Here is a 72,089-nt window from a genome sequence, read left to right on the forward strand (position 1 = left end):
CTCTCTCTCTCTCTCTCTCACACACACACACACAGAGAGAGAGAGAGAGAGAGAGAGAGAGAGAGAGAGGCATGAAACAAAGCACACATAGCAACCTGTTCAATTGGCTACAATGCTTCTAGTTTCGGCTTTTCTGCACCCATGGACACTGGCAACCTTGCCTTACCACCAGCTCTTTAAAATTAATGAAATTGTCTCTGAAAAATCAGACAATAATAATGCTGGTACTGTTGGTATTTATTAAGCGCTTTTCAAAAGTGCTCAGATTACTTTGCATACTTTGTTTCAGTAATCTTTACAACAATCCCGTCTAGTGGGTCATTATTCCCATATCCATTTTAATTGCTTGCTTGCTTGCTTGCTTGCTTGCTTGATTACTACAACCTATCTATAGTGACATAGTCATGTAGTGGTACTCCCAGGTCTGCTCTACTTCTCTATCCCATCTTGTCAATTCCACCAATTTTAAACCAAAGGAACGGATGTCATCCACTTTGTCCAACAAATAACATTGACTAAACCCTGGTTTTGGACCTAGTCAGTCAAAGGGATGTTAGCTTCATGTTGGCATGTTTTCACATTTACTAGTGCTGCTGCTGCCGTCTGGGGCCTCTTCTGCTGCTGCTCTTTGATATTTGTGCAGTTCAGCTGTTGCAGTCAGAATGGGAGAAGGAAAAGTATGTGAGAACCATGTTTTAGGGGAAGGGAGCAAAGGGACAAGGGGGCTGGAGGTTATGGAGTGACGATACCAGCCAAAGGGCAGCTGTAAACCTAGCAGGTCACCCTTCTGCGTAGAAAGGTAATTGTAACAGGAAAGCAGATGGTGCAGCCAAGCACATGCTGTGTGCTCCACAAAGTATTCAAGGTAAGGAAGGATGAGGGTCCCCAAACACACACACCCTGATTCATTATCTTACAGAAAAGAATCATTAATAAAAGGAACAATGACAAAAACAAAAGCAGACGATTTAGGAGGAGGAAGTGAAATCTGTTGGCTCCCTTCATTTTTCCTACAGCAGAATATTTCTGTGTTTTCTTTCCAGCTTTGGCTAACAAGCATTTTGAGGCAATGCAAAGAAAGTGGTGCCTTGAAGCTAGGGTTATCTGCTCATGCATGGATCACCAGCTGGATGCGAAGCCCACCCATCACCCTTTTGAACACTGCTCAAATCCTGCTGATTTGAGGCTATTCAGGAAGGGGAGCAGAAGACTGGATTCAATCTCCCTCACCCCCCCCCCTTCTCCACTGAACAACTGTTCAGCATGGTTTCATTGGGGGTTAAAGGTCTACCAGCACAGCAATACATCTAGGGTGGGTTCTTGGGGCTGAGTCCAGCGCTCCACAGTCCAGGACCCCCCAAAGTGACTACTCAGGGAGGTGCAGATGATGGAGACAGTGGGAAACAGGTGTTTTAAAAACACTTTATAGTCAAGGGGCAGCTGGTTGGGCATGTACATGATGACAGGTGTTCATCATATAGATAGATAGATAGATAGATGATAGATAGATAGATAGATAGATAGTCCACAACTTATTCCCAAATAAATACTCTTAGCACAAGGACAGCAGATGCCAACTCAGTTTTATTTGTGTAATTATCATCATCATCAGTTTCTTATAATTATATTATACTTATTTAAACCCCACCTTTCTCCTGACAGGGACTCAAGGTGTCTTACAGATAAGTACACACACACACACAAACACACTTGCATTGCAGGGGCAGGGGCGTAGCCTGGGGGGTGCAGGGGGGCCGGCTGCACCGGGCGCAACATCTGGGGGTTAGGGTTAGGGGGCGCAAATCCACGGGTTAGGGGGCGCAAATTACTTGCCTTGCCCCGGGTGCTGACAACCCACGCTACGCCACTGTGCAGGGGTTGGACTTCATTTACCCTCATGGTCCCTTCCAGCTCTACAATTCTATGATTCTATGTTTTCCATGCAATGGCCAGAAGGAAGGAAATGATAACTGAAATACCTCCCATGGTCATCTAAATGGGGGGTCTGTGTGACGATTTTAACCAGGGTCTAGAATTGCTTAGCTGCAGTCCTTGCCACTCCCCATATGTTTTGTTGAATTACAGTCAAAGGCTGCGTACGCATTACCATTTGCTCTGGCTCCAGTGCACTCCCATTGCTGGTGTTTGAAGCTGAGTACAGATGATTTTAGCCACAATCTATACTTATCCTGCAACGTCTCAAGAAATACTGGTTTTTGATGCATTTTTCCTCAATCCATCTGATTTGAAAACATAAACCGCGGTTAAGCTGAGGTGTATACAGTTGAGGCAGCCATTACACATGTTCAGATTCCAGTGTATGTGCAGATTACAGCTTTACTTAAATCTGGGAAACAGCGAAACAAATCTGGCAGTGCACATTGTTAAATAAAAACAATTGATTAAAATACAACTTAAAAACAGGATTAAAATACAACTTAAAATGCAGCCTCATTTCAGTGGAAGCCCAGATCAAAAACTGTTTGGGGGGAGAAAACATCAAATCTTCACCAAGGCCAACTTGCTCCTACGTGGTCCAGAAAAAAGCCAGGGAAGTCCCCAAATAGGGGTTCCATCACAGAAGGAAAAGGAAAGAGGGGGAAGCGATCAGGCTGATTCCAAGCCAAAGGCCAGGTGGAACAACTCTGTCTTACAGGCCCTGCAGAAAGAAATCAGATCCTGCAGGGCCCTGGTCTCTTGAGACAGAACGTTCCACCAGGCTGGAGTCTTGTGGCAGGCTGAAGGCTAACTAAAGCTCATTACTGGAATTCACTACTGGAATATTGTAGAAAACTGCCACCCTCCTAGCACTGGCAACTGATCCCTGCACAGCCTGTAATATTTAGAAACACCTACAGAGGAGAGCCCAACCTTCAAGTTGAGAGTCTCCACGCCCACTCAGCTGTCTGCCAGAAGGGCAGAGGAGGACATGGAAACTGCAGAACCCCTTCCAGGCAGTGCTTCTAAATGGGCAAATGGGTCTCAGTCACCACAGAAAGGTTCCAGCCCTCACTTGTTGGAGCATGGGGTGTTCTCTTACTTTTTGTTTCCATTTTCAAATTTTATTTGGTTTAGAGATCTTAGACAAAAACTGACAGCTCACTCACAGGACTTCAGTGAAATACATTTTTTTAAAATGGTTTTTTTGCTGGGTGTCAATGAAAAGCTCCCCACAATCCAAGTTTGCCATTCTGTAGAGAAGTCCCACAGGCTGCCCTAAATTCTGAATAGTGGCTCAGCTTGTGGTCTGTGCTTGAGAAGCACATTGCATAGTTTGAAGTCAGGTAAGAGGCATATTTAGACATTTCAGCAAGTGTCTTGGAGTCAATTGAATGTGCACCAAATTTCAGATTTCCATCTGTTGGGGGAAGTGCCGTAACCATTTTGATGGCCCTGTCAGTGTGTGAGTCATTCAGAAATGCTAGAGCATCACCATATATATGACAGTCACATTTTACCCCTCCCAAAGGGCAAAAACATGGAGGCACATGACCTTTGTGGGCCCCCCACAAATAATGGGAACATGTTTTTACAAAAGAATATGTTTTTCGGTAGGCCTCTGCACTGAATGTAGTCTGCTGAGCTTCTTTGTAATTTGATCCTGCAAATAAAAAATGTGGGAAAGGGGGGATGTTGTTTGCTATCTCCTTGACCTGTTTCCTGCAGTGTCGATCTGATGAGAAAAAGGCAGCATCTTGCAGACAAAGAGAAAGGTGGTTTGGGATAATATAAGAGATAGATTAACCCTATGTGCTTATCACGTTAAGTGTCAATAACAAAATGTGACTGGGCCCCTGCATTGTTTCCTTGGAAATTTCTACTCTCCCACCTGTCATACCTCAAGATAACTATCCATCATGGAGTCAAAGTGGCAAGCAACTGTGTGGTCCTTTGATAAGGAACAGTGACACAATTTGTCTCTTTCTCCTCCCACAGATTTCAAGTAATGGGCTAACAGCAGGTTAAGACAGCACCAGAGTAGATTTGAAAGACTGTTCAGGCAACAAAGCAAAGCACAGCTGCAGAAACAGCCTGTAAAAACCCATTGGTTGAGACGAGCATTGGAAGTAGCATGTAAAATTAAAATTAAATCAATCATAAAAGCACTCTTCATAAAAGGAAATTATTTTCCTATATTGGAAGCCTCCTTTAACAGAGCTCTGGTAGGAGCCAAGCCACAGCCCTAGCATTTCTTTATTGCGCAGCCCCAGAGAAGAATCATTTCCAAAGGGATGAAATGAATTAGAGTTTGGAAGCGATCCTAAAAAGCATTTTCTTTAAAAACCCTGGTGTCCTTCCTACAGAGCTAGAAAGGACACTTTTCTCTAAGTGACAAGGTTAACTAAGGCTGCAGCCCTGTACACATATACTAGGCTGGGGGCATCAGTCCTATTGAAGTTAAAGAAATTTACTTTGCAGTAAACTGACATAGGATCATGCTGCAATGGTCCACACTGGAAGCTGATTGGCATAATCTGTGATTGAAAATTATATGAGGGGGGACAGTCAGCACCACATTGCACTACTTATTGCTGATATCCCTGCATGCCCTGATTTGTTTTTGTTCTTTTTCTACTCAGAGGCATGCATCATATTAAATGGGGTAGAAGTCTCATGCTGTTTATCTCCCTGGCCACAAACCTGTTCTTATTCCATACTTGTTGAAACCATTAAAAACACTGAATGGGTGGCATTCAGTGCTTCCATTTCACCTTGCGCAGACTGGAACCTGGTTAATTGTGTTAATTTCTCTGAACAATGCTAAACCTGGCCACTCCACAAACTTCAAATGTAGCATCTCTGCAATTTCATCACAAGGTTTGCCACTGCTTTTATGAAGCAAGGTAGGTATTTTAAGTTCATCAGCGTGGGTAAAGCAGCACAAATGCAATTTGTAGAACTGACATTCCTTAATGGGACAGGGGGACTAGTAATAGGCCAAACTCCCCCCCCCCCCAATGATCAATTCAGAATTGGCTCAGTGAAAGCAATGTGTTTCCAATATACATTTTTTTAAAAACTACAGTGTTTTTTGTTTGCTCGTTTGTTTGTTGAATCCAATGCACACTTGAGCTGGGCTCCTGACATGGCCCTCCTGCCACCTAGAGCAGTGGGTAAATAATGGTGTTGGTGTGCGCGCGCACACAGAAAGAGAAGAGTCACTACCACACTACTGTTAAGAATAAGCCCCCACTCAAAACAGAAGTGAATTTCAAGACTTCCCCTCTCTTGAAAATAAAAAAGTGAAATGGCCTCATTTCAGGCACCTGAATTTTACCAACCCCTACTATTTAAGTTTGGCTAGATATTATTTTGTCTAAGCAACAAAGCCTTGCTCAGCATCCATGGTAGAGAAATGACATCATCACCATGGAACTGTTCAAACGAAAATGTGCAGCCTTGCCTGTGATGGACCTAAACCAAAAGCTTGTACTCAACAACTTCTGGACACTGTTCTGTTAAAACCTGTTTTAGAGACAGACAGAGAGAGAAGCCTAATCAGTCGCTTGAAATGGTGATTAACTTTGGAAGATAATGAATGGCAGTAATGCTTCCCCTTCCCCTTTTTAGGCCATTAATGTTGGGTTCTGAATTTCAAGTCAAGAAAGACAGCCATTGTTCTCTTTTGTTAGGGAGAGACTCAGACCCTCCGAGTGTCCCTATTTTCCAAGGATAGCCCTGGATTTACAGAAACTGTCCCAGTTTCTGATTTGATCTCAGAACATCTCTCTTTTCCTCAGGACACCCCTATTTTCATTGGAGAAATTTTGGAAGGTACGCTACAACTGTGGGCACCCATTTCTGCTAGGTCTTCAGTTCTGAGATCAGCTTGATCCTAAGAAGCAACAAGTGGAAAGCACTGTGTATACGTTTTGACCAGGCAAAGGCATGGTGCAATGGATAGAATGTTGGACTAACAGACATTCAGGTTAAAATCTTCATTTACGATGCAATTCTAACCCCATTTATCTGGTAGTAAGCCTCATGTGTCATTTTCGAATCATGAAATGTATATGCATCTTTCTTTCTTTCTTTCTTTCTTTCTTTCTTTCTTTCTTTCTTTCCTTCTGCACTTGGGTACCTTAAAGAGAGTGCAAAAAAATGCAAAGCAAGAATTGACCCTGAGTTCTCTACAAACATCTTGTTCATTCCAGCTTTCTCCCTTGGTTTAACCTGCAGATGAACTGGCTTGTGAAGGATCTGCTGGGGAGGTGAGAGTTGGGTTTTGATGGCCTTCTCTTCTCCTCGAGTCTAATGATTCCCTACTGCAATGCCTAAGCATCCTACACATCCTATTTCCTGCAGGGCTAACTTTCTCCTGTTGCTCTCAGAATAAAAATAGCCTACTTCTTAACTGCTTTTGCTACAAGCCCATGCAGTTCCTTAGGGGAAAGTGATTCTATTAAGTATGGAATGATCCCTGCTAAGAAATGAGAGCTTGATTGGTGCCGTGTCATAGGAAACAAAAGACAAATATGATCAGATTGTCAAAGAAATGTCACTGACTCACATAAGTAGTTGTGACACCTGTGTGACAAATTACAAAGACAATGTATCATAAGCATTGTGCAGCTTAACATGCACCTAGGACCATTTCTCCACATTCTGGCAATCTGAACACTAATCATTTCTCCCTAGGGACTGAGTTCTACCATCACTCCAAATTTCTGAGCAAATTCTAACAGCCACACTTCTATATTTAAGCAAATGCCCCTGTCCTGTCCTTCGTCATTGTATTGCTGGTTTTCTGCAGAGTAGAGAAAGTAATGGATCTGAAAGATCACCCACATACCATCTTTTAAAAAAGAGGTTGATAAATATACTGTAAGATTTTGGTATGCATGAAGAAATGAGCGCTAATACATTTAAACTTTTTTGAATAAAGGTTCCCCGGATCTCAAAGCCACATTTCTAAGCAGAAGTTCCTTCTGCTCTTTCTAGAACTTTCCCTGCAGACTGTCTGATAAAAGCTCATTTTGATGGTTCGAATAATAATACCTACCAAGGTACTGTGTTAAGCAGAAATATGTGTTAAGCAGAAATATGAAAAAGAATGTATATATATATATATATGCTTTCGTAGATTTTCACGGGTACAGGAATGCAGGTTTTGGTGTCCTCGGGTGTCTTCCCGTGTAAAAGTTGGGGTGTCTAGGCGACGTTTCGACGAGGTCTCACTCGTCATCTTCAGGCTGGTGCTTTCGGCTTCTTGTTACTGGAACAGAGCAGGATCTCAGTGTTTGAGTTCCTATAAATACTGTTGAGGAGGTGTGGTGTATAGCCTCCAATGTTCTGGGCAGAGAGGAGGTTCCCAGGCTAGTGTGCCTTTTCTTCTTTTGTTCCTTAATTACTTGAGGGATATCTTGAGTGATTTCTTGAGTGATTTCCTGAATCCCACTTAGGTGGGTCATTAGGTGTGGATTAGTTGCTAAAGCCTTCGTGTCTTGAACTCTTGAACTTTGTGAAGAGTTTTTCTGAGAAGATGGCTGTACTGCACTTGGTTGTGCTCTGGCTTGGCTTCGTGTATAGGGGCGAGCTGTGGTTTTGTGGCCTGTGCCAGCCAGATCTGTGTAGGGATTGCAGGGGGGTGCAGCATCCGGAGGTGCCACCCTGGTTTGGCTACTGGATGGTGTCTGTAATTTATCTGTGGAGAGGGTCTGGGTTTGGGTCTGGTGTGGTTGATTGGTGATGGCGTTCTGTGTGCCTCTGGATCTGGTGTCAGATTTTGTGGGGAGGGCTAATTTCCAGATGTCTGGCAAGCGGGATGTGTCGTCACGCTTGTTCATGTTGTGAGGGTGTTTCTCTATCTCGATGGCTTCCATGATTATTCTCTTGTGGTGATGTTCCATGTTAAAGAGCAATTTGGAATCTGCAAAATTAATTTCGTGTCCTGTTTCTTTCATGTGTTGGAAAAGAGAGGAAGTTTTTTCTTCTTTTTTGACGGCATTCTTGTGTTCTGCGATCCGTGCATTTATTCGTCTGTTTGTTTGTCCGATGTACGTGGCTGGGCAGACTTTGCAGGGTATTTCATAGACCCCTTGGTTTTCCAACTGAATTTTATCTTTGGGGTTTCTGAGGATATTGGCTATTTTTTGGTTGGTGCAAAAGGCTGTTTTGATATTGTGTTTATGGAGGATTTTGCTAATTTTATCTGTAGTGCCCTTGTAAGACCACTTGACATCTGTAAGACCACTTGACAACTGAGTTACAGAATCTCTCAAATGTGTTAATTGCCAATGGATACCAGCAAAACAGGGTTACGAAGCTAATCCAAAAAGAAACACCCCCCAAAAACCAAGACACAGAAGAAAACAATGGCATAGCCCTCCTTCCTTATATCAAGGGCACTACAGATAAAATTAGCAAAATCCTCCATAAACACAATATCAAAACAGCCTTTTGCACCAACCAAAAAATAGCCAATATCCTCAGAAACCCCAAAGATAAAATTCAGTTGGAAAACCAAGGGGTCTATGAAATACCCTGCAAAGTCTGCCCAGCCACGTACATCGGACAAACAAACAGACGAATAAATGCACGGATCGCAGAACACAAGAATGCCGTCAAAAAAGAAGAAAAAACTTCCTCTCTTTTCCAACACATGAAAGAAACAGGACACGAAATTAATTTTGCAGATTCCAAATTGCTCTTTAACATGGAACATCACCACAAGAGAATAATCATGGAAGCCATCGAGATAGAGAAACACCCTCACAACATGAACAAGCGTGACGACACATCCCGCTTGCCAGACATCTGGAAATTAGCCCTCCCCACAAAATCTGACACCAGATCCAGAGGCACACAGAACGCCATCACCAATCAACCACACCAGACCCAAACCCAGACCCTCTCCACAGATAAATTACAGACACCATCCAGTAGCCAAACCAGGGTGGCACCTCCGGATGCTGCACCCCCCTGCAATCCCTACACAGATCTGGCTGGCACAGGCCACAAAACCACAGCTCGCCCCTATACACGAAGCCAAGCCAGAGCACAACCAAGTGCAGTACAGCCATCTTCTCAGAAAAACTCTTCACAAAGTTCAAGAGTTCAAGACACGAAGGCTTTAGCAACTAATCCACACCTAATGACCCACCTAAGTGGGATTCAGGAAATCACTCAAGAAATCACTCAAGATATCCCTCAAGTAATTAAGGAACAAAAGAAGAAAAGGCACACTAGCCTGGGAACCTCCTCTCTGCCCAGAACATTGGAGGCTATACACCACACCTCCTCAACAGTATTTATAGGAACTCAAACACTGAGATCCTGCTCTGTTCCAGTAACAAGAAGCCGAAAGCACCAGCCTGAAGATGACGAGTGAGACCTCGTCGAAACGTCGCCTAGACACCCCAACTTTTACACGGGAAGACACCCGAGGACACCAAAACCTGCATATATATATATATATATATATATATATATATTGATTGTAAACACTGGAAAATCCTGGTTTCAGAGTGTTGGTCTAGGACCTGAGAGACCAGGATTCAAATCCACACTCATGGTCATGAAGCTCACTGGGTGACTTTGGGCCTGTCACTGTCCCTCAGTCTAACCTACCTCACAGGGTTGTTGTGAGGATAAAATGAGAACCAGATGTGACACCTTGAGCTCTATGAAGAAAAACTGGAATAAATGTAATGATAATAATCCACTTAGTGATTTTATTGCAATCGAGCAGCATATTAAGTTGGGAAATAAAAATATAATAGGCAGCTAGATAACATTTTTTATCCCTCTCTCATCATGCTAGAACTCTGATGAATGTTGGAAGATTCAGCACAGGCGAAAAGAAAGTAGTTCTTCACGCAGTACCTGATTCAGCTGTGGAATGTGTTCCCATAAGATGCAATGATGACCACGAACATGGATGGCTTTAAAAAAAAAGGATTATACAAATTCATGGAGGAGAAGGCAATCAATGGCTACTAGTGACAGTGACTATGTTCTACTCTAATGTCTGAAGCAGTAAGACTCTGAAAGCCAGTTGTGGGAAGCTGCAGGAACATGGAGTGCTGTTGCACTCAGGCCTTGCATATAGGGTTTCCATGATCATCTGGTTAGGGTGGTCATCTTTGGTTGGGCAAAATCAATTGCCTTTTAAATAACTAGTTGCTGCTCCCCATGGGGTGCTTTAATTACTGGTTTTCTCTGTTGTTTTGCATCTCAATTTCTCTCTTAGCAAATTAAAGGTAAAGGGACCCCTGACCATTAGGTCCCATCGTGACCGACTCTGGGGTTTTGGCACTCATCTCGCTTTATTGGCCAAGAGAGCCGGCGTACAGCTTCTGGGTCTTGTGGCCAGCATGACTAAGCTGCTTACGGCGAACCAGAGCAGCACACGGAAACGCCGTTTACCTTCCCGCCGGAGCGGTACCTATGTATCTACTGGCACTTTGATGTGCTTTCGAACTGCTAGGTTGGCAGGAGCAGGGACCAAGCAACAGGAGCTCATCCCGTCGCGGGGATTCGATCCACCGACCTTCTGATCGGCAAGTCCTAGGCTCTGTGGTTTAACCCACAGCACCACCCGTATCCCCTTAGCAAATTACTACTTTACAATAAAAATGAGATGAAATCGGTCTCTTCCACAGGAACCAGGAACTGACTATAACACAGAATGAAGACGTGTAAAACCACTGCTGTGGTGAATATGAAGCACTAGCGAATAAAAGCGGGGAAGGGGAAACGACTAATGAACAAGGTTGGGGATTTATCATTTTGTGAATGGAATTTGCTTTCAAGTAAACATTACAGAAGGACCTTCACCATGAGGCCAGGCATGATGGATAATATACTTCAGTGTGGAACTACTTTATTAATTCTGCTTCCAACTAATTGAAGAAGAGCAATGCTTCACTGTAATGAAGCTGCAATTGCTTCCTATTGTAGAAGCAATTCAGGAATGTGGAACATTCACAGATATGTTCAGTGTTTGCAAATAAGCTTGAATTAAGCTTTTCTTATTGCAAGCCATAACTATAGCTTTTCAACCCAATACTATGTGTGTTTACTCAGAAGAAAATTCCACTGTGTTAATGGACCTTGCTCCGAATTAAATATGCTTAGGATCACAGTCTTTGTACTACTGCTATCTCTCTCTCTTTTTAGGGTGCCTTAGCACAGTTCTGGTATAAGATGTCTCTCCCCCCCCACACACACACAACATTTCCTGGACAAATAAAGAGGTTTCTAAAAGCAATAAAGAGTTTTTCAAAAGTGTGATTACTAGTAAACCAGTGCACAGTTAATAAAGCTTGTATTACAGAAGTAAAAGCTGTAAGAAGCCAGCCTTTCTTTCTGTCTCTTTTTCTCTTTAAACTTTATTTATAGCCTTGCAAAATACTTGCATTCATATAACCTGCTTTGCAGACTTGCCAGAAGATTAATGATATCACAGTGTTCTTGAGAACAGAAATGTGTCTACCACGGTGTTGAATAATCTCTCCTTTCACACATTAAAAGTGAGATGAAGCCCACTTTAGAAAGCAAGGACAATGTGTCACACAGAATTGGCTTATAGACATACCACAGTAGCTGTCCTGAATCACAAATTGCTTTTTTGCTTGAGGTATTCTGGAATAAAATAAAATAAATAAAAACGTAAACCTTAGGCAATACAGTTCCCGGTTCTCTGGACTGTAAGTAATTTGGAATAGTGACTTTAAAGGGGTCTAGATATTGTTTGTTGTTATTTAAATCAGTAAGTGTGCATCCTAATAAAGAAGTGCAAACACTTCAGTTATACGTCTCCACAGAATTCATAAGCTGCAATTCACCTTATTTACCAGGGACAAGGCCTGCTTTCTAGCACTGTTCCTAGAAAATTACAGTTCAGACTTTGGTCACTATTCTGCCTTTCAGAGTAATTTTGGGGATGGCTTCACAAACTAGTTGCTGATGTTTTGTTCTTTGGGTTTCAGCTCCCACCCTCTTTTCTGGGCTCTCTGGAAGTGGAAATTGGGTTCTTGATTCAGAGACACAAATGCCAGAACACTGCTTCCCTCTTCACACATACATAGCCTGACACCCACAACTACAGAGTAAATGCTTGGCTGGTAGAGAAGACTCTTCCTCCATGTATAATAATTTGTAAGACAGGAGTTGAGCTGTGACCTTTGATGTGAGAGTAGGCAAGGCTGGTGTCAGCTGTAGGCAACATCAGGCATCTGCCAAGGCCCATATCTTATCAGAGGACCCACTACTAACCCCTGCCCCTCCTCCTTGCTGACACCCATTCCCCCTAAGCATGCAAGTACTTACAAGAGAGATTAGTTAGACCAGCATCTTCCACCTGCCTTGTGGTCTGAGTAGTTATCCAGATTGGTCAAGTGAATAAAGCAACAGTAGCTGAGCCCATTCAAGAATGCCACCACCACCATCAATGCATGTTGCCTAAGAGTCCCCAAACACCTAGACCCAGCACTCAGGATAGACAATACTAAGCTGGATAGAGCAATGGTCTGACTTGGTGTAAGGCAGTTCCATATGCTTCTGTGTCCCTCTAAAGCTGCTCTGAGCAGTCTCTGGACCACAGTCTAGCCAAATCCCACCTTTGGTGTGTGAGATCTGGGTGACCTTCCTGCCCACTTACAAGAATCATCAATTCCTGACCATCAGCCTGTTCCTTCGTAATATTGAAGTCTAGAGTATGTCACACCTTCTGTGTCAGCCTCTTTGGCTCGATCTACAAACAAAATAATAAGGGGCAAGTTGTGACTGCCCACCAACTCCCATCAGAACGCAGCCTACCAATCATGTACAGTGACTTGCCAAGGACTTAATAAATTTCCCATTTTGTTGCCTGCCTGGGACTGCAAAATACAGGGTGAATGTCAAGGACTTGGCAGGCTGCCATACATCGCTGGTGAGCTGCATTTGGCTTGGTGGCTTACAAATTGTGTAGGCTTGCAGTTAGACTTTGTCTGGGCACACAATTCTATCACCAGCTGAGGATTTGGATTCAAACCCAAATCTTTCCCATAAATAAGTAGGATGTTTTTTGATGGATGCTAACATTTGTTTAAACTTTCAAATTTGCATCTTTGGCAGAATAACTATCTGGCCTTTTCCAGGCCTGAAATAGATCTGAAACAAACGTATCTTGGGTTTTTGCCTGAGGACTTCGTGCTGTGATTGACTGCCAGAACCACAGTAGGATGGCGGAGAAGCTGGGAGATCCCAGCATCATCTAGAACAGAAACAGTCCCTTTGACAATTAAATTGTTTGGATTACACAATCTTACAGTTTTGCGCTGTGGCTGCTGAAGTTCACGCATTGGACTGGGCCACCCATTTGTAGCCTTCATGGCTGCCAGTAAAAACTTGGGAAGTTTGGCGCTTCAGAGTTCAAAACAAGGCATGAAACTATACGTACATTAATTCTTTACAATCTCGCGTTTCAACCCAATTTCATATTTTAGATATTAGCCATGTATGTTACAGGAACCTGAACTAACAGATTCCTAACAGTGACACTATCGACAGTATGCACAGTATTCTGAATGCTGTTCATGGCTACTTAATTTTAAAAGTCAGAGGAGCTAAGAGGCTTCTAGTCCAAAGACTAACATCAGACCCTAAGCTTGTGATGCATTTACAATTAAGTAATGATGTTCCATTAGTTATTTTGCTGTTACACATTTTACCACAGAATTGTTCTCTAAGCTGCCTCCTCATATGTGCCCTTGTGATAAATTTTATCAGTGCTCAGCTGGACAGTTTTATACTCTGCAGCTGCACAGTGGCTTTTTATCTAGGTTGGCACCCCCCAAAAAACCAGCATATCCCTGACTTAATTTATATTGTGGCATTTCTGTCAGTAGATGTAAAGTCAGCAGTTTGTGTTCCCTGAGGAAGTTTACAAGGAAGCAGGAGCTAAGCCACAGAATAAAAAGAAAGAAAAGAAGATGGGATAAAAGTAATACAAATTGTAATTAAGAAGTATTTAGCAGCTATCTACTGCTAAACAACAAATAACATGGAGTGTTTGTTTCGTTGCCAGTCTGTTTTTCAAACTCTCCATATTACACATTCATTTAATGGCATTTTGTGGCAATGCTATTCATGCACTCGGAAGAGCGCCTGGACCATTGTTTACATATTATTTCCCTCTGTTTTAAAGAAAAACAAATCGAGGTTAAGACTTGATACGAAAAGGGCTGCTGACACAAACAGATAACAGAAGTGCCATTCCATCTACTGAAATTTAAATCAGCTTTGCGTCTGGCTGTTTTTGATTGTACACTCCATTGTCTTGGCTTTTGCTAACTTATTGCAATTTTGTAAATTTAATGTACATTCTTGATAAAAATGTATTTTTTTAATGCCATTACTGTGTTTATAGTGCAGTCCCTTCTACATCAGTTGAAGCACCCTGGAAGTCTGACAGGATGTGTATAAAATAAAGACTTGGTGTGCACTGCCTTCTCGCACCCTCATAATACCTGTTCCACTATTACATTTCCAAGAGAAATAGATGAGTTAGGTATCCATTGTTATCACCTCCCTAAATTATATAGAAGACCAGTTAATCTGAGACAATGGGCTGTACCTTTAAATACCCTCAAAGAAGGGGCCTTAGGTCAATAGCAGAGCACATGTTTTAGAAGGTCTCGGCTTCAAATCATAGCATTGCCTTTAAATACTTGGTTCAGCAGACCAATGGTCTGGCTCAGTTATAAGCAAGTTTTGTAAGCATGAATTACAGCTAACATGCTAAACTATTGTGAGAACTTATACATCATGAGCCCTATTCAGCTGCTCTCCACATATGTATGGAGAAGACCACACTGTGGATCTGGCCTTGACATCCTGCATTGGTGTCTCCTTAGTAAAGGTCAATGTATGAGTAGCTGCTCACATATAATCTTCCATACATATGTGGAGAGCATTGGTGTCTCCTTAGTAAAGGTCAATGTATGAGTAGCTGCTCACATATAATCTTCCATACATATGTGGAGAGCATTGGTGTCTCCTTAGTAAAGGTCAATGTATGAGTAGCTGCTCACATATAATCTTCCATATCCTCAGAACCCCTTTCTATAGACTTTGCCTATGTAGGTGTTCACAAGCCATGGCTCCATTGCTCCATTCTCCACATGTAGATTCTGTGCATGGGAAACAACTAACCAGAGCTATCGTCTCATAACACATTACATGACTGCCTTTCAACTGGAAGTAAAGTGGGAAAGGCAGTTCTGCCACAAGTCGGCTGGCACACAAGATTAATGTGTGAGTGTATTTGCTCCTGTTTACTGATGCATGAATTTGTTGGTTTACATTTCTCTCTCTTTTTTCCAGTCATAAATTCAGTTCTCTACATTTCCATAGCAGTTTGTGATTTGTTTATTTTTAAAAGTCTTTCACAGAATTCACCAGCATTTTAGAGTGAATTTTTCCTAGTATACACGTATTTGTGTGCAATTCTAGCTAATGCACACATTTTTGCAAAGCTATTTTCCCCAATGTATTTTTCTATGATATTCCTACTAAAATGTCATTTTTTATGCACACTTTATGCACAATTTTTATGTGTTACTGGGCTGAAGAAGTGTGAATTTCAGACAATGGTTCATGTATTTCCTTGGAAAATACAAAGAAGGTATGTTCTCCTTTAAATGAGAAATGAATCAAATTTATCCCCTATTCCCAGAGTTTCACTAAGCTAAGAAGGCTGATGATACAAAGATTCCTCACTTTATAAACAGTGCTAGCACTTGTTCCTTAGTTAATAATTTTTTGTGCATTTTCATGTCTGCAACTCAAGTTTACCCCTCAGACTATAATAGTGCCGAAGAAGCATACTTAAATACATATGATATTGGTACCAAAATGTATATTTAACTTGGTAAATATGTCTTTAAAATGCCTCACTATTTAGCCAATCCTAAATATGTATTTACACAAGTCTACTTTCTCTGTTTACCCAAGTGATTGGAACAGTCTCTCGGGCAAATAACACTGAGTTTATAACCTTCCATGAAAGTTTATTTTTATTTGCTCTTGGGGGGGGGGGGACTTTAGCTTTATGGGATTTTTTTTTGGGGGGGGGGAGTAGAATCTTCTACTACTTACAAAGTTACTACTGGGTGCTCTAACCCTGAAAGCAAATGCTTTATGTTCTTAATTACCTGCAGGCTTTTTAATTACCATACTTACTGTGCCAGTTCATCAGGATAACAAAAAATGGCCCAAATTCAACTTATATGTGCAATCTTTCACATTACCTTGGGCAGTGGTGGACTTTGGCATCTCAAATTTCAGTGGTACCCTGTGTTACGCCAAAATCTGCCCCCTGCCCCCCACCTCTCGCCTTCCATTGGTAGCACCCACTGCAGTGTCTCAGAAGTTCTGTGCCTGGTGCAAGATCATTTGCAAACTAAGTCCCACCTGTAAGCAATCTGGTTTTTGCACAAAGCAAAATTGGAAATAGTATTTCTAATAATGACTGGAAATAATGATATTCCAATTCCCGAAATTTGAAAAAAGAAGATTTCCCCCCATAAGCTGTGCCCACCATGGGAATGGCCTGGGCTGTTGTGTGAATGTTGCAGCACACTTGCTTGCTTTGAGTGTAACTTCCAGAGGTGTTCAAGGATTGTTATAACTCAGGAAGTGTGGCCATGATGTCAGCAAAAACCCACATTAACATCTGTACATTCACACATCCCTGGAACATGCCTTAATAACCGTCTCTCTTCTTATACGGTAAACTTCTTATAAAGGTTGTCCTGTTTGCAGGGTTGAGTATTATGAAAACACATCCATTGAAGTATTCAACAACCTACAGGATCAAGCTGTATGCTTAGGAAAGGTTACAGCCATCCCTTAGGTCCTGGCAAGTCCTTATCAACCAGCACATGAGCCAGGATACTAGAGTTTAAGTCATAATCTCATTCTAGCCATGAGGAAGTTATGACAGAAGAAATAAACCTCATGTATGAGAAACAAGTCAGGAACCTATCTGAGGTTTGCTTCATTTCTTATCAGCTTCATCCACCTTCAACCCTTTCAAAATGTACTAGGAAAAATACAAATACTAAATAAGATATAATTGCTGTAAGTCTTGCTAAGAACTTCATTGTTCTTAGCACCGTTCTTAGCTTTGTGCAGCACTGAATTAATCAGCAGAAATAATGGCTTGTATAGGCAGGGTTAAGCTTTTGCTATGAAAAGAATAGACCAGAATAACAAATGAACCCAAGACCTGGAACAAACAATCCTTACTTTTCACTTCCATCTCTCTTATGGTTATGTGCTACAGTCACAGATACCATTCCAAAATCGTTTGGTGTTCACGCCTAGATACTTCTGTTCAGGATACATATGAGGTTTTTATGTTCAGGGCTGATCAAGTAGGCTGTTACCAATTGGAGTTCATGCCATGGAAAACTGGTCACTCTTTAAGATGCCTGTCTTTAAAATGATAACTTCTGGACAATTCTGTGCATATTTAGCTAAATAAAATCAAAAGCGGCTATGAAAACAAACAGGATCCATGTCTTATAATTTCTACTCAAATATAAGATGCACCTGATGACATATCTACCTATGGTACAGAGATATTCTCATCAAATAACATGATATGCACTGCGGTGTAAAGAACTCGAGGAACAAGACCAGTGTCCGAATCTGCACCCTCAAGCAGAATAACTAGATAAAACACTGATGACATGAAATTTATAGACTGCCACACACCTGAATCATTTTCCACCTTCTTTCAATATAGATGAAATATTAAGTGAAAACTGGATTATCAAAAGGTATAGCTTTGACATTTTTTACCTGGAATATATATATTCACTCAATGGAAATCATTTGTTTGCATGTTTTTAACAGACATATACAGAGAAGGCTTCAAACCCTTTTTGCCAAGATTAGGACCCAGATAGGTAGTGGTTAAGAGTGGTAGACTCATAATTTGGTGAACTGGGTTCGATTCCCCGCTCCTCCACATGCAGCTGCTGGGTGACCTTGGGTCACACTTCTCTGAAGTCTCAGCCTCACTCACCTCACAGAGTGTTTGTTGTGGGGGAGGAAGGGAAAGGAGAATGTTAGCCGCTTTGAGACTCCTTCGGGTAGTGATAAAGCGGGATATCAAATCCAAACTCTTCTGACCTTTGCTTTCCCATGCCTTGCTTTTTAGGCACAAGCGATGCTTGAATTTGTGTGTCTCTGTGAACAAGTGAGCAATAGCCATCTTTGCTCTTTCTGTTTGCAATCTGGAAATGACCCATTTTGTTTTTGGATTACCACTGACAGAAAGTGAAATAATACTGTACTCTATGACAGTTCTCAGCTGTTGTTAATATAAAATTTGTTGATTATTTAAACTTGTTCTGTAGGTTGACTATGATCCACACGTTTTATTCTCTTTATAATTTGTATGGAAGATGTTTTCTACACAGAGCTATCACTGTGACCTACGGCTTAAAAACTTACGTGAAAATGCTAGATGGATAATAATTCTATTTTGTATTTGATTTCATTGAAAAATAGATGATCAGATTGAGCTCAGTTGGCATGGAGCATTTTCAAATTAATGCATTAAGTTGTTCTAAAAATCCATGGGAAATGATGTTGTAAAATGTGGCAATAATTTGATGGAAATTGTCACTAGCTAATCTGTAAATATGTGAACATGGGTTCCTTCTTGCCTTCTCATTTAAGAAGGACTAAACCAGGGCAGTACCAGTGGTAAAAAGCAAAGCAAAACAAACATAGAACATCTCCTTCTTGACCAACATTGCATCTGCAAAGTGTGACCAAATCTTCCAGATGGTGAATTGTTTAGTCACCCTTGGCAGTCTTCACCCAGAAACTGAGTCATGTTTAGTCCGCTGTGATGAATGTGCAGCCTACTTTGCAGATACTCTTATATTATCCAACTTGGGAGTTACTGGAAAGAAGTTAGTTTGAAGCTTTAAAATATCTTTTCAACCTGTCTTTCCCACTGATGCAGAGATGTGAACAGCTTGTTAAGATTTGGTTTCACAGAGCTCTATGGGTCTCGATCTTGGGTGAGTGAATATAGGACTGCAGCCTAATTTCTTGTGAGGCTTTCTCTTAAATCCCAGATCTGCTGACAAAAGCTGCAAAAATTTCAATGGTTTGCTACCAAAAGGCTCGGTGGCTGTTAAATAGTTCTTTCCCAATTTTGCAACTGAAGATTAATGTTTTTCAGCATTCTCAGGCATGTTTAAAATCGTTATAAATCTGGGCAACATACTAAGCAAACTTTGACAGAAAATTGGATAGAAATAATAGCAGATATGGTCAAAAGGTCAAGTGACAATAAAAATCAAATGCAACAGTTTGAAATTTTAAAATGTTCCTTTCTGTCAAAGCTTTATATCATTTTTTAAGCAAAACATGTGTACAAAATATGGAAGCAGAAGTGTCTGTTTCCCATGTGATGTTGCAAAACTGAGAGCTGGACTCTTTCAGATGGATTTCTGTGACAAAACCGATACACTGCAAAAACGGAAACATTTGCTCTGTACGAAAATACTGGTTCACATGTGATAGCAATGTGTTAGTTACCTGTGTACTGTGCTTTGGGGGCAGGGAATTAAAGAGATGATACTCAGACCTTGACAAAAGTATCATAGGTTTTAGCACACCATGGGCAGCAAACCCTAGTTGAGCCCGCACTCCAGAGCTTTTTATCAGCCCAAACTCACCAAAACTCAGTCCTGGCACCTCTCAGGTGGGTGCCAATGCCATTATAAGAGAACAAGGGAGGCATTCATGGTGAGTTCCAGCATCTCCTTTTTATACACACACACACACACACACATATATAGCACTACCATACTCCATACCACTGCCATCACAAAAAAACTGCCTGTATAACATACCTTTTTTAAAAAAATGCATTAGCTAAGAAGTTAATATGGTGGCTTTCTTTGAAAGAAAACCTCAAGTGATTTTCAGCAGTGTAGTTCACAGGAGTTCCTGTCACTGATATGATCACACTATGCACATGTGAATGAACCAAACACAACAAGAAGTAGTCTTTCAGGTTTAGGGAGCCTTAGGTACTTAGGGCTTTAAATGCCTCAAATTGGTCCCAGAAATAAACTGGCAACCAATGCAGCTGTTCTAATACAGCCTTCCCTCTTTCCTGTGATGTGTTGGCTGTTGTTGTTTTTGTTTTTCACAATGCTCAAATTGGGATGGCGATGACTACATTGCACATGACCAGAATAAAGTATTTGCCACTGCAGACATACATTCAGTAGGCTGTAGAAGGCAAAAGCATTACATTATATTTAAGAGTGATTAAATTTGTATCTTTAGGACTATATGTTAGCCAGATGTCCCTTCAGTTCTACCTGAATCCAAGTTCATAATCATCATCTTTTAGGACAGGATATGGCAAGACTGGCAGACAACCTGGAATCAATTTTGCTTATCTTTTTAAAGTTGTTGAGAAGATTCAGAAGGCCCTAAACTATAAAGAATATCTTGGAACTAAGAACAAAGACTCATCAAGAAGAAAGGCTTTTTTGCTTCAGAATCTGATCTCCGGATCCCGGTGTGTTCCGTAGAGAAAGCGATCTTATTGAAAGCACTTCTTGTTTATTAACACAACCAGATACCAGTGAGTTTGTTAATTAGCACAGTAATTTTCCAGAAAGAAAGAAAAAATGGCTGCTTTATTAACTTAATAAACAGCCCAGAAGGGGCTCTCCAACCAACCACACATTTTCTGTGCATTTATTTAATACACCATATAAATACCAACTAAATACTTTATCAGGAAGCACCCATGCAGCACATCCTTGGAAATGTCATTTTTAAAGCTATGAGCTAGTGCAAAGTACTGTCAGGCTCCAGGTTTGTATGTACCCACACTTTTCAACTCTGTTCTTCTATACTTGGTGAAGTTAAGGAGAAGCAAGCTTTTAGAAGTGTATTTGCAGCCATGTTTTTATCCTTGTATTTCATGTGACCAGGAAGCAAGCCACATCAAGCTCATTGGCACTTGCTTCCAACTGTGTTTGGAACTGGGTGGTTCATCTAGAAAAAACTGGTTCTTTGGCTTCAAACATTTGCTTACCTATGAGCACAAAAGCAGATTAAGGGACAACTAGTCTAAATTGTGCGGTTTTAAATTTCTGTCCAGTCAATACCCACAGGTGTTTCAAGTGCGGGGTGGTGGGGAAACCCCACACATTTTTATTACAGAGTGACTAGGAAGACTAGGAAGTTTGTACACATACAAACTCATAGAGTCTTTGTTGAAGTAATACTTCTTAATATTTCCACAGTCATCAGATTGGTTGTGTGCTTCAGAAAACAGGTTCAAAGAAATAGCATTCCAGTCCAAAATGCAGGTGTGAGTTACCTGCTGTCACACTGGTTTAACATCACTACAGTGACAAAATGGCACATTTTACAATGTTGCTGGAACAGTGTTTCTTATTCATTCCTCATGCTAAGCACATGTATGTCGGTTCTGCCAGCTTGAGAGCCAGTTCTAGAGCCTACCATGGAGGAGATCTTATATTACTCCACATCAGAGGTTTTGCTGCAAAATGGGTCATTTGCATGCAGCAACACAGCAGGCAAATCAGGCTCCCCACCCCCACACCACCACAAACATTTCTTTTTGGATATTTGTAGAGTACTGTGGTGACAACCACCCAATCCACATGAATAGCTACTGTACATATATAGCTCACTCTTCTATGAGAGCAACTGTGCAGAGGGATTGAAAGTGGCCTTCACATAAGCTCTATTCAGGCATTCTGTGCTCAGTGCAGGAGGGCACTGAAGCAGGAAGAAGGGTTATGCCAAGTAGGCCTTCTCCCTGCCTACAGCACAATTTTACCTGCGTACAACACAGTTTCAGACTGCATGGTAGCCTGGATCATAGCTGTCAACCTTCCCTTTTTTTGCAGGAAATTCCCTTATTCCAGCGCTGTTTCCCACTGCTTCCTGCTGCTATCCTGGATTGTTAGATATCCCATAGACTGTCCCCGGGACAGGTGAGGCTGCTGATCCCTTATTTTTGAGGCTGCTGATCCATTATTTTCAAATCTGAAAGTTGACAGCTAGGGCCTGGATATTCAAAGCCTCCTTCTCCTCAGATGTTTGGACACCAGGAGGAGAGGCTATTCAGTACGACCTCACTTCCCACTCACATATTCTCCTCAAAAAATGAATAGAATGTCTGAAGATCCCATTAACCCATTTTCAGTAGAAGCGTTGCCTTGATTTAAATGGTTGTACACTGGAACAATTGAGTCATAGATCAAAGCTGCTTGTCTCTCTGTGTGTATGGCCTCCTTTGGCTTCCAGCTTTATAATTTGTTCTTGGTTTCTTGCTTTAATTTACTCTAGGGGGGAGAGAGAGAAAGAAAGCCTGAGATCAATATCTGCAGAAGCTTTTGAGTATCTCAACAGATATCAATGGACAGCCAAACTATCCTGGAGGATCATGGCATATTGCTAAGTGTCTGCATATACATATTGAATTAAGATGTTGTTAGGGGGAGGATAACTATTCAGTCATTGTTGGATCATGTTTTCCCCATGACCTTTTAATTTAAGAAAGTTTTTAGATTTCATAATTCTATTGTGGTCATCCTACTCTATGAATGCTAGTCTCTTAAGACCATAAATTTGTCTTCATCTAATAAACATTGATCTCCTTCTCACAAACACATACTTTCCCCCAACAACTAATTTAACCATTGCTATTATGGCTCAACAATTCCCATTGGCCAGTAACACTAATATTTTTGATGCTGCTATTAATGTGGGTGAGTATTATAAGAATAATGTATGCTCTTGCTTCTTGCCGAATCAGTAAGAAGTAGATGTTTCCGTTGCATTTATTGGCAGAAGTAGGTGGAATTAAGCCTTTAACTATCAAATAAAGCAAATGGAATTGCACACTGAATACTGCAGCCTAGTGTCATTGTGGGGCTCTCTAAAGCATCAGTTCAATTTTAAATAATATTTTTTCTTCCAATTAACTTTGATGAAAATGAATTTTAAAAAACTAATGATGCATGAAATCCTTCTAGCTTTGCTTTAGTTTCCACTTGTCTTTTCCAATCAAGTCTTTGACTACTCAAAAGCAAGTTGACTAGATCCTCCCACCCACAACCTTCCAGTTAGACGTGGCCCCATTGTCCCTTTCCTTTCCTCAAACATACATGGTGGGGAGGCAGTGGCAGCAAAAGTCTCACGCCTTACCACCCTCCCACCATTAGGAGTCCTTACCCTCCAGCATTGCTGACCTGAAGAAAATCATCCTCCCCTGCAGCTGCTATTTGCCCTGTTATGGAGTATGCATGTGTACAACTAGCCTGGGCACAGCACAAATTTCCCAGAATAACAGCTTGGGCTGTGTGGCCAGTCTTCATCAGAAAAAATGGCATGGGAGAGGGGTTAATACCCCAACTATAGTGGGATCCCAAGGCAGATCACCTCCACACCATTGCTGCTATATGACAACATATAGATCAGATCACAGTTATTTGATCATCTCATCTAGCTATATAAACAAAATATTGCAGCAGCAACATCAACAATAAAAGAGCTCAATAAATGCCTTCTATTGAATTCTTATAGATGACCCTATAAAGAGCAAGATTCTGACATATTTCTCTAGCACCACATAGCCTCATTGGTTTCAGTGAAGCAGTTTGGTCTGTCTGCACAAATGTATTCAAGTCATCCTAATGAGCATCTGTTTTAGGAGTGTTTCTAATGTTTGCAAGTGCAAAAGTAAGGAATAGACAATGTGAATTAAAGTAAGGTCTGCTATTGACTTCTGTAATTTGATTCTGGTGTGCAGTGGTGGGACAGCGTATGTGGCGAATATTGACTTTCTTTAAAGGTTGCTCATTTTATTGTGCAAGGCTGGGAGAAGAAGGAAAATCCGGAGAGGAGATACAGGAGCTGCTTTCCTTTGACATCTGGCAGAAATGTTGGCAAGCCATGAAAGATTCTAGTGAGAGCATGAAACGAAGGATGTTATAAATACAATTATTATAGAAAGTGATATTTAATAGGAAAATGAAAGGTCTCTGAGTATGAAATGATACACACTGCCTTATGTGCATGGAGAAAACAGGGCTCCATTATTCTAATCTTGGGTACCCAGTGATGATAACAACATTTGCAATCCCAAGGTAGGATGGTAGATACCCATTATCAGAGGCAGAGTTGGTGATTATAGATTGGCTGCATTTTCTGTATGATGATCATGGGAGGCTTCCAATATTGGCTCAAACTGTGGTGAAGTTTGTTTCTGTAAACATTTTAAAAGCTGGTTGAGCACTGGACAGTTCAATGAACCATAAGTTGTGTTCCTGGTGGAAACCTCCAACTATTTCACCATGTGTCAAATACCCTAATCAACCTTAGCATTTATAGCATGGGTGGAAGGATCTATGGCTCTCCAAGAGAGTAATTTGCTGCCATGCTATGTTGATCATTCCATCAGAAGAAGCATTTCAGCTTGCCAGATGGAAGGATGCTCCCTCTCCTCCCCGCATGTGTTGCTCTGGGATTTTTCCGAGGGGCCCAGGAGCCAATTTCAGGAGTGCAAGAGGGAGAAGGGGAGGAAAGCCGCATTGTATGAACTGAAGTCCTTGTACTGGCTTCTACTGATGGGACTCATTAGTTGTATCCCACCCCAGATGTTGTTAGACTTCAACTTCTATCAAGCCCATCTCACTTGATCAATAGTTAGGGATTATGGGAGTTGTAGTCCACCAATATTTGGTGCACACCGGTTTCTCACACACACCCTCTCTATATACTTTCTCTCTCTCTCTCTCTCTCTCTGTGTGTGTGTGTGTGTGTGTTCAAAGCATCAAAACACACAACCATCTGCTTTCAGTAATTTGAATTACCAAGCCTTTTACCTCAATGCTTTAAGCATAAGATATCTATGACCAGCTGCAATTTCTAGCAAATCATTACTTAATAGGGATGTCTTCTTCACAACTGTCTATCTGTAGTGCTGTAGGAATCTAAAGGATTAATGTAGGTGATGCTTGGAAATTGAAATGTGCTTATTAACACTGTCGTACAAAGACACAAAGTGTTGCTAGAATGAAATAACAGTGTATATTGGTAGTTTATGACTATACATTCTACTGCTGTCAAATTACCCAGTACAAATTTGTCAGGTAAAGTGGGCATCCCGCTAAGGGAAATCTGTGCTTTTATGACTTATGCTGATTGCTTTTGTTACAGTTCTAAGGCACGCTCTAAAACTCTTTGAAGACGAAAGGATAACTTGTTGGTTTTACTATTTAATATTAGATATTAGCCCCCCCCCCCCCTCGGCACAACATGCCCCAGTGACACTACTGCAATAGTGGAGAAGAGGCAATAGTTCAATATCTCTAGTATTTAAATTTTTCAGTGTCAACTTTTCAAATCAAAGTCAATTTTGTAATCTAATCACATTCCATATACTATCCAGGAAACAAAAGTCCCTGTGCAGGAACCATGTATTTACAAGGGCTGCAGAGAATGGAAAATGGCAGCTATGGGGATGTGTATAAATCTGTGTTTCGTGGGCATATACATTCTCCTGGAAGGATATCTGATTTCACAACAGCCACCTCCACTGCCTCAGAAGGAAGGGACTACTGGAAATACTAATTCAGTTGGGAATGCACTTGTGATTTGGTAGAAGAAAGGATGGTGAAATCTTCCTTGCACACTAGTGCACATACACTGAAACAGCCTGAGTGGTCCAGGGTGAAAATGATTGGACTTGATACTCAGAAAGCTATGCTTTGGCCATAGGATTGGAAAAAATGTTTTGTTATTTCTGTCTATAAAGTAAGGTGGATTACTCTGAGGGTGAACATAATAATAGGCTGTAAACACTTTTAAAAAACCATTTCTTGGCTAGTATGAGGCTTGAATATTAACTAAGGTTTGCATTCTCTTCTCAGCTACAAAGTGCACTGGGCAACTGGTCAAATGGAAAGAAGTATTTCTCGTCTAGTCTACCTCGCAGGGTTGGTGTGAAACCATAAAACTGCTCTGAGCTCCTTCACAATCTGGATGGGGGATAAAGTCTATTCAGTTTCCATTTGAAGACAAGCCTTCTTAAGTTACACTTTCTGAAATAACACATGAACTGAAACACAGCCTTCCTTCAAATGCATATACTATGGTAAGGTGTGTTTTTAAAAGTGCATGATATTAGGAGAAATTGTTCTGCAAAAATGTGCATATTTGACAAAATTGCATACAAAATGTATATATTAGGAGAGATTAATTTCCATGATGACTCTAAAAAAAATAAAAATTTGCAAGCTGATGTGAAAATGTGGATAACTGCACAAAACTAGGAAAATGAGAAACAGAAAGAAGTTTTATAATATATATATATATATATATATATATATATATATGCAGGTTTTGGTGTCCTCGGGTGTCTTCCCGTGTAAAAGTTGGGGTGTCTAGGCGACGTTTCGACGAGGTCTCACTCGTCATCTTCAGGCTGGTGCTTTCGGCTTCTTGTTACTGGAACAGAGCAGGATCTCAGTGTTTGAGTTCCTATAAATACTGTTGAGGAGGTGTGGTGTATAGCCTCCAATGTTCTGGGCAGAGAGGAGGTTCCCAGGCTAGTGTGCCTTTTCTTCTTTTGTTCCTTAATTACTTGAGGGATATCTTGAGTGATTTCTTGAGTGATTTCCTGAATCCCACTTAGGTGGGTCATTAGGTGTGGATTAGTTGCTAAAGCCTTCGTGTCTTGAACTCTTGAACTTTGTGAAGAGTTTTTCTGAGAAGATGGCTGTACTGCACTTGGTTGTGCTCTGGCTTGGCTTCGTGTATAGGGGCGAGCTGTGGTTTTGTGGCCTGTGCCAGAACTCTTCACAAAGTTCAAGAGTTCAAGACACGAAGGCTTTAGCAACTAATCCACACCTAATGACCCACCTAAGTGGGATTCAGGAAATCACTCAAGAAATCACTCAAGATATCCCTCAAGTAATTAAGGAACAAAAGAAGAAAAGGCACACTAGCCTGGGAACCTCCTCTCTGCCCAGAACATTGGAGGCTATACACCACACCTCCTCAACAGTATTTATAGGAACTCAAACACTGAGATCCTGCTCTGTTCCAGTAACAAGAAGCCGAAAGCACCAGCCTGAAGATGACGAGTGAGACCTCGTCGAAACGTCGCCTAGACACCCCAACTTTTACACGGGAAGACACCCGAGGACACCAAAACCTGCATTCCTGTACCCGTGAAAATCTACGAAAGCAAATATATATATATATATATATATAATATCCCCAGGAGTTCAGTATACTGCAGCTGATGCAACAGCTTGGCAACCTAAACTCTAGAAACTTTTGACAGTGTTGCATTGGTTATCACTCAGTCAGAGCACACCACAAAGGAAGCTTGAAAGAACAATAAAAAGAACAATTTGTAAGTGTTGTTTTGAAACATGTAAATAGTGCTGTCAGTTGGTGGTATTTTTTTGCCTCCATTTTGTACATTTACATTTTCTGACTGCAGTTAAAGAACATTTCACTGCATGGTACTATCAATCATACTTAACCCAGAAATGTGCTGTACATTAGTAATGCTTAATTGGCATATTTAAAGTAAATAGCTACTTCACTTTTGCTGTAAATTCCCTGGAAATAATTCTATGATACCCTTGGAATGGTTTGTTCTGAAAATAACTAGAAGGGATATGAAATATGAATTCTGATAAGAAACTATTGGAAATGAAATACTCAACTTGGCAGGTTACCTGTATTGCAATGCCCCTTTCATTGGATTACCATCAAAATGCATTTCTAGTTTCAGACTGGCACCTTCAGTGAAAAGTGGCATATTCGAGGGAAAATAGCACCTTAGTTCTGAACAAATTGATTTAGAAGCCAAAAGTGATCCGTATGGCTATAAACTTCAATCTATGAGGCCATTTTTGTTTGCTTGCTTTCCCCTAGCCAGTTTTGAACGTGTTCGCAACAGACTCATGAATTCATTACAAAGTATGAGCACAAATCATTCACAAAGAGCCTCAGCAGCCCAGCATAAAGGCTGTTCAAAGAGTGAGGAGTTCTCTCACCAGGCTAGATGGCGATAGCTGGCTCCCTCTTCTCTCCTCCAGAGGAGATAGACCAACAGCAGCAAATGTGAATTGCTGGTAGGTCCTCTTCCCCGGCCACCTGGAAGTTTCAACTGCTTCTGCAGCTCTTGTTGCATTATCCCGAAGAGAACGTCACCTTTAACAGAAATGAACAGTTTGCCCAGCCCTGGCCTCAACTGGCCATGGACCAATTCTCAACTAAATTGTATTTCTTCTCCCTATCCCACCTTTCCAATCCATGCTTGTTTGCCCTGAGTTTCCTCAGTGAGTTGTAATAATAAATAGTTCAAGTTTTGAAAGAAGACCCGTGTATGCTGCTGTAATCACAGATCCAATCACTGCACCCATGGATTGAAACGGCACAGTTTTCACACAGTAACATGTTGAACCATGTCGCTGGCTCAAACCTTAGGTGTGATATCTGAATGGGAATGGCTGGGAAGGCCTCACACAGAAATTCCTGAGGGAAATATAAGGTCTGAGCCAATCAGCAGCAGCTCTGTATTTGGCCTACCCTCCCTCCCAGGAATACTCATAACCACCTCCCCCACGCTGTGTTGACTGATTGTCTAGCCCTGCCAGTTATCGACTCAGTGGATCTCATTGGCTTTGACTCTCCTTACTGGCTTACTCACTATGTATGTAAGGGGTTAATTAATCAGGATAAAATGATACTGAGATTTGGAGTTGACTTGTATCTGATTTTTTAAAAAAAATGCTTCCCTTCCACCACGTGAATTCACTTTGCTCTAGCAACCGGATTGCACAATCCTGCAAATATATACTGAGTTTTGAAAAATATAACCATTGAAGGGTCAGAGAAATGGGATGGGATATGGTCCTAAATAGGAATTCACAGAGGAACAGCCGTATACTGAGCCACTAGTCAATCTAGCTCAGTATTGTCTACATACTGGCAAGTAGTGGCTCTCCAGAGTTTCAGAAAGGGATCTCTCCCACCCCTAATCTGGAGATGTCAGGGTTTGAGCCTGGGAATATGAATTTATTTACATTCAAAACATGAGATTTCTATTCAGTAGGGAAATATCTATTCCGAGATTCTGAACATAGCTTGACTTCCTGGTATTTTCTCTATTAAATGCGTTCCCTACTTTGGCACTGCACTGCCATACAAATGGTACAATGTTGACTGGCACTTCCAGTACTGTGTAGTGTTTCATTTCAAGTTGCCAGCTGGCTACCAGTAGCCAAATGTTTGTACGGAAAGAGAAAGAGAGAGAAATGGCCATATCCCTTGGCACAAATAACAACAACAACAACCATTGTATCCTTCTCCCAGAACAGGCTGGTAGTTCTTGAGCCAGACCCTCTGTTCTATCTTTGCAACTCTGAGGCATTCTGTGATTCCCCATTCTACTTCTGGGAACTATGCAGCAGATTGTTTGGGCTAGAGAAAGATGGAGACATGAAGCCCCATCTGGTAAGAGTGCTTCACTTCTCTCTTTGCTCTATATTGGCTCTTTGGTTTTCCCCACAACTCATGCAAGTTTTGAAGGAGCTGATCCGGGCATGGGATAGTGTAAGCTTTGCAGTCTCTGTTGCTTTTTTGCAAAGCATTCAGCAACATTTAGAACAGCACTGTTCCAGAAATGGCTCCCACTGGAAGAGACTATGAATACTGGGGTGGCCACCGTAGGGAGAAGAGGACGGTGGTCTGCATTTTTAATAGTTGTGTCAAAGAGGGGGTGTGACAAAAGGATGTAGCATTATTCAAATAAAATGGCAAATTAAAAATAAATCATTGCTCTTAAAACATAGTGACTCCTTGAGGGCTGTGTTGGGGAGTAGGACACCCACCTGCCCACCCACCCCCAGCAAAGCTTCTATATTAAGCAGTATTAAAGTAGAAGTAATGTAAATGCAACTAGACTACTTGGCTATGGTTTTGCAAAGTGATTTTGCAAACCTTCCAAGGAACTGCTGAAGATGTCTACAGTTTCTTGCCTTCCACTGTACGGCAGCTGTTTGATGGGAACCTTACATGGACAAAGTGATCAGTTTTCCTGACTTTGACTTGACAAAGGTCATTCACGAAACTCAGTTCATTTTGTTTAGTCAATCTCATTGATGATTTCTATGGAAGACTGGCTGAAAATGGGAGAGGTACAGCATGGGATGGTCTCAGAATACTAATATATCCTCCATTTCCATTCTGAGATATTTTTCTAATGACATGTGAAAAATGAGGAGCTCTTCATTACCTCGATCAATTTCACAACACACGTGGATGATTCCTTATCAAAACACAGGATGAAGAGTGGGAATAATAGATCTGGAGACAAGGTGTAGGGCTCCCCCCTTTTTTGTCATGTCTTTTGATTTACCACTAGAATGTCCTGGGTTCTTACTAATGCAAACTGAATTGCCTCCATACTGCACTACATACAATATATCTAAGGGCTGTTCACAATAAGAATGAACAATAGAATGTAATGCCAATTCTAGACCTTGGCTTAATGACCGTAAGACCGTTCTGGCGATGACTGACAATTTGAAATTAAAATTCAACAAGAAATTCCATATGCTTAGGCTGGAATTACATGATACAGCAGCATGATGCTGACCAAGAAAATAACAGTCACAGGCATTTCCCTACCCTCTCCAGGGTAATGTTTAGTAAGGCAAAACATGTGATCTGTCACCATTGCGTCAAGAATGTTTCCACTACTGCAAGCTGCAGCCAGTATGGTGAAGTGTGTGTGTTTTTGGGGGGGTGCACTGTAATGATGTAACGTCATATTTTGCATTAATTAATAAACTTTAGGGGAAAGATAGAAAGAGCAGTGAGTGAGAAGAGGATTTGTCCTTCATATGCAATGTAAAATGAATGTCTGTCTTCTCCACATTTTTAGACATGCTTTTCAATATGACTAATATTCCATCAAACCAGCTAAGATATCACAAGAAAATATTTTGAAGTGTGAAAGTGAGCTATTGATTGCTATGCCTGTGTCTAACCCATGGAGACGAAACACTGGCAGGAAGAAACAACACCTGGAGGGCATCTGGTTTTTTTATTATTATTATTATTATTATTATTATTATTATTATTATTATTATTATTATTTAGGGTCTGGGAGATTGGTAATACATGCTTGCATGGATTAAGTTTAAAGATCCAAATTTTTTTACCTCTATGGATGAATCTCACAGGAGAGCAGTTAAAGCCTTGAAAGTGCAGGAGCAGCATAGAGCAACTCAATGGGCATCCCATGATGGTGACCAAGTTAGAGCAGCATGACACTGGCAAGGCATTGTCAGGACCCTATGCACAAACTGGAAAAAAGCTTAGAGGAAAGTGGTGTAGTAAAAATGAGAGAATGTCATCCCACCAGCCACTTCTCCGGTGTCCACAGCATAGAAAATAGAAAGCTTTGATATACTGAGTTAGAGCCATTGGTTCATTTAACTCAGGGTTATCAACACTGAAGGGCAGCAGCTCTCCAGGATTTCAGACAGGGATTCCCAGCCCTGTCCAAACATGTCAGAGATTGAACCTGAAACCTTCTACATGAGAAGAAAGTGCTCTGCCACTAGGCTGTGGTCCTTTCCACCACCACCATGTTGGCTAATAGCAACTCCCATGTCAGTCAGTATTGTCACGGTCTGGTTGAAGTCCTGGCGGAGGACATCAGGACTGAGGGCAAGACGGTGGGATGGGAGCAGGAACAAGAGTTTGGAAGCCAGGAGTCAGGAAGCCAAGAGTCAGATAGCCGGCAGTCAAGAAGCCAAGGGTCTGAGGATCAGGAAGCAAAGAGTCAAGAAGCCAAACACAACAAGGCAGGAAGCGTGTTGCTGTGTCAAACAGCCAAAGGGAAATGCTGACCTCATATCCCTTCCCGGCTCTTGCCACCAGGTGCTGTGATTTACCAATCGGCCTCACCTGTGCCTCTTCAGAACAAACTTAGGAAAGCCCCAGTCCTGCAAAGCCCTACTGGTCACAGGGCCTGGCTCCTGCACACACTCCTGACAAGTACATGCTATATACTTCATGCTATAAAGACTGCAAAGAATAAGTCTAGTGTTCTCTGCCGGACCCTGGGACTATTTCTGCCTCCTCCTATTCCTTCTTCTTTCCTTTGAACCTTGCTGAGCCTCTTCCTTGACTCCTTTTGAAATGTCCCTTGCCCACTTCCAGCATCCTGAAAAGCTGAAACAGCACATGATGGCAGGGTTTCTTGTGCTGAAATTCAAAGGAAAACGAGAAGAGAGTAATGTGATATAGAATGTTGGTGCTCACCCATTGGCTTCCAGCACCATCAATCAACAGAAGGTCACAAAATCCACGCCACTGCATTCCACTGAGAAGGAATGTTCTAATGCGCCAATCAAGAGCATATTGTAGGTATTGAGCTAGAAATTGGTCATGGAGTAGCTTGCACCTCCCTGACTAGTGGTTTGTGTTGCTATACAAAGGTCTGTTTTACACTCTGACACATGCTGGGCTGTGGCAAACCTGAACAGCACAAATTTAGGACAAATGGAAAGTGGATTACATTCTCCACAGCCGCATAACATAAAAATACAAGATATTTTGAAACTATTTGTAATTGCTCAATTGAATAGATTGGAATTTTTTTTCTGCATATGCAAATCATCAATTACACATCCGATTTCTTTTTGCCTCTAGCCTCTGTCAGAGAGGCTTCTTAACTACATCCCATGGGAAAATGCATATAGCCTGACTCATTTTCAAGCCCTGACAATTGGGATCCCCTGCAGTCACAATTGCTGAAGCACTCTACATTGTATTTTTTTTTTAATATAAAAAATTCCCCTGCTATACATTTCTTAAAGGTGCTGACTGATTAAATCTAAACCTCCAAAAGGTGTCTAGGGAATGTCTTAACAATGGAAAGTTAATGCAAACATCAGGTGCACCTGAGTTGCTTCTATATGATGAGATCTACATCTTGCAAGAGAGCAGATTCAAATGTTAGCATTTCTATGGGGAGTGTGAAGGCAGAAATGGAGAGAGGTTTGCAAAGTCTATAAAGAAATTGTGGAAAGCCAGGGAGAAAGGGATGAGATGAAGTTAAAGCAGAAAGGGTGGTAGATGTAAGCTAATAATTATGAGGGAATAAGTATACCTTTACTTAGGTGCAGCTATATTAAAACTTTAGAAATGGAGAGTTGATAGGAAAGGCTCATGCCTCAACACAGAATTATTGACCTACCCTAAAAACCAGTCTATGCAATCAACACCATCATGTATTTCAAGAAGATAACAGATGGATTGATGGAAATACCTCCCCAAAAAAAGAAAAAGAAGAAAACTCAGGAAAGGAGCTCAAGGAAACTCACAATAATCCAATTGTGTCAATCCCAAAATGCTCTTCCCAGTCTGGGATATAGCAGTCTGTGTGTGCACAGTCCCATCAAGCAAGTCAGCCCTAGGATAAGGGTGGTGGTGGGGGTTGAGGATCTGATTCAGGTCACAATTAAATCTGAAGCTGCCTAATTCACACTTTCTGAATAGTTATACAGAAACTGAAACAGTCATCCTTCAAAATTTATACTTCTCTGAATTTTGAGGTGAAGTTCTCCACAAAAAATCATATACTAAAGTGTGCATAGCCATGCAAAATTGCATTGTGGAAGGTAAAATGTGTATATTGGGCAAGATTGCATACAAAAATGTGTCTATTAAAAAAAGTTGTTCTAAAATGTTGATGAATTTTCAAGAGGAAGTTTCTTTTTCTTTTCTTTTCTTTGCAAACTTAGGTGGAAATGCAGTGGAGCAAACTTAAGAGAGAAATTGAAACTGGTAGATTCACCATCCCCCTTAGTAAAAGTGTATTTCACTAGGCAACCAATAGTAGGAGCTGAAAATCCCTCTGCTTTGACTGGTCACTGGGGGACTAGGCATAGCTCTATGAGAGATCCTTAGTATGCAGAAGGTCCCAAGTTCTATATCTGGCAACTCTGATTAAAACAAGTAGCAAGATGCAGAGAGAGCCAATTCCAAGTGGAGAAGACTAGATGAACAACAGTGTCATATTAATTACCGTAGATTCAGGTAGGTAGCCGTATTGGTCTGATGCAGTAGAAATATATATAAAAAATAATAAAAAATTCCAGTAGCATCTTAGAGACCAACTAAGTTTGTTCTTGGTATGAGCTTTCATGTGCATACCCACTTCTTCAGATACGTGGAAATATATATATATATATAAAATGTCCAGTAGCACCATAACGGGGTGCGCTCCCATTGCTCGGTCCCTGCTCCTGCCAACCTTGCAGTTCGAAAGCACGTCAGAGTGCAAGTAGATAAATAGGTACCGCTCCAGCGGGAAGGTAAAAGGCATTTCCATGTGCTGCTCTGGTTCGCCAGAAGCAGCTTAGTCATGCTGGCCACATGACCCGGAAGCTGTCTGCGGACAAAAACCAGCTCCCTTGGCCAGTAAAGCGAGATGAGGGCCGCAACCCCAGTCGTTTGCAACTAGACCTAATGGTCAGGGGTACCTTTACCTTTACCTTTTAAGGTGCTACTGGACAATTTTTATTTTTAAAAAATATTTATATTAATTAGACTTAATGATAGACAACTAAGTAGCAATAAACAAAGTTCAAATACATACTCAAACTCTCTTCCCAATAGTCTCGCTACCAATGAACTTCCATTTGATTTTTTAAAAAAATATTACTGATTAGCAAATCACACAATACAAATTAAATAGCAGATTAAAAAAAAATAAACCCTGAAAGCAATAGCTTTTAGATTCATGTAGACATCCCCTTATTGTGCTGTTCTTTATGCAGTGCTGATTTTAGATATCTAAGTGAAAATGAAGCCTCAACACATCACATAAAGGTGGAGCTAGGTGATAAGATAATGATGCCCATTTGGAATCTGCTATCTGTAATGATTGCCCGTGGCATTCAGATTTAAAATGCATCTTCCATTCTTTTTCAATAGGTGTTACAAATGTTCTTATCAAGGGCATAGGTGGAGAATCTTGTGGTTGTTGGACTCCAATGCTCACCAACCCCAGGCAGCTTAACCACAGGCCAGGGTTGATGGAAATGAAAGTCCAGCAATATCTGGAGAGTCATAAGTTCCCCACCTCTGGACTAAAGGGCGTTATCCAATTGCTATAGACAACAGGAAATTGTAATGTGAGATGAGGGCAACAGCAGTTTCTTTTTGAAAAGAGACATTTCAAAATGCCCTAAATTTGCCTGGTTTGTCTCTCCCCCACCCCAACACTTCAAAATGTGGGAGGTAAAAATACCACTTTACTTGGATTTTGAAAATATTATTTCAGCATTCTTTTGATTTGATGTAGGGTTTTCTCCATAAACACGAGGTTATGCTACTGCTGATGTAAAACAAACAGTTGAAAACCACCATTATAAGTATTCTTTGAACTGAACTAACATGCATTGTTCAGTACGAATCTGTATAATACTCTCAACAATAAAAACAAGTTAATAGCAAAAACAGAGAGTAATTTTTTCAGGAAACAACAAGCAGGTAACAGCCTTGTGCTGCCAATTTCAAATTAGTCACACTTCCAGTTCCTGTATCTACACGGTGGTTCCAAAATATATTCTGAGTGAAATCTACTTTTTATTCCCAGTATGTTATCATTCTTTTTCCCAAGTCCTGGTCATGCAACCAAACAAAGTATCCCCAGGCTCATATAAAGGTTATTAGAGCAAGTACTTAACATCGCACACACACAAACACACAATGAAACAACAAATTGCACCTACTCATCATTCTAGTGGAATCAGTCACACCACAACCTTCATGGAGTCATTAACTGTCATCAGCTGTTGTGTACAGAACTCATATGGATATATATGGAGGTACCGAGTATCAGAGCCCCTGCTCCAACTTCAACACATTCAATATCCTGCTCAGTCATGTGAACAAAGTCTTTAGCTCTCTTCAGGTGTGTGCAAAGCCAACATGAAAATAGGAGTGAGCATGCCAAGGTCCACTACCACCCCGCTGCCTTCTTACTTACCCAACACTGGTGGTGCAACAGCATCTTCCACTGCTGCTGAGGGCAGTAGGCTAGGACAAGTCAGGCCATGTGGCACAAACAGATCTCTAGTGGTACCTCAGGTTAAGTACTTAATTCATTCTGGAGGTTCGTACTTAACCTGAAACTGTTCTTAACCTGAAGCACCACTTTAGCTAATGGGGCCTGCTGCTGCTGCCGTGCCACCGGAGCCCGATTTCTGTTCTCATCCTGAAGCAAAGTTCTTAACCTGAAGCACTATTTCTGGGTTAGCGGAGTCTGTAACCTGAAGTGTATGTAACCTGAAGTGTATGTAACCTGAGGTACCACTGTAACATCTTGTCACTGCTCCTCACTCACCTGTATTTGCTGCCTCAGGCAGCCACTTCATTTTACCTAATGGTAGGGCTGGCCCTACTACAGAAATTTGTGTAAATGGATGAGAAAGGTTAAAGAACTTGCAAATGTTTGGAGGGGCTCTTTTCATGCAAAGCTATCTTCAGTGTAGCCAGTTGTACTTCAGGGTCTGCTTTGACAATGGGTTAAATCAACTCAGAAATATTATATCAAGGACCAAACTGACTCACTATCCTTATGGAATAAATTAACATGGCCAACCTAAATGTTTTTAGACATTCTTAATATTTTCACAGTAATTTTATTTTTATTGTGTTGTATTGTTACTTTGTCATTTGCCGCCCTTTGGCAAGCTACACTCCTTTGGGAGGGAGAGCCAGAAATGTAATTAATAAATAAATATTAGGTGGGGGGGGGGACCTATCACAAAGAGGGGGAAAGTATTCAACTCATACTGTTTCTCACACAATCTTAAAGCAAGATCTCTCTTCTTGTGCTATCTGTTGCTTCAATTATATCCGTATGCTGAACTTACATTAATAATAGTGTACTAATAATAGCAATAATTATGCTGCACTGTTACCTTTACAGCTTCAGAGATTTTTCAGAGCCATTAACCAATTAGTACAGCAGTGTATGATTATCATTCCCATTTCACAAAAGGGGAAAATGGAGGCAGCTTAGGTCAGAAGTCCCTGGAAGGAACCACTGAAGTGAAGAGTTAAATGGCTTGTAGTTTTTCCATCGCATATATTGCTATTGATCCTAGTTATGCACTATTTTCAAATCCCTCTTGTCGAGTAAATCGCTTTGAATAATCTAATTTCTGTAGCATTTCTTTCATCCTGTGGAGATTCAGCAGATCAATGTTTCATAAGATCACTGTCTCATCCCAGCTGATTTTCAGCTCTAAGTATTAAATTAGCCAATGTCTAAAATGATGCTTTCACAAACCAATGCTCTGTTGATATTGTCAGCTTAGAGGATTGATGGGATGAGGGAGTGTAATACAAATTACAAATATCAAAGCAAACAATCACATCAGTGCTTTGTGTGATTGCTATAATGCTTAGCAAATGTGTTTACTCTTCAATTGTCATGGCACTCCTTTTGTTGGGACTTTGGAACAAAATGCCAGTTCAAGTATGACAAACATCTGTGCTGTTTCTTCACATAGACATGTCTGGTGTTAGGATGTACAAGAGAAATGTATGAGGAGAATTACTAGTTTAATGGTAGCTCTCTCTGACTCCTAACCTGGCCTGATTCGATGCTCTAGTCACCTCAGGCCTGGAGAGCACAAGTGGCCCTCTAGTGCCCACTCTCTGGACACATCCCCTCCCCACCCACACACCCTCTTTCCTCAGGCTACACTGCTCAATGACTTTGCTGTGCACTCTCCTTGGGTGTTGTTGCTTGCTTAGAATATGTCCTTGAACTCTGGCCATGCCTCTTTCTTGCCTAGGTGAAGAACAAAGAGAAGTGTGTGTGCACAAAGGTGAGATTTAGATGTGTTACTCTGCCCACTTTCCCCTCTGGTCCTGCTTGCTTCTCTGTCCGGCCTAATTGGTTCTTGGCACAGACTTTAAAAGCCTTCTAGCCACGGCTGGGACGATCAGCTTCACATACCTCTGTCACTGCCAGGGGTCTCGCAGCAGCCATCAGCAGCCTTACTCTCCTGTAAGCGCCATGGATCTGGGCCTATAACCCTGCTGTTGGGATACTGCCAGAAAGACGGGGGCATCAGGCAGGCATCAGGCAGGCCCCCAGCTGGCTGCAGCCACCGGCCGGCAGCCGGTCTCCCTTGGAACAGCATCAATTAGCAACACGAGCCTCAGATACGTTTAGAGACCCATGCACGCTCTGTCAGCAGAGTGCATAAATCTTCTCACAGCAGAAGAGGCGGACAGAGAAATGTGTAAGCATAATGTACAGCATTTTATTCAGCATAGTTCAGGAACAAAGGAAAACATGTCTGCTTCCCTTCGTCTCCAGCACAAACAGCAGTAACACAAAAGCTATATACAAACGGAGTTCCCAGCAAGTGCTGGAAGTAAACAGGCATGTTCCCTTTTAAGGTGGAACGGAACTATATCCTAACACCATCCACTACTGGCATGTGACTCCCAGAGGGTTGCCCAAGGAGAAATGTGGTCATTGGGCTGGGAAAGGTCCCCCCCACCACCAGGTGCTATAGCTAATGCTGGGCTGAAGTATAAGGTCCTGCTTTTTCCACCAGTTTAGGACTGCATGGAGGCAGAAATGGTCCTCAGAGATTGGTATATTCTTTAGGGGCATGCCAAAATGGAACCGTTGTTGGAGAAGTGGCTAACTCTTCCAGTGAAATGGCTATGTTCTGCCTCCCCAGTTAGAGGCAATAATGTTTTTGAATACCAGTTGCTGAAAACCACAGGAGGGGGAGAGTGCTCTTGTGCTCAGGTCTTGCTTGCAGGTTTCTCACAAGCATTTGGTTGGCCACTGTGAGAACAGGATGCTGGAACAGATGGTCCATTGGTCTGGTCCAGCAGGCTCTTCTTATGCTCTGAACATCTCCCTCTCTTTTCACAATAAAAACATATCTAACATGTGATGCTGGTGGAATAGCCTGACAGTGTTTCATCTTCGTTTTGAATGGAATAAGGTTATTTGGAGGAAGGGGAGACAACCACCCACTCCCCTAGTCTTGCTGAGAAACTTTTTTCTGATAGTGCTGATCCAAACTTTTTTTAAAAAAAAAATTCAGCCTGCTTTAGGGTAGTTACTTCTTTATTGTGGAATCAATTTGCCACTCAGGGGAATGCCTGACTACTACAATTGTTAGGAGAGACATTTCTTAACAGTGCCTGTATAGCATTTGGTGTAGCAGTCTCATTACTGTGGAACTCCTTACGTATTAATATCAAGCAAGTGCCTGCAATACGAAATTTCAGACACTTTCTAAAAAATTATTTATTCGCTCAAGCTTTCCCTGAAGTATGAACCAGCTATGTGTTATATATGTTGTATCACCAATGTATTTAATAGTTTTATTGTTTGCATTGTATCTATATTTTTTATGAGAATCCTATGTTCTTCGTGGCTTAGATCTATCTTATAATTAAACATTGCACAAATCTGTATAATCTATTAATTGAAACCTAGAAAAGCATTGCACATTTTGACTGATTATATACAAAGGACCCCTGCTAGAATCCAGTGATTGATATGGCAGGGAGATGCGTCTATACACTAAGCCATCAATATTACAAAAGTTAAGTGACCTTGACCTTTCAAAAGCTCATAGCTCAATCACCAGTATCTCTGAAACTCTTTTCTCCATTTCTTCAAGTGCACATCAACTATTATAAGAGTGCTCAGGAGCAGCTGGTCACTGAAGCCACACTGCGCTTGGCTCTGCGCTTGCCATCCTCTGCCCCCTAGCTTTTCCTGATTATTCCTCATTTTCTAATGTTCCTTTCACACGGCAGTACCTGTTGTGTTGTGGAACCATGGCTTTTTAACCAAAATACTAGCATGCAGTGCTAAACTTCATTCCTACCAGTTGCTGTTGTGTGATGCAACAGTGAACAACACTGGATAATGTCGCTACTCCTCTTCCCATTCTACACATAATTGCTTCTGTTCCCCTATGATTTCCCCATGAAAACAGGACTGGATGCTGGTATACTGCCCCAAATTTATCACTTTTCTGCCATGATTTTCCAGGTTAAGGGGCTGCAAATGATTCCCCCCCCCCCTCTGGAATCAAATAACACAGAAATGAGTGCTAACCTTTTTCCCAAAGTGGCTTTTATGTTGTGTGAAGGCTTACATATAATGCGGAAATCAACAGGCAGGGAGATGTCTGGGAAATGAAAGAAACTGGCTTGTGTATGCAGCCGGTAATGGTTACAGTTTTTACTTGATTACTAATGATCCACGTTTAAGTTATCAAGACATCAGCAACCATGGGATTCTGTCATGTTATTGTTGAAGCCAAGCTGACAAACCTCACATGGGTTGGTTGTGCATTCACGGTATACTTGCTTCCATGCCATTTAAAGCATGCATTGCTAGCAATTGCCATACAAATCTTCCTATAATCTATTGAGTAGCTTCAACTAAACTAAGGCATTAATTTCAGTGTGTCTCTTCCTCTATGAAATATGATTTGTTTGTTTTCCATTGTGTAAACATCTGCTCGGGAGATGCTTGCATAAAATGTCTCCTGTTCACCCCAGATCATACATACCTAGCACAATAAACTCGCTATTGTCATTTCAGACTTGCAGATAACCTCATTGTTTCGGGGAGGAAAAAACTGAAGGTGAGCCTAAACTGTCTTTTAATAGAATTGATAAAACAGTTGTTTAGAGATGACTGTCAAATCTCATAACCACAGCTCTCTGCTTCACAATATTAGCCATCCAATACAGTTTTCTGCTTGTCATATCAACATACATAATGTATCAGAAGAATGTGGAGAGACAATGCATAGAATTCCTTGCCCTTTGTTTGGTTTGCAGCTTAAATTTTAAATATAGAGTGTACTTAGCCCAAAGGTAAGTCATTTTAAATACTGTTGAATTTAGTGGTAGAGATTTGACTGCAGTTCTAAATTTACTTACTAGGAAATAAGCCCCATTGAAATTAGCAGGATTACTTCTGGGTAAACTGTTTTACACTTTCAACTCATGCTTAACTCCTCACTGAAATTCATGGGGCTGCATGATTATAACTGGATCCTGGCCAGTTTACGCCCATGTTAAGCCATTTATAATATTTTAAAATAAAAAATAAACAGAGAAAATCCTTAAAACAACTAAGTTTAAATGGTTGGGTGAACAGGAATGTTAAAAAAAAGTCTGCCTTTTTAAGGAAGGTGTTCCACAGCCAGAGCATCATTGCTGAGAAATCCTTTATCAACGGTATTGCTATTGTGGAATTGCAAGCTTCTGCTGAAGGAGGCACCTGGACAAAGGCCTCAGCAAATGATCTACAAGCAAAGGGAGATATGGAAGAAAGCACTTTCTCATGCATTTCTCACTAGTTCCCACTGAGACATGTGGGCAAAGCAATGCTCTATCATACTTCTGAAGTTAACAGCATTCACGTGGATCATTTTTAAGCTCTGTTGAAATTAGTGCTGACAACTGGCCAACTATGGATGGTGGCAAAGAAGGAGTAAGCTATGACTCAGAGGCACCTTGTGGGGATAAAGGGCTCTAGACATAAAGTCTGTCAGTGGAGATGATGGACTAACTGCAGTCACTGGAAGGTCTTGGAGGCCATGACAGCAATCTCTGATGCAGGACAGGCTCTCTCCATCACCTACCAAAGGTAACCATTTTCACTCATTGCCTTTGTGGCCTGGCGAAACTCAAAATCCTCACACTTCCCTAGACCGGATCATCAGGTCTCTGTTGACATTCCATTGTATCTTTTCAGGCTAGAAACATGATGCGCTCATGATGACAGATTTTTTCTTGTAGACTCCAATGACAGTCAGCGAAAGAGAATGGCACAGATGATTCAGGGCTGGGGAGCATTATTAACACCTTAACGAATGAGCTTGATACAGTGTAAGCAGGTTAATGATGAAAAATAATTAGTTATGTAATTAGACTCTGTCCACATGAGACACATGCAGGTCTAAGTGCTTTGAATTAGATAACACCTGACTTACCCAGAGAGAGAAAATAATGAAAACTTGTTAAGAGCTCTGCTCTTTTAATTAGAGTACTGTGGAGTCCTGAAATTTTCTCAGTTTGTTATTTTAGTTCCTGGTTGGGGAAAACAGCAGCTTCTCACTGGTGTCTTGGCCTGCTAAATTCTTTAGCATTCATTTAGACCAGGGATGGGGAAACTGTGGTCCTCCTGATGTTTGAGGACTCCAACTCATATCAGTCCCCGCCAGCATGGTCAGAGGGTTGGAGTCAAACAACAAGTTCTGGGTGGCCACAAGTTCCCCACCCCTGATTTAGAAAACAAGTAATGTTGGTTAAAGTGTAGTGCTGATAATGCCAAGATTGCAGGTTCGATCCCCATGTGGGCCTGCTGCATTCCAGGGAGTTGGAGAAGATGGTTCCCTCCAACTCTCCAACTCTATGATTCTATGACCTGCCTGCCCTGCTTCGTTTTGCCAGACTTAGACCTAGGGAAGGACAATCATGCTTTTGTAACCTACATGGTAGGCTAGAAAGCTCTACAAAGGGGTCTCTAGTTCATGACTACTACAGGGTTTTCCTGATTTTCATGAGAAGTGTCTCTTTAAGAACATGAGAGCATAAGAAGAGCCTGCTGGATCAGACCAGTCACCCATCTAGTAAAGTATCCTGTTCTCAAAGTGGCCAACCTGTGGGAAACCTGCAAGCAGGACCTGAACACAAGACCACTCTTCCTACTCTCTCTGTGGGACAATACCAGCAACTGGCATTCAGAAGCATTTCTTCATCTGACCTCTATCTCTCTCCTAAGACTAGAATTCACTATCACTCAATGGCACTGATCAAGAGCAGATGCAGGGTGGACAAAAGGCTAGACATCTTCAAATGATGGGAGAGAAATTTGATTCAGTTTGCATTTCAGTATGGTCCTACCTAAATGTGCACTTTCTGAAACAGCAGGTGAATCAAAGCACAGCCATTATTTGGAATTTGCAGTTCTTTTAAATTTTGCAGTGCCGAGTAATGTGCACAAAAATGCATATACTAGGGTAAAAATGTACATGAAAACATATATTTATAAAAATTTACATTTACATATGAAGAATGGTTGATTTGCAAATATGTGTCCATTGGGCAAAATTGCATACCCAAATGTGTATAGTAGAAAGATGACCATTAAAATGCTGGTGCTATATTTTCATGAGGTTTATTCAAAACATTTCTTATAACTCCTATGAGTCGAGAATCAAGATGATGGCTCCACCAGAGCTGTGGAGAATCAAATTTAAGATTGGGAAAATGAGAAATGGAGAGCAACAGAAATTTACAGATTCGCTCATCCCTACAAAGCACACAATTCATTTTTTGGAATGTGCTGCTGCAAGATGTGATGACAGTTGCTACCTGAGATGACTTTGAAAGGGTTTAGACGAGTGCACAGTCTACCCGTTGCTCCTATTCATGATAACTAAATGGAATGTCCAGGTATCTCAGTATCAACTACTGGGAAGAAAGAATGGGAGAGGGCAAATGCCTTCTTGCCCAGATACATTTGTTTGGCTATAGTTGGGAATAGGATGCTGAAGTAAGTGGACCTTTGGTCTGATCAAGCATGGCTCTTCTTATGTAGCCAGGATCCTAGATTGCAGGCTTGTTAATCCTAGGTTGCACACAGGACTAGCAGCTCAGGGGGCATTCTGGGTTAAAGAAGCAGCAAGTGGTTGTTTTCATGTATGATGCAGACTTATTATAAATCTAGCTTGAGCTTGCTTTGAAAGCCTCGAGCCCAGCTACCTGTTTCCCAGTTCACTGGGACACAACAAATTCTTGGAAACTGCCTCCTTCCCCATGTCAAAACACATATCTCAGATTAACTCAAAGTACCCTCTTAGCAACAGCATCTGTGCCTATCTTTTAATTTATTTTCTTCATAAACTGATACAGGAAATGCATCAGAATGCTCTTTGACTATGGCATAGGATCTCTGACCAATCACAGGTACGCCCTGTTGCTGTCCTAATTCAGAAGTCTTTCTATTATCTTCCCACGGTTTCCTTTGTTTCAAACATAGAACGAAAGAACAATGGAAGATTTTGCAAGTCGGGAGGAAATATTGCATTCACTGCATCTGTTTCCCTGGGGATTTGACATACACTTGCTTTCAAGTCGCACTTTGTTCCTTATTACCTTAGACTGTAGAAGCTAAAAGCAAGAATGGGTTCATTCTTCTGTGGAAAAACCAACTGTGGCACCTACATGTGATATCGTCAGTCTACGGAATCCCACAAGCAGCTGAGAGGGCCAGTCTCCCTCTCCCTCTCCCTCTCCCTCTCCCTCTCCCTCTCCCTCTCTCTCTCTCCCTCTCTCTTTCTCTCTCTCTCTCTCACATAAAAGCCTGCCCTGTTGATAACATTTTCAAAGAGTGAATAAAAGATAGCACATTTGAAAACAAGATGGAGAAAGCATCCTCTCTGTCTACAGTCACAGTTCCATTTCTCTTCTAAGAATTTTGTGCTGCTCTGACATTGACAAGGTGTTTATATAATGCAGGGAGGGACCTGCATTTCTCAAGATGTCCTTGGTTGGAGGCCTGGAGAGTTGCCACAAGCTGACACATGAAGTTCCATGCAGCGCACAAAAGCCATGGCTGTACACAGCAACAGCTGGGCAGCCACATCCGCTGATTGCTCCGATAACACTTCATTAAGAAACACTGAAAATGCTCCAAATATTTCCTTGCCTCACACTCTGAACCTGGTAAACTGATCAGGCAATGAAGGGAACTGAATGTTGAATTCCACCCTATGAGTTGTCGCCTTTTTTGTCATAATGTAGTGTAGTTGCTCAGAAGCCTTGTAATAGTTAGTCTTATTCCTGATTTACTCCCATGTAGGGCAAACTCAAGTGGAGTGGGACCAAACTTTTAGTCCCCAATCTTGACTTTGAGCCTCCTCTCCCCCCCCCCCTTAGTTTGGGTTGAATGTGGTTGTCTGCATAGGAAGGTCAATGAATGAGCACCTGCACATGTGTAGAGGCTCAGTACAGTCAGGACACTCACACAATCCCAGCTGCCCTGGTCATGCAGAATCCCTTCCTATGCAGTTAGCCTTCCTATGCAGACAACCACACTCTGCACATGGATGTAAAGAAATGTATGAAAATCCCTGACGTCAGGGATGGGGCTACAGGTTTCCCTCTGCTCCCATCTGTACTTGAGCATGCCCTACACACAAATGGCTTCTGCATGGGCCTACTACCTTGCTTGCAGTTTTCTCACAGGCATCTGGTTGTCCACTGTGAGAAGAGGGTACTGGACTAGGTGGGCCATTGGCCTGTTTCAACTGGCTCTTCTTGTGTTGTCATGCACCCAGTCAAATTTACTTCTGCTGATTTTAAGAGGTCATTTCAAAGGATATTTCACTTTTCAGAAAACATTGATCTAATTAATCATGGATAGAAAGAAGTGCCATTTTAAGTGGAGTGCTGTGACATGAAAAGGCCAGAGCCCAGAATTTGTTGAGGGAGGAGATCTGAGTCTTCCAAAATGACTAAATCAAAAGTGACTCCGACATGCCGCTCAGCTTGCCAAATAATGTATAGGCTCATTTTTTAAAAAAAAAAATTAAATCAGAAAGTCCTTTTTCTCTCTCATTTAGTGCTGAGCTCTGCAAATAAAAGACATGAATTCGTCGGAAGAAGGCGTAAAGATGTGTGCATCGAAAGGCTGAAATACTGACAGTCTTGCCAGTGAAAATCCTCTTTATCCAAAGGCGAGGCACTCTGCAGGCAGCTACACAGAAGCTTAGAGTCCTTATGTTACCCTCCTAATAATAATCTTTAGGGCTGAACAGCAATGCAATGCCCATGTCAGCTTAAAATGCAAACTTCCTGCTGACTGAGTCAGACAGATGATTGTGAGTGAAGGACCTTCTCTCTCTCTAAGAAACAAATTCCCTTAAGTATTACAACTTCTGTATTTCTAACCATCTATAAAGGCACAGCAACCATCCAAAAATCAAGTTCCTTCAACTGCTTCTATGGATTATATATTTAAATTCCTCAGCTGAAAACAGAGGACTAATGAGCCAATCCTAAGACTTGCTGAGCCAGCACATGGCTGCTTAGGATGGAGTCCTGCTGGCTGCTACAACAGGAAGACTGCAGGGATATTAATGCTTGTCATTAAATAGACATTGTGCTAGGGTTGCAGGCAAGAGAAGATGAAGAATCTTGGGGGCCTGGGCATGGATACTTGCAGAAATAATTCTGGAATGGGGTCTATAATATGTAACTACAGGTTATTGGCTTGCCAAACACAGTCTTTGTATAATTGAACCCCATGCACCATAACATGGTGCTGAAGAGAAGCAACAGCAAAGAATGGTGAGCTGTGACTGTTGGTGATTTCCTGGATTGCATGGGATTATACATTTCAAAACAAATTTCTAACAAATTGCTTTCCTAGAATCATAGACATGTAAAGCTGGAAGGTACCTAAGCGGGGCTGCCAACTTGAATAAAATTTTGGGGGGAAGGCCAAGTAAGCCTTGTCCTGCATACTCCATCACACAACACAGTGCACAGTGCACCATTTGAATGGAAAAGCCCATCAATTTTGGGGTGATCGATTAGAATATAGAACCATAATAGTTAGTAGTCATTGATGATTAGTGCTAGCAATAAATCAATTGTTACAATACAGTCATACCTTGGAAGTAGAATGGAAGTCCGTTCGACTTCCAAAACATTAGGAAACCAAGGCACGGCTTCCAAATGGTTGCAGGAAGAACATTCACAAACTGGAACACTCACGTCCGGGTTTGCGGCATTTGGGAGCCAAAACGTTCAACTCACAAGGCGTTCGGGATCCAAGGTACGACTTTATATCACAGAAGTATTTCAGCTCTCTCTGTAGCTTCTGCTTCTCTTAATTCCTTCTCTGCTTTCCTGGAATCTAAGCAGATGTGTTAATGTTTAAAATCAAATGGAGCACATTATGTACCACTTTTTGCCAGTCTCCTATCATTAGTCCTAAGTCAGTTTTCCATTCTTTTGCAATTTCAGTTTGTGCAGTTATAATTACATTACTAATCATCTCCTGGTGTCCTGTGTGCACCAAATTAGCGACATAATTCTAGAGAACCCTTAAGTGGAGTTAAGGGCAATATGTATGGGTATCGCCCGTAGCTTTTCTTTTGCAATGTTTTGCGTTATGTATACACTGGCGTACGTGTAACAGTTGGCATCGCTCATCATTCCTCACCTTACACATGCTGACAGGGTGCAAACTCATTACATTATCTCGATGCAACTTAACGTACAGTATTATGCGCCCTGGTATTGAATCTGAGCTCCTGAAACATGCTGCAACCCAATGGAAAAAACATCCCTATAAATAGCAGTGCCATTTCTAGGCAAAGAGAAGCAGTATTTGACATTTTCTTGAAAATGTTCCCACCTGGTTTTGCTTGGAACAGCAGCACGATCGTTCAATGACAGGAAAACTCTCTGCCAAGCAGCTTTGCCTTCAATATGATCCCGCTTCTCTCAAATCATGCAAAGAGGGTTCATATAGCAGTGCTTTAAAATACTGTATATGAAGAGCTATATAAAGCGGTGTGTTTTGCTCTACATCCCATATTAATAGCCTTCTGCTGCTCAAGCAACTTTATACTACAACGTATTATTCATCACCTTCTATTCTAGTAGTGATTATTTTGTAAACGCAACACAAAGGTCTGTCATAGGGAACTATTCTAAATCATACCAGCAAAAATAAACATTGCCGTATCAAAGCCCATTTCTTTCACTAAGGTGCCTTATAATGGCACATTAGCATAAAAGACACAGTGCCGGCTTTTCAGGTTCACCCATAACGAGGCATTTGAGTCTAAGTGCATTAGATGCTGTTACACATGCAAATGATTTTGGCAGCAGGCTCAGTTGTGAATCATATCTGCACAATTTAAGCACACTTTTGCAGTCTTGATGTATGCTTTGCCTAGCGGTTACTAGCCACAGATGGATTGGTCCCCAATAATTCTCTCTTTCTCTGTCTCTGTCTCTGCCCCCCCCCCTAACCTATCATAGATTTATAGAACTGTAGAGTTGGAAGGGACCCCAGGGTCATCTAATTCAACCCCCTGCAATAACAATAATAATAATAATAATAATAATAATAATAATAATAATAATAATATATTTATACCCCGCCCATCTGGCTTGGTTTCCCCAGCCATTCTGGGCAGCTCCCATCAGCATGATAAAACATCAAACATAAAAAACTTCCCTATACACATGCCTTCAGATGTGTTCTAAAATTCAAATAGTTGTTTATTTCCTTGACATTTGATGGAAGGGCGTTCCACAGGGAGGGTGCCACTACCAAGAAGGCCCTCTGCCTGCAGAAATCTCAACTAGATAGATGCTTCAAGGAAGTGGAGTCCACCTCATCTCATGGGAGTCTGTTCCACTGTTGAACAGCTCTTACTATCAAAACATTTTTCCTGATGTTTAGTATGAATTTCCTTTCCTGTAATTGAATCCATTGGTTCAGGTCCTAGCCTCCAGAGCAGGAGAAAACAAGCTTGCTGTATCCTCCATGTGAAAACTCTTTAGATGTTTGAAGATGGTTATCATATCTCCTCTCAGCCTCCTCTTTTCCAGGCTAAACATACCCCTCTCCTTTAACTGATCCTCATAAGAAGCTTGGTTTCCAAACCCTTGATACATTCCCTCCTTTGCATACATTCCAGCTTGTCAATGACCTTATTAAATTGTGGTGCCCAGAACTGGATAAGTACTCCAGATGTGGTCTGACCAGGACAGAATAGAGTGGTTTTATTACTTCCCTTGATAGGGACACCAGAATCCTGTTGATTTGTCCCTAATGAAATTCATCTTGTTAGTTTGGGTGAAGTTCTCCAATATGTTAAGTTCATCTGGAATCCTGAATCTGTCTTCTGTGGCATTGGCTGCCCGTCCCAGTTTGGTGCCATCTGCAAATTTAATGACCATGACCTTATTATGTAAAAGTGAAAAGGAGTATTTCCTTTGGTTGGTCTTCTGTACATGCTTGAATTGAGCTTCACTTCTGCTCTGTAGTAGGATCAGAGAGCGGGAAAGTTCATCAAGATCACATGAAGATAATTATGTCCCATTGATCCTATGAAGTCTTGTATCAAAGGGAAAGTATGTGATAATGTGTGTTTTCTGAAGACTTGTGCAGTAATTGTCATAATTTACAAAGCCCTGAACAACTTAGGTCCGCAATATAGGGACCACCTGAATCCTTATATTCCATATCTATCACAGAGATCATCTGCAGGAGCATTGTTGGTTGTTCCCCAAGTTGGCAAGGTTCATTACTATCATGGCAGAGTACTCTGCCAATAGAGATTCAGCAGGCAACTTTTGTTTCAGCTTTTAAATGCCTACTGAAAACTTTTCCATTCCATCAGGCTTAGGCAGAACCAAGTGGTACCTTGGGTCTTGAATTACTTTGTTCCCGGAGTCCATTTGACTCCCAGAACAGTTCTAAAACCAAGGTGCAGCTTCCAATTGGCTGCAGAAGTTTCCTGCACTCAAATGGAAGCCATGGAAGCCGTGTTGGATGTTCAGCTTCTGAAAAAACTTTGCAAACTGAAACATTTACAGTATTTCCGGGTTTGCGGCGTTCAGGGGCCGATTTGTTCAGGAGCCAAGCCATTTGAGTACCAAGGTACCACTGTACATCTTTCCATAATAGTTAGCTGAGACAGGGTTCTCAATCCTGTCTGAAGATGCCAGAAATCTAACCTGGGACCTTATACCTGCAAAGACACTGAGCTATGGCCCTTCTGTTGTTCCTTTTAAGGGCACCTTCACATAATATATTTAAAGCATATTTAACACACATGTCAAGCACACATGTCTTCCCCATTAAGGATCCTGGGAACTATAGTGTGTTAATGCTTCTGGGAACTGTAGTTCTGTGAGGAGTAAACTAAGTTCCCAGAATTCTAAAGCAATGTGTGTTAATTGTGCTTTAAATGGGTTGCGTGGATGTGACTTAAGATTCAAGGCCTTCTCCAATTGCCTTGTAAAAACCCATGCTCATTTGAATCAATCAGCACATGATTATCATGATTCAGATAAAGATGCATTTGTAAGCAAGGCTTTGTTCTCTGAATGCAATTATAAGTAGCCATTGTGCTAAGAACAGCATATAAATCCATTGTGAAAACCTGGATTCGATTGTGCCTTAGTACCTGGAAAATTAGAGCTCCTTCATGCACACAATAGATGAACACTCCCCTGCTCAAGACACCCTGTCACAAATCCAGAGCACGGATAATAAACTGGCGCTGGGCAGAAATCACAGTGTGGCTCCCTGTCTCATCAAGCTGGGATCCTGATTTCCAACACCCTCTTTCCTAATCCTCAGGAGATTCTCTTGGAAATAGGGGTATGTTCAGTGGGAAATTCAGAAGTGCAGGGTCCCTTCATGAATGTCATGTCCCCAGACAACCATGTCGCATCTAAGAATATGCAATAATCTTAAAGTTATGTGATAATAATAATTAGGGGTGCATTGCAACAATCAGTGTGAATCTCTGTGGGTTGCCTTTCAGTCAGACGTACTATTCTCTGTGCACATACATGAACAAATGATTTGGAGAGTTCCAATATCTTCTTGTAGGGTGACTTAAGTTGTGTTTTCCATGACGTTCCATTGTATGTGACAGAAATTGCACACCCTTCTCTTGAAAGCACCCTGTGCTTGCAGTGTTCCTAAATCCTTAGCTTTGGAGCCTACAGCGGCAAAAAACCCTTTTCCCTGTCAAGCTGATTGGGCAGCTCTTGGATTCTAGAGACAGAGATTCTGCAGGGACCCTGCTGAAGAAATTGTAACAGGCAGTGCTGTTTTTCTAGAAAAAAGAGGTGCCACAACTCACCATGAATGCCTCCCTTGTTCTCTTATAATGGCAATGGCACCCACCTGAGAGGTGCCGGAACTGAGGTCCAGCAAGTTCCAGCTGAAAAAAAGCTTGGGTAACAGATATGTGACACAGACACACACAAGTGACCCCAGATTACTGTCCCACTAAATATGGCAAAGTGGCCTCCAGGATCCCAAAGTTTGCTTTTTTCCAACCCACTCCTTCAATTTTCTCACCTGTTTCTCTCCTTGTACAACCCAGCCCTATCCCCTTTTGTACATCTTGGATCAAAATGGGAGGAGGGTCTTTTTGGTACAGCCAGCTGGGCCTATAGCTTAGGAATGGAAACATTCATATACACAATGTCCTGTCCACGACTGGCACTGAAGGAAGCTATCCATCTGATTGGAAAAACTCAGGATGATGAGCTGTTATAAAAAGGCAGGTGCCTCGGCTTCCAAAGCCCGGCTTTCCAGTTTGACTTCCACTGATTCTCTGTGGGCCTCCAGTGTTTGGAATACAGCATAGGAAAAGATCGGCATGTGATGAATGCTCAAAGGCTCACTTCTCCGCTTAATATTTTTAGATGATATATTCCACTTTCCAAGCTGCGGTTGGCTTGAACCACAGCCACTGCGCTGACGACATTACAGGCAAGAAAGGAATTCTGAAATATGACATATCCTAAAGTCTGTTCCCTTGCTGTACAACAAATCCCCCGTGTTTTCGATTAAATTAGGGGAAACAGGAAGCAGAAGTTGAAGTTTATATGGCATTTCACTTTGTTCTTTGAACAAACTTTTGTCTGCTCCCTTCGAGTCAGTAAGAATCAAAGTACCGTTATGGCTCTTTAAACACATAGCTAGTATGGATGGAAAATTGTAAGGGCTCATAAATCAAAGATCTATTAGAGGGCAGAGCTCAAAACTAATTACACTAATATGTGACATGCCCTTTTCTTCTCATCCAAAATATGCTCTGCTCACACCCTTGCCATCTCCTTTGCAAGTTTTAACTACATTATTTATTTTTGCACATTGCCTCCAGGCAGCTCACAGGACAGAGGGACCCTTCCCCATTTTACAGGCCCATTTAATGGTTTACTTGGCAACCCTAAAACTTAAGAAATAGTGTGTGTGTTTTCTGATAAAAGAAACAAAGTTATGTTTTAACCCTCATCTCCCTCAAATCTGAAGCTTTTTAAATATCCGAACTCGTTGTGGGAAGTTAATACACTGCTTCACTGAATTTAAAATCAGTGTATTGTACACTTATCTCTGCCCTCCTGAAGCTTCGAGCATCATTGGAAATCAGTTCTAGAGAGCAAGAGTCAGAGTTAACAGATGCAAGAGACATCGGGTTCAACAATGACTAGGCTATGTATGACCTTGTGCTGATTCACCTTCATCTTCCTCTTACTCCTCCTTCTCCCTTCCTTGCCAGCTTTGTTTGTTTGTTTTCTTTTTACACAGTGGGAAGATAGGCATAACATTTTTTAAAATTATTATTATTATTATTATTATTATTATTATTATTATTATATTACTATTATATACCGCTTAATATATTAGAAATAACTCTAAGCAGTGTACAAATAACTGAAGCAACAACAGACAACTTAAACAAAATATTACAAAAATACACCATTACATATAGAAATGTTACATTAATACAAAGTTACTAATATAAAATGTCGCTGGTTTTTGAAGCTGAAGGGTGATATACATTGTTAGTAAGTTAAAGTCATTAATTTCAATGGATTTACTCTTAGTTGGATAGCAACTGAAGACTCACCCATCACAATACAGGAAACAGTTTTAAAGTGAACTATGGATGTTTATGTGTGATACTAAAAGTTCATTTCCGCTCCATTTGCACAATGGGAGCCCATGAATGGGTGCTACTAATGTGGACATCCATTATTAGAGTAGTGTGGCTACATGGAAGAGGAGAATCCAAATTCAGCATCTAGCTGAAAAGGGCTGAGTCAGTGTGTGTGTGTGTGTGTGTGTGTGTAAATACTTACATCACTTCCAGCTGTGAATGGCACCAACCCATTGGTGCTTGTGATGTTGCCAATAAATACCCCACTCCTGCAAAGAAAAGTCTTTGGAAGATGTATGTATGTCATTTGAGCTGCAAAGGTAGGATGAAGCCAGGCTCACCTCAGGGCTCAGGGATGTAGTGACAGTTCTCTTCAACTCTTTGTGTTATGACATCTGTCTTCACCATCATAGTGGATCACTTTAACCTCTAAGGTTGCCAACTCATAGAAGACAACAATTTTAGTGCATGGGCCAGGGGGTTCAGAAGGCAGAGAAAGATGTGCCTCTGGAGACAGACTTCAAGAATTAAAGGACAGAGCCCCTGTGACTGGGATGAAGCCCAGGATTAAAGGAGCAGAGAATACAGAAAACATTGTGATGGACTAAGGTTCACAAAATCCAAGCAATACATGCATACGTGGTTGAAAACCAATTGCAGATCATTCTAACACAATCCAGACTACAGCTGTCTCACAAGCATAAAGCAAGACCTAAGAGTGCATAACTTAAGTAGTCTGCGGCTAGGCTTGTCTACTCCTCAGATCGCAAATATGGAGCATATTGTTCAAGAATTGGGTACTCGGGGGGGGGGGGGGAAATCTAGAAACTATTTGTCAGTTTTAAAGGGAGGAAGCACCAAAACAGAGAGTTTATATCATGGAGGACAAGCAGAGAATTCATAAAGCGAGCTCAAAAAACATGCAAGGCAGATAATTCAAGGAAGTGAGCCAAGCCGCAGGCTATAAATCAAGAGAACGCATAGCAGAGGTATCAAAATAGCAGATCACTCAAGAAAGTGAGCCAACTTAGCCACAGACTACAAGTGGTCATAATAAGTATTATATTGTCAAGCAACTAAGTCCCCATTGCAAGCCTCTCCCTTTCATAGAGACACTCTTTGTCACAAGAGCATGTGGGTCAGTAATCATACAGTTGAAACTCCAGTTAGCAAAAACACAATCTCCACAGACTGAGCTGAGTGTCAGACCTAATGAGCATAGCAGCTCATTCCCGGTGGTCTTAATCCATGAAAATAAGTTGCTGAGACTGAAAGTCCCTGCTTCCCCATAGCCGTCAGTCCCCTCCTCTCCAGCAATCAGAGCCTTTGTGAAGTCTGATGCTGCCCCACCTATTTCAGTCCTGCAAGGATGGCTGCAATGATACTTCTGGCTCAGAAATGGAAGAAGCAGGAACTTCCAGCACTGGAAGAATGGCAGATCAAGATGGTGGAATACGTAGAGTTGGCAAAGTTGACGGGGAAGATCCGGAATCAACACGATGAACTGTTTCAAAGGGGCTGGAGCAAATTTATATTTTATATGAAAAAACATTGTAAACATCTGAAAACATTTGTAGGCTTGAGCTGAAATGTTTTGTAATGTGAATATAAGGAACTGATTTACATATAATGAGGTGAAATATAAAAAGAAGATAGAAGGTTAAAAAGTGGCTATAGAAATGCTAAGAATTTAGTAAAGGTGTTTGGAAATCAGAAAGAGGGAGGGAAGGAGGTCAATGCTCAGTTTGAGCAATGTCTTAGGTTATAGAATTATGTAACAGAATGTGATTATGATAAATAGGGAAAACTCAACAAAAAATATTATTAAAAAAACCTATTTCTACTTCTGGTTCTGAGAGACAGGGCAGGAGGGGAGCTTGTTGCAGTAGGAAGAGGAAAAACCCGTGACTCTTCATCAGCCTAACTCATTTCGGCCTCCCTCCTCTCCTGCTTCAGCTTCTGCCTCTGATTCTGGCTTCCTCTCTGCCACAGACTCTCCCAGCTCACAAAGCCCTGTGACCTCTTCAGCTTCTGGCACCTCCTTTTCTCAGTCTTCTCCCTCTTCTCCCTCTGACTGCTCATTGCTGTCCCACCACCACTTCTCATACTCCGAGCTTTCTTCCCTTGGTGATTCCCCAGTTAGCTCCTCCCACCATTCCTCTGCATCCAACCAATCCATGATACTTTTCACACATGCACACAAGGACAAACATGATCACATTTTCACTCCTAAGATAAGAACATCTCTCTCACTGACTCACACAGTCACAGAGCAGCTGCTATCTCTGGATGGTGTGGATGGGGGATGGCCAGTATAGACAGCAAACAGTAGTGGTAGGTGGCTGGTTCAAGGAAGAGGAGCACCATCTCCAGCTGCTCATCAATATACTAATGAGACTCCAATCCCATGGAAACTTTCCAGTGCTATAGCCCACAGATTTTCTTCCCTCTAATTTTGATGCCATCCATTTCTTTCCTTCACTAGATTTCTTTCCTCTCCTCGAATATTCCTCTTCAGCAGAACATGATGGCAAGAAGTGGAAGGGTAGAAAACCACTCTAGAAACATAACTAATTCTTGCAGAAATGGCTTTTCCAGTTAAATTTCTAATGGGAATGTTTTTGAGAGGTATTTTATTTCTGCCCAGGTGCTAAGGAGCAAAGTTAATAAATTAAATGTTCATATTCATTTCTCTTTGGTCACAAGTTAAGGAAACTTTTTGCTGTCTTGGAATGATGCTCAGGCCAGCATGCTCTCATTTTTCCTTTTGGAGTACCTTGAAATGTGCATAACCATTTGTTTTAGTGGTTTTTACTGAAAACTGACCATTGTAACAATAAATACAGCATAGACCTTTTTATTCAGTTATGACAGGGAGAATGAGGTTGTCGAGCTGATGAAGGTAGGAACAGGCAACTTATTTTACTAGGGGCATAGAGCCAAGTTGGGGAGTGAGTTGACATTAGAATGTAGCACTCTTCAGACACACACATCAAATGTGTGAAGATAGCTACCGGCTGTGCACACAAGTGCACCCTGAACATCCTATGACTCCTGGAGACCTTCCTACATTGAGCAGGAAGGTATGAAGGGTCTGAACATGCTTACCTGTAGTTGGGAGGATTTGGGGTGGTAAAGGTGGGAATGATGCATGCTGGGATACTGGATATGGGACCGGTGTGTCTTGTCCCATGCCCTCTACACAATTTGGGATACATCCTGTTCAGGAATAATCTCTTATGGAGCAACCCCAAATCTTAAGAACTGAGAGTTGGGTCAAATCTCACAATTTCCAGGGCATTTTCTTTTTCTTCTTTTCTTTTTCTAAGGTTCAGATAGTTTACAGTTGCAGAAGATAAGGCTCAGTAAAACAGTTCCAGACGTTGATACAGCTTGTAGGCTTTTGCAGATACAAATACACTTATAAGTACAAATAATCTCTGTTCTAACTAAACTGAGCCATTCTATCATTTACCTCATTGAGAGTAAATGTTGAGAGATAGACAGAAGAAAGAATTCCTACCAGAGAGGAATGGCAAACCAAGCTGTTAGACTACGGCAAAATGGCAAAACTGACCAGAAAGCTCAGGGACCAAGAAGACAAAAGCTTCAAGAAAGAATGGGGAAAATTTATAATTTACTTAGGAGACCACTGTAAGCAGATGAAAACAGCAGGATTTCAACCTCACTTGTAATATAACAAATACTATGGACAATATGGATAGATATAAAATATAGATTATGATATAATATGCAGTTGAAAATGTTGACACCAGGACCCACAGAGGGAAGTTTTGAAATTCAGAGAAATCTCTTTGTATGGAATGTATTTGGTTTTGTTATAAATATATATCTGTAAAATCAAATAAAAACTGTTTCAAAAAGAAAAAAGAAAAATACTGATGTTGGGGTGTTGGGGTGTTGGGAGAGGTTTGTTGTGTGTGCCAGAGCTCCAAATCCATTTTCATCATGTGACCTCAATTTGCCAGTATGTGATTGAATCCCTCCTGAAAATACAGGCTGGAAGCTTCCAAGGTGAGAAGCCATGCAGGTGAGCTCATTTCCAGACCCATGAGCCAGAGGTAGCCCCCAAAACAGAGCCCATTTTTGTTCTACGCCGCTACACATTTAGGATACGTTGATGCATTACATGAAGCAGTTGGGAGTACAGAGTGTAACTAGAGGAAGCTGTGCAGCTAAAAGGACTGAATAAAAGTGCCTTACTGTAGCAATAGCCCTTATTTTCCCCTCTAGGCTTTTGAATCCTTTACCAAAAGGCATTCGGAGCTGTGTCAATTCCCTTGCCAAAAAAGGTGTAGTTTCTTGGTGAACATCTTAACAGAGCTTGCAACTTCAGATCTTCCTCTGGCCTGTGGCTTGGCCTGTGGCTAAGCTATTGATAAGCTCTTGGGGCTTAGAGTGGCCACCCATCTTGTTCTGCAGCTAAACCTCCCAGTTTTGTAGGTGCTTTCCTGCCCTTCCAGTTTTGAACTTACAGTTTGATTCCCCCCCCCCCCCATCTACTGTGATCCTATCATGCTGCTATCTAAGGTTTGTGAGGCAGCTACATTCTCTTGAGCAGTGTGTGGTAGTATAAGGAGCAAATAAAGTACAAGAAGAAAGGGGAAAGCTTTTACCCTTCGCCTGGCCTGTGTAAATTGATCCGGCACAAAAAAATTGAAGTGAATAAATGCTTTAGAAACCTCAACAGGAGAGAGCAAACTTTTAAAAGATCAAGGCAGCCAGGGACCCCGAATGATTTCTGGCCTTCCAGTGAACAGAAACAGAAATACATACTGCGGCAATGTGTCTAAAAGATGATTGATTTGTAAGATCACACTATCTATAGGAGAGTCACAGTAGATCTCATCCATCCCACCCCAAGTCTTCAACTCACCATGCTAGCGTGGATCAGTGGTTCTACTTTTATTGTCTACATCAGGGTTTGTGAACCTGTGACCCTGAATTTGGACCACACCTCCTACAATCCTAGACCATTGTCCATGCTGATGAGAGTTGGAGTCCCATGACATCTGGAGGTCCCCATCCCTAGTCTGCAACAATAAATAAATAATAATAATACATATTGAAATTACGAGAGTTGGAATCCATCAATAGTGGATGGGCTGAGAGTAGTCGCTAGTGGTCGAGCTACATGGGTGGGGAAAGTCTTCTCCACCTTCTCTAGCTTGTCACAGGTATTGCTGGTAGTACCTCAGTTGACTATTCATTCTCACAGTGTGTTGTTCCATACATCCATCAGGCATGGTAATTTTTAATGTTCTATCTTGATTGATTGATTGATTGATTGATTGATTGTAGAATATGTATATGTGTTTGTGTATATTTAGGCATACATACACATGTATATATGCATGCAAAATGTGGCCATTATACACTGCACTGTGTGTGTGTATATATATCTATCTATATTCACACATGTATACATATAGACATGCACATACAATACACAGAACTTTCTGCCCCTACTTTAGCTCACATTCTGGGCATAAATATAATGCATACTCAGCCTGGGGAAATGTTTTCTGTTGGTTAATGCTTCCTGTCATTACTCCTTCCAAGATCACCAGCAGCTTTCAATGCCTGATTTAGCCAAGGGCCTGGCATGATATAGGTTTGTGCTAATCAATCCTTTAATTTGCTCGAAGTAAGTCATTCCTACTAATGTTCAAGAGCAGCAGTGGTGGAACTTGTGCAGTGTTGAAGGCCACAGTGGAAACATATCACAAACCACATCAAATACGCATTCCTCTGTTGCATGTGATGAACATAACTTCCACTTAAAAATAACAAAGCAGCTGGGTTTAACTGCTGCCATATTCTGAACCAGTTGAAGCTTCTGAACCATGTTCAAGAACAGTCTGATGTAGAACACATTGCAGTAATCTAAGCTAGATGTCACGAGATGTCATGGCTGCGGAAATACTTTTTGAATATCCCAACTAAGGGCTTGTCTCATGACATGAGAATCATACCCCCTAGTCCAAAAAGACTGGCCCTGGGTCCTGGGCTGTGGGACATGTGGTAGACTACAGAGACTGTTCCTGTATTAATGTAATTACCGCAATATACTGATGACACACAACTCTACTTCTCCTTTACATTTGCAGGTGTGGCAGTGGATATACCGTCTTGCCTCAATAATGGACTAGATGACAGTCAGTAAATGGAAGCTCAGTCCAGATAAAACTGAGGCACAGTTAGTGGGTGGTTCCCAAGACCAGATGGATGGAAGTTTGACTACTCTTGAGGGATTACACCACTTCTGAAGGAGCAGGTACATAGCTTGCAGGTCCTCCTGGATCTGTTGCTGTCACTTGAGCCTCAGGTGGCCTCAGTGGCATAGAGTGCCTTCCATCAGCTTCAGCCGGTGACCTAGCTATACCCCCATCTGGACAGGAATAGCCTAATTCCTCTCATCTATGCTCTGGTAACCTTCAAGTTAAACTATACAATAGGTTATATGTAGGACTATCTCTGAAGACAGTTTGGAAACTTCAGCTGATGCAAAATTCAGCAGCCAGGTTGCTCACCAGGACAAGATGGTTTGAACATATTGCACCAATCATGGTGGGACTGCACTGGCTGCCAATTACTTTCCGGGCCCAGTTCAAAGTGCTGGTTTTGACCTATAAAGCTTTAAATGACTCGGGACTGCAATACCTCAGGAACCACTTTTCCCCATATGAACTGACCCTGTGATCATCATCTGAGGCTCTTCTTTCTGTGCCTCCTTTGTGAGAGATTCAGAGGGTGGCAACATGAGAATGGGCCTTTCTTTTGCGGTAGCACCTTGCTTGTGGAATGCTCTCCCCAGGGAGGTTCGCCAGGCACCTTCATTACATATTTTAAGGTGCCAGGCAAAACCATTCCCTTCTCCTAGGCCTTTGGCTAATTAAACAATCAATGGCCTTTTAAACTGTAGGGTGATGGTGATCATTATGTTGGTGGCAACCACATGAGATTCTTAAGACAGATAATATACTAGGATTTAAGACACTGACAGAATTAAGACACTGATATCAACCGCAATGATACTCATACAGTCATGATGCAAATAGCTAAATATATGCAGAGAGAGGGATATGTTGTGTTTGCATTCTTGCTAGCTCTCCATTTCAGAACTGCCAGACTGTTCCCAAAACCAAACAATTTCCTGTGAAGCATAGGATATTTATAAATAGCTGGTGTATGTGTAAAAGTACTGAATAATGTAATAAGTTTCTTTGCACAAGTAAGCAATACCTGTAGACCTTTCTTGACACCATTTGGTGATTTATATAACACCTAACACCCCTTAGCAAACAAGCTCTGGTTTTAAAATTAAAATGAGCGTAGGTAAAACACCACCAACAAAAAAACCAACCCTCATCCTAAAAAAAAAGAGCTTTCCAGAGGACCACAAAGAGTTACACAATAGGGCTTCTGTAGTCGCCAAGATTATCTTGAAAAAGCAAATTCCGGACATGAAGCAACCCATCCGAGACAAGGAAAGATCAACCATTTGCAAACCAAATAAATACAGCCTGCTGCTGTTGGCTACCAAATGTGACTCAGCGTAGGAGGGGAGGAGGAAGAGGAGGGATTCGGGGAAGCAGGGACCATTTACCGTAAATAAAAGCGGAAGGTGCCCAAGAATGGCAGCAATCGTAGGTGGAACACTGCAAATGTCCCTCCAACCCTTGGGAAGAGATCCTCACATTTTAGCAAAATAATTCCATACACGTTGCATGAAGGGCATTGACATTCCTAATACACGTGCATGAAGATCATTCATCTATATGGTGAACATCAGCAAAGTAAGAGGAAAGGAGGATTCAAAGAACGCCTTGTGATTTCACAGATTTCATAGAATTGTAGAGTTGCAAGGGACCCTGAGGATCATCTAGTCCAACACCCTGCAATGCAGGAAGATGCAACTGTCCCATACGGGGATCAAACCTGCAACCTTGTTGTTATCAGCACAGTGTTCTAACCAACTGAGCTTTTTAATATCTCTGAGTCCCTCAAGACTTGTCCCTCCTTTTCTGGCCTATTTCCACCTGGCCTGGGTGGGAGGAAGCCTTGCTGATTCCAAAAGTTGCTGCTGAAGGTACAAGAGGCTACTCTGCATGCCCTGCAACATTTCTCCGATGAAAATAGGGACATCCCATTCCATAATGATGATGATGATGACGACGACGATGATGATGATAATTTTATTTACACCCCACCCATCTGGCTGAGTTTCCCCAGCCTCTCTGGGCAGCTTCCAACATATGTAAAAACATAATAAAACATTAAACAATAAAAAAACTTCCCTATACAGGATTGCCTTCAGACGGCTTGGGGGTTGGATAACTCCTTACCCTCCAACACTTCTCCAATGAAAACAGAGACATGCTAAGGAAAAATGGGACATTCCGGGATCAAATCAGAAACTGGGATGCCTCCTCTAAATCAGGGATGTCCCTGGAAAATAGGGACACTTGGAGAGACTGACCTTGCTGTGAGCCCAGAAAAACATGTTGCTCAAATGCTTTCATTAACATATTGATCATTTAGATTTTGTAACTTAGTGGATCATGTGATACGCCCCCATGCTGTGAACCACTTTGAGCATAGTTTCCAATGGAAAGATGGCAGACAAATAAATGCTGATGGTGAGAACTCCTTTCTCAACTTGTAGCTGCTATGAAGAGCGTGTTATCATCATATGCTGCCTGGATGGGAGATTGCAGCTGTCATAAATGTAGTGACCAGAGGCGCAGGGCTAGACAGTGACTTTGTACCTGCACATACCAGCATTTTGTGCATACATAAAGGCTGACAAATTCTCTATTAGGGCAGAGGTTCTCTACAATGCAATATACTGAGCAGAAACTGGGTTTCTCCTCATTCTTAGTGAATATGCATTGATGGAGACATGCAGTTCACTGAAACCCAATCCTGCAAATAGACACTTGCTCATTCATCATTGTACTTCCATTTCAGTAGCCACCACCTAATAATCTATGCCAGTCACTAGAATGTGTAGTAACTTACCATCACAAATCGATGGCACTGGTTTGTACGATGTCAGAGGTGTAAACCTGAAAGGGATCAAAATATGAATGTAAGTGAATATTCAAGTTCAAAGCTGCTCATTATTTAGACGAGGTTGCTCAAGGATGTCTGAATATGCCTTTGATATTTAAGGTCTGATTTCATATATGCAACTGATATGTAAGGTCTAATTTCATATATGCAATTGAAAATATAAATTTGAAAATATAAGCTTGGTTAAGGACTCGTCACCTTTTGAAAATTCTGTGACTTCCTGCCCAAGACTGTGGGAATCTATATAATTCTAAATATATTTTTAAAAACCTGGAAAAAAATGTAAGGGGGAAATGCTTACATTAAAACCCCAGCTATAATGAACTAATGTAAAAAAGAATTCACATTATATGCAAACAACTCGTGGGTAATATCTGTCACTGGGTGCTTGTGAAACCTTTTCCTCTTTAGAAAGCCGCAAAGAAGCAAATCCATATTTAGTATATTTGGAATAATCTCACAGTAGGTTCTCAGAGGGTCTCTGGTTTTTACATAATACTGATTTACTCTTAGCCTTCCGGGTAGCATAACAAAGTTGTCAAGACATTAATTGCTGTGATTAACTTCTGTGTGGTCTTCTTCCACACATCACATGGAACCAAGTCATTATTCAAAGTGACAAGGGGCTGATTAGAGATCCTTTTCATGTCATGGATCCCATCAGTGGGCAGGTTCAGAAAGACAGATAATGTCTTGCCACTATCACCTCTGAGTATTCATATCTATTTTCAGAGTAGTCAATCCCCCTTTCCAGGGAACTCTGAAAATTGTAGTTTCCTGAGGACAGTTGGGTTCTCCTAACAACTCTCACCACCTTTAACAAACTACAGGTCCCACAACCCTTGGCCGTGTTTGTGATTCCATTTAAACGATACGAGGACAATGGAAAAACTTGTCTTTGCTCAGTTTTAAATCTGTATGCTGAATGAGGCAACAGTTCCACCACTGGTCTGAGACAGGTCTGCCACTGGTACAAATATTACCCCTGTATCGACAATGCAGAATATTCCAGGGGATGAGAAAATGACGTCTTCTTCTGCAACATATTCTCTGTTGCCAAAAGCATTGGCCCTTGCTGTTGACTGTCCACCAAGGGGATAAATTTAGCTTTCTGCTATGAATACTTATTTGTTCTCTACTTCTTTTCAATTATTATCAATTCTTTTCTTTGTGCTTTCACAAATGGGGAAAAAGACAGAGCCACGAACTGTTCAGAAGCTTAATCTGCTGCACAACCAGAATTAGATGTGATAATGAAGTTTCTGTTGCTGAAAGAGATATTGCTAACTGATGTATGTAGTGAGAAAGAGGTCCACAAAACCAATACAAAGGCTACGTCAATTTTTAAACATCTTGTTCATTTTTTTATTAAGCTGATGTCACAGCATTTGCGTGAAGATGTTCTTTTAATTAATTACGTTATATGTTGGAGAGCAGTTTCTTCAATGCTCTTATTGAAAACTGACTGGAGATTAATAGCATCAGGAATATTCCACAGACCGATGAGAACCTATCATCCTCAGAAGACTATGAGAACAGATGCTTTCAATGCGGCCTGAGGGACAACTTAGTAGTTGCAGGGATGGTTCCTATTTGTGATGGAGAAGATTTGGTGTAGCTTTTTAAAAACAAGCAAAACACTTTGAATGTTTCTTTTAGGCTTCAGATAAGCAAGAAAAACAGGAGAAGATTAGTGTCTGAGTCTCTTGAGATGTGACAAAGCCTTTCCAGCATCTTGCCAACAATGAAGTTGAGTGGCAGGCTGTTTTCTTGAAACTTTGCACAAACAGGAGTCATATAGTCATCAGACTAACATCAACAATCAGAAGGAAAGCAAAGATATTGGAATATCAAATCCAGGCATTATGTATATGAAGCTTCTCCATTCAGTGGAAAGGTACGGAATAAGCCATAAAACTAACTTAAGTTCTGTTGACTTTAAAAGGATTTCAGTTTGACAAACATGGGTTAAATCAGAGCCAGAAAGTTGAATGTATGAAAATCACATGCACACCATACACCTAAAGCACTCATATCACTTTAAGAGTCCTGGCTTCCCCCAGAAGCACCCATAACAACCTACAGTTCCCAGGATTCTTCTACCCACCCTTATTGTGCAACATCTGAATTGGAATGCTGTACATCTTCCCCACAATGAGAACCATGAACTAACTATTTTCTATTTGCTTTCATTAGCTACCTGGCGATTCATTTTGCAGTATGTGCGGACAGGCCCTATTAATCAGAAGACTCAAAGTTCAGTGCCTGGAGACATGATATTCTGATCCTTCTTTATATTAAAAAGTTTGTCTGTGTTCTCAGTAACTTTTTCTTCCTTCCTTAGTATTACAGTTTCATCAAGATGACAAGTAAATTGGTCAAAGAATCAAAAGGGGAGATTGGTGGCATTTGGTAACCTCATTAACCAGTGGAAGGCTGTTCCACAATAGCTCATGCTATCAGAAAACAGGTCTCCTACTTCTCAATAAATTGCATGAAATTACATGACAGCATGTTACACTTTCTTATGGTGTCAAATTATAGACATAGAACAGCAACACTTGAAAACAAAATGATGCTATCTAACTAGTGCTGTGATGGAACGTGAGAAAGGGGGCTGGGGATCATTGATATCCTTCCTTGAAATCTACCACCTTACCTGGATTGTTATAAAGAGACAGGGCTTCTTTCAGAATTCCCATTATCAATATTAGAACACTGTTGACAGTCTTGCTGAACTTCAGATACATGACTAAGATTTTCTTGTTGCAGCAGACATTTTAAAGTAGTGTTGATTTTGTGAAACATTTCTATTGTTTGAGTGTCCCATTTACTGTGGATTGTTTTTATGTTCACCTCTTACAAATGTGAGCAATTAAGTGGTATACAAATGTCTCAGATAAATAAATAATAAAACCCACTTTATTCCCTGGAAATGGGGTGAGTGTGTGGTGTCTTTATGATACATGGTTTATTTACACATATATACAACCTGAGCCAACGATGGAGGGGTTCCCAGCATTACATTCCAAGAGCACCTCTTGCTTCTCTTTAGGGCCAGCAGCCTTGGATGCAAAACAGAAATCAGCCATGCTCTCTGCCTCCTTTTACAACCCATCCCAGTTTTGCTAACTCATATCTATTAACTGCAGTCCTTTAAAAAATGAACATGGGCCTTTTGTCTTAATACCTAAAACCAGGGCCTAGGGAGGGGCTTCGCCCATTTGGCTGTCTAGCATGGAATCTCCTCATGGTCTTGTCATGCCCCTCGGGTGGGGGGGGGACTTAAACACAATGCAGAGTTCCCCCCCAAAATTACGTTACCAGATCCAGATCCAGAAAAGCTTTACTGCTACTGAAGGCAAATGAGCATAATAGTCACAAATCCAATACATTCAGGATTGACACAGTATAAGAAATGCAGTTGCAGCACTTACAATAAAACTTACAATACTTATAATAAGACTAAATTTTAACACGAAGCACACAGAACACCACACCAGAACAAAGAGACAGAAAGAGAAAGTAAGTGAAAACCCAGGCTCCTTTTGGCCTCTTATTATAGTTCGCATGACCTTGACAGAAAGATAACAGAACCAGTTTAAACCAGCTGTACTCAGCTTCTCAGAAGGAATAACCCAAACAAGAACCTTCCAGAACACTCTTGAATTAATCAGGATAGGAAAGATCTCTACACATCAGATCAATACTTTCTGTACTAAGAAATGCAAACTGACAGGTCTCTCTGCCTACCTTTCATTAGGTCAACAGCTTTGCCATTATCAAGTGAATACCTCATGAGGAAGCTAGCCTGTGTTATTTCCAACCTTTGCTAGATTCAGGAATTTAGGGCTTTGCTTGAATTCCAGCTCTCTACTGAATCCAGAGTTTTAGGGGAGTCTAACTGCCCCCTCAGAAACTCATAAGAGTATGTATCAGCACTGTGTGTCAACACACATCAAGATGTGATCCAACCCTTATACACTCCTGTATATGGAGATCAGGAACATATCCAGAAATGTCCTAAGGCTCATTTCTCAGAGTATGATGAAGCATAGATGTAACACCAATAGAAACTATGTGTCATCTTGAAAATATTCACACCTCACTGAGGAGCTAAATGGGGACAGTAGGCTGCCCACTGTCAACACTGTTGAATGCAGTTTGTAAGAGAACCCTGCATACTGTATTGCAACTTAAGGCTCATCCAGACTTCTTTTTGTACCACGTTTCTAGACACAGGGCTGCACTTTAAAGTTCAGTGTCTGAGCACTTGTTTGTTTGTTTGTTTGTTTGTTTTGACCCGGTGATTTCCCCATGAAAACCAGCTCTTTAACCGCTGAAAACAATTCTGTGGAAAACCTAAATTGTCATTTGTTCTGATTCAGAGTTGGTTTTCCTAGAAAAAGCAGAGGAGGCACTTGGTCATGGACTGGGAAAGTGCTGATCTGTGCTTAAAAAGTGCCTTAAAAGTGTGGATGAGCCCTTTGGTATTCTGCTTCATTTTAATCCTGCAGTCAGGACACACATGCAGCATGTGGCCCGTAGTTTGTGTGAACTGGTGTCTCCTCCAAACACTTATGAGTTGCCTCCATAACACCTGCTATGACTGTTGTTCAGAAAAGTGCTGCTGCGATGGCATCAGTTCTCACAAACAGGCTCTCATGTGAGCTATCACTTGGCATCATGGGCATAAATCTGAGGCGCTTCCCAATGTGCATCAGAATGGACACCTGAGTGCCAATGCAATCTGTCGGTCATAGAACTTGCGTCCCACTGAAAGCACTGAACTGCTGCTGAGGGAAAGTGCAGCCCAGTAACATCTGAAGGGACTGTGCTGGCTGTCCCTGGCCCAGCCCATTTATTAAGCTGTCATGGTCTGAGTGATGTGAGGAGGCTCAGGCATGAAGACCTAGAGTAGAGCAGCAATTTGTTCTGGGGCAAGATGTTCTGGGAAAATCTTGGAGGAGGCCAAGTAGATGGTCTGGAGACTTCTGCTTTTCATGTGTGATGCTTAATCCTATGAGGTACCCCCCCCTTTTTTTGGTCCTAGCCTAATGCAGGCTCCTCAGGCAGGCCTGGGTTCTGGAACACTTCCAAAGCTTCCAGGGAATGTCAGCTTTCTCAAACAGACAGGCCCAGAGCCATTATACAAGCATATATATATATATATATATATATATATATATGCAGGTTTTGGTGTCCTCGGGTGTCTTCCCGTGTAAAAGTTGGGGTGTCTAGGCGACGTTTCGACGAGGTCTCACTCGTCATCTTCAGGCTGGTGCTTTCGGCTTCTTGTTACTGGAACAGAGCAGGATCTCAGTGTTTGAGTTCCTATAAATACTGTTGAGGAGGTGTGGTGTATAGCCTCCAATGTTCTGGGCAGAGAGGAGGTTCCCAGGCTAGTGTGCCTTTTCTTCTTTTGTTCCTTAATTACTTGAGGGATATCTTGGGTGATTTCTTGAGTGATTTCCTGAATCCCACTTAGGTGGGTCATTAGGTGTGGATTAGTTGCTAAAGCCTTCGTGTCTTGAACTCTTGAACTTTGTGAAGAGTTTTTCTGAGAAGATGGCTGTACTGCACTTGGTTGTGCTCTGGCTTGGCTTCGTGTATAGGGGCGAGCTGTGGTTTTGTGGCCTGTGCCAGCCAGATCTGTGTAGGGATTGCAGGGGGGTGCAGCATCCGGAGGTGCCACCCTGGTTTGGCTACTGGATGGTGTCTGTAATTTATCTGTGGAGAGGGTCTGGGTTTGGGTCTGGTGTGGTTGATTGGTGATGGCGTTCTGTGTGCCTCTGGATCTGGTGTCAGATTTTGTGGGGAGGGCTAATTTCCAGATGTCTGGCAAGCGGGATGTGTCGTCACGCTTGTTCATGTTGTGAGGGTGTTTCTCTATCTCGATGGCTTCCATGATTATTCTCTTGTGGTGATGTTCCATGTTAAAGAGCAATTTGGAATCTGCAAAATTAATTTCGTGTCCTGTTTCTTTCATGTGTTGGAAAAGGGAGGAAGTTTTTTCTTCTTTTTTGACGGCATTCTTGTGTTCTGCGATCCGTGCATTTATTCGTCTGTTTGTTTGTCCAATGTACGTGGCTGGGCAGACTTTGCAGGGTATTTCATAGACCCCTTGGTTTTCCAACTGAATTTTATCCTTGGGGTTTCTGAGGATATTGGCTATTTTTTGGTTGGTGCAAAAGGCTGTTTTGATATTGTGTTTATGGAGGATTTTGCTAATTTTATCTGTAGTGCCCTTGATATAAGGAAGGAGGGCTATGCCATTGTTTTCTTCTGTGTCTTGGTTTTTGGGGGGTGTTTCTTTTTGGATTAGCTTCGTAACCCTGTTTTGCTGGTATCCATTGGCAATTAACACATTTGAGAGATTCTGTAACTCAGTTGTCAAGTGGTCTTCGTCAGCCAGGCGTTTGGTTCTGGAGATGAGAGTCTTGGCTACGGAGTTTATTTGTGCAGGGTGGTGGTGTGATTGTGCATGTAAGTAGCGGTTGGTGTGTGTTTTTTTCCGGTAGATAGTGTGTCCTAGGGAGCCATCAGGTTTTTTGTAGATTAGGACGTCAAGGAAGGGAAGTTGGTTGTTGGCTTCTATTTCCATAGTGAATTGTATTTTGGGGTGTAGGCTGTTGAGATGTGTGAGGAAGCTATCCAGTTTTTCCTTCCCGTGTGGCCAAATTACAAAGGTGTCGTCAACGTATCTGAGCCAAAGTTTGGGTTTGTGTTCTGACTTGTCTAAAGCATTGGTTTCAAAGTGTTCCATGTACAGGTTAGCGATGACCGGTGAGAGGGGTGATCCCATAGGTGCTCCTTCTATCTGTTTGTATCTTTGTCCATTGTGGATGAAGTACGTGTTGGTTAGGCAGTGGTTGGTCAGGTCCAAGATGTATTCGGGGGGATTGTATTTGTTTTGAATGGCTGTCAAGGCTTCATTAATGGGCACTTGTGTGAAGAGAGATACAACATCGAAGCTCACAAGTAGGTCATTGGGTTGTAGGTTTTGCTTCTTTATTGTTTCTATGAACTGGAAGGAGTTTGGAACGTGTGAAGAGATGGATTCTGCATAGGGCTGAAGTTGCTTGGCGAGAAATTTAGCGAGATTTTGTAGAGGTGAGCCTATGGAGCTGACTATTGGTCTGAGTGGTGTTCCTTCTTTGTGTATCTTGGGGAGGCCGTAGAGTTTGGGGCATCTGGATGATTTTTCTCTGGGGATGATTCTTAGCTGGATTTCTTCACTGATAGGAGAGGCTTTTATTTTGGATTTGGTGGTTTTTTCCAGATAGGTGGTGGGATCTGTTTTTATAGGTTGGTAGGTAGGGTCTTGGAGTAGATTTGATAGTTTTGCTTGGTAGTCCGATGTGTTCATCACAACAGTGGCATTACCTTTGTCTGCTGGGAGAATGATTATGTTGTTGTCTTTCCTCAGGTTGGTGAGTGCTTTCTGTTCTTCTTTGTGTAAATTGCTTCTGGGTGGTTTGCTGGAGCAGAGGATGTTGGTGACTTCAAGTCTGATTTTATTGGCTTCATCTGGATTGATTTTGGTTAGGCTAGCTTCGACTCCGCATATGATGTTTTCCGTGGGGATGCGTCTCGGGGCGACTGCAAAGTTGAAACCTTTGGAGAGTACTTTGGTTTCAGTTGAGGTGAGGATCCTGTCTGATATGTTATGTACTGTTTGTTTCATGGGTTGTTGTGGAGGGTGGCTGGGCTTCTGGCGTTTCTCTAGTTTGTGGAGTTTGTTGGTGTGTGTGTCTGTCTTGTGTGAGGTCTCCGTTTCAGCTCTCCAGACGGCTAGTTGTTTGCATTTGTCCCAGAGTGCAGGGTGGATTTTGTTACAGAGTTTGAGGTGAAGAGTGAGTAGATCTTTGTTGGTTTGGTTTAGTAGGTATCTTTTCTTGTGTAGTTCGTTTCTGATTAGAGATAGTTCAGTTCGTTTCAGGATCCTTTCGGTTGCTGGGGTTTTAGAGTGGAATTTAAGTTGGAAGCATGTGGGAATTAAGTTGTTGTCTCGGCAGTTGCGTAGGAACAAGAGATCACATAAGATGGTGGCTCTTCGGATTTCTAGTTTCTCGTAGGTTCTTGTCAGCTGGAAGGTTTCCTCCCCGTAGAGGTGAGATATTTGCTTTCGTAGATTTTCACGGGTACAGGAATGCAGGTTTTGGTGTCCTCGGGTGTCTTCCCGTGTAAAAGTTGGGGTGTCTAGGCGACGTTTCGACGAGGTCTCACTCGTCATCTTCAGGCTGGTGCTTTCGGCTTCTTGTTACTGGAACAGAGCAGGATCTCAGTGTTTGAGTTCCTATAAATACTGTTGAGGAGGTGTGGTGTATAGCCTCCAATGTTCTGGGCAGAGAGGAGGTTCCCAGGCTAGTGTGCCTTTTCTTCTTTTGTTCCTTAATTACTTGAGGGATATCTTGGGTGATTTCTTGAGTGATTTCCTGAATCCCACTTAGGTGGGTCATTAGGTGTGGATTAGTTGCTAAAGCCTTCGTGTCTTGAACTCTTGAACTTTGTGAAGAGTTTTTCTGAGAAGATGGCTGTACTGCACTTGGTTGTGCTCTGGCTTGGCTTCGTGTATAGGGGCGAGCTGTGGTTTTGTGGCCTGTGCCAGCCAGATCTGTGTAGGGATTGCAGGGGGGTGCAGCATCCGGAGGTGCCACCCTGGTTTGGCTACTGGATGGTGTCTGTAATTTATCTGTGGAGAGGGTCTGGGTTTGGGTCTGGTGTGGTTGATTGGTGATGGCGTTCTGTGTGCCTCTGGATCTGGTGTCAGATTTTGTGGGGAGGGCTAATTTCCAGATGTCTGGCAAGCGGGATGTGTCGTCACGCTTGTTCATGTTGTGAGGGTGTTTCTCTATCTCGATGGCTTCCATGATTATTCTCTTGTGGTGATGTTCCATGTTAAAGAGCAATTTGGAATCTGCAAAATTAATTTCGTGTCCTGTTTCTTTCATGTGTTGGAAAAGGGAGGAAGTTTTTTCTTCTTTTTTGACGGCATTCTTGTGTTCTGCGATCCGTGCATTTATTCGTCTGTTTGTTTGTCCAATGTACGTGGCTGGGCAGACTTTGCAGGGTATTTCATAGACCCCTTGGTTTTCCAACTGAATTTTATCCTTGGGGTTTCTGAGGATATTGGCTATTTTTTGGTTGGTGCAAAAGGCTGTTTTGATATTGTGTTTATGGAGGATTTTGCTAATTTTATCTGTAGTGCCCTTGATATAAGGAAGGAGGGCTATGCCATTGTTTTCTTCTGTGTCTTGGTTTTTGGGGGGTGTTTCTTTTTGGATTAGCTTCGTAACCCTGTTTTGCTGGTATCCATTGGCAATTAACACATTTGAGAGATTCTGTAACTCAGTTGTCAAGTGGTCTTCGTCAGCCAGGCGTTTGGTTCTGGAGATGAGAGTCTTGGCTACGGAGTTTATTTGTGCAGGGTGGTGGTGTGATTGTGCATGTAAGTAGCGGTTGGTGTGTGTTTTTTTCCGGTAGATAGTGTGTCCTAGGGAGCCATCAGGTTTTTTGTAGATTAGGACGTCAAGGAAGGGAAGTTGGTTGTTGGCTTCTATTTCCATAGTGAATTGTATTTTGGGGTGTAGGCTGTTGAGATGTGTGAGGAAGCTATCCAGTTTTTCCTTCCCGTGTGGCCAAATTACAAAGGTGTCGTCAACGTATCTGAGCCAAAGTTTGGGTTTGTGTTCTGACTTGTCTAAAGCATTGGTTTCAAAGTGTTCCATGTACAGGTTAGCGATGACCGGTGAGAGGGGTGATCCCATAGGTGCTCCTTCTATCTGTTTGTATCTTTGTCCATTGTGGATGAAGTACGTGTTGGTTAGGCAGTGGTTGGTCAGGTCCAAGATGTATTCGGGGGGATTGTATTTGTTTTGAATGGCTGTCAAGGCTTCATTAATGGGCACTTGTGTGAAGAGAGATACAACATCGAAGCTCACAAGTAGGTCATTGGGTTGTAGGTTTTGCTTCTTTATTGTTTCTATGAACTGGAAGGAGTTTGGAACGTGTGAAGAGATGGATTCTGCATAGGGCTGAAGTTGCTTGGCGAGAAATTTAGCGAGATTTTGTAGAGGTGAGCCTATGGAGCTGACTATTGGTCTGAGTGGTGTTCCTTCTTTGTGTATCTTGGGG

The 72,089-nt window shown here is 41.6% G+C and overlaps 2 long non-coding RNA genes across 2 annotated transcripts; both read left to right on the forward strand.

The window, feature by feature from the left end:
- The first annotated feature begins 15,493 nt into the window (after positions 1-15,493).
- On the forward strand, positions 15,494-44,263 carry LOC310659801. The gene is made up of 3 exons (XR_014503019.1): positions 15,494-15,613; positions 40,727-40,769; positions 44,180-44,263. It is a non-coding gene; the product is annotated as an uncharacterized lncRNA (long non-coding RNA).
- On the forward strand, positions 17,849-20,714 carry LOC310659341. The gene is made up of 2 exons (XR_014502770.1): positions 17,849-17,903; positions 20,381-20,714. It is a non-coding gene; the product is annotated as an uncharacterized lncRNA (long non-coding RNA).
- Positions 44,264-72,089: the final 27,826 nt, after the last annotated feature.

The sequence above is a fragment of the Podarcis tiliguerta genome (genome assembly GCF_965153285.1).
Source record: "Podarcis tiliguerta genome assembly, chromosome: 11".
Lineage (NCBI taxonomy): Eukaryota > Metazoa > Chordata > Lepidosauria > Squamata > Lacertidae > Podarcis > Podarcis tiliguerta.